The sequence below is a fragment of the Malania oleifera genome, chromosome 2, assembly GCF_029873635.1.
Source record: "Malania oleifera isolate guangnan ecotype guangnan chromosome 2, ASM2987363v1, whole genome shotgun sequence".
Classification (NCBI taxonomy): domain Eukaryota; kingdom Viridiplantae; phylum Streptophyta; class Magnoliopsida; order Santalales; family Ximeniaceae; genus Malania; species Malania oleifera.
This window is the reverse complement of record NC_080418.1, coordinates 106905829-106977917: the sequence shown is the minus strand read 5'-3', so window position 1 is coordinate 106977917 and position 72089 is coordinate 106905829. Positions and strand designations below refer to the sequence as shown.

Below are 72089 nucleotides of genomic sequence, written 5' to 3'. Positions count from 1 at the left end.
GGATACTCGAAGCTCCTCAACACTATGGGTACAAGGAAAGCTCCATGAAATGCATGATGCTAGAACTTGATGTTTGTCAATTTTAGCTTAAATGGAGGAACTACCCAAGCATTAACCGACATAGGAAGCCATTTACAATTTTTTGTTAGCACAAGAATCAAGGAGATTGGGATTATAGATCTCCAAATAAGGCAATTATTTAAAAGTTGTGAATTCAAGTAGGGTTCCCATACATGGAAATTTGCATGGAATGATATTTGCATAGATGAATGGAATGGCACTTTGGATTTCACCATAGTGCATATGGACTATTTGGTTTTTTGCAACACATATTTTTTACGAATCTAAGGGCTTAAATATACCAAGTAGTCGACAGTTGGTGTTCTTATCTAAGGGGTGTACTTGAATGGTCATGGTCAAGACATCAATGCTTAAGGGATGTGTATCCAAGGCATAATAGCAGTCCAACTCAAACAATTAAGGAATATATATCAAGGGCAATGGTCGAACAAGGCCAAGTAAGGGGTTAAACAAGGAATTTGATGTAGAAAAACATCTCTTAAGCACAAAAAGGCAGACTTTATAAAAGTGAGTGGGGGGATAATGTTAGATGACGAACGTATAGTGGGGGATATATAGGTAAAATGGGCTACTAGTCATTTTATAGCCGTTGGGATGATATATTATATGTTTACTTTGAAAACTAGCCGTTTATAGCCATTGGGGACTAAATCCCGAAGCAAACCATCGACTGTTTAACCCAATTAGTCGACCAATTCAGCATATTTAGCTACTGCCCCAATTAGTCGACTGTTTGCCCAATCAATCGACTAATTGGCCCAATTAGTCCATTGAATGCCCCTAAAATGAAAATGTCTTCAACATGAAAGTTGTGGACTTTTTTCTTAACTTTCCGTAGATACTAAGATTGCCCTTTTTAGAGTTTTTTAACAAAAGTTATGCTCAAAATATTAAAGGATATTCAGGAAATTTGAGAGGTGCATAAATGAGGTTTTAAACCCAACCAGGACCAAGCTTTTAAAATATTATAACATTAATATAATTTAAAACTTGTCCCATATAAATTATATTTAAGTATAAGATATTTTCACAAAACTCTTTATTTTGTAATTTGAAAACTCATAAGTATGAAACTTATGATTTGGGGAAATCCTCTATACTCTTTAAATTAGTAGTTTATGCAATTGCTTAACTCTTTGTTTTTGTCTTTGAAAAAAATGCATAAGAGTAAAACTCTATGCTTTATAAGCTAGTATGCATATGAAATTGCTCAACTCTTGTTCAATAATCTTATGTGAAACAATACTGCAAGAGTTACAGTATATCATACCTTAAAAACTTCTTATTACATATAATTTTACACTTGCTTCATTCAGATGTGCTTGAGTTCTTCCGAATGAGTGCCCACCTTGATCTTTCCTACTTGAACGTCCACTTGGTCTGATCTTTGCCTTTGATCCAGTATCTTCATGTATTTGTCACTTGTACCTATACTAACTTGATCTACAAAGACAGGTTACACTTGGAACTACAAATAGGTTAATATCATCAAAACACATTAAATATGATTATGTAGTTGTTGACTCTATGAGTCTGATCCCGTTTTGATAATGACAAATCATTTTGTATCTTACATGTGCACTGAGCATTTGAACAGGATTACTTTTAGCACACGCAGATGGTGAGGATACGATGGAAGCCATAAGGAACTTGATGCTCACACCACAAGATGACATTTGAAGAACAAAAGGAATGAAGACCAAATTTGTCAATTGTAATTGCATTATATTTTTGGGTTTATAATAATATGGTATGTAATAATGCATTGCATGCATGATAGGATTTAATGCTCAAAGGCCATAAATTGTCCATTAGGTTCCAAAATCCTTCAAATTAAAATGTCATATCTTATTCACATAGGGTTGAAAAGGTTTAAGGAACTAAATAGGGTAAAATCTTTAAGTTTATAGAGCATCGGTCGATGACCTATGCATATTCAAAATGCCTCAGACGACCGGCTTTATTATCAAGCATTATTTTTAAAGAACCTCGATCGACCGACCAAAAATTGAACATATCTTTCACGGTCGCCTAACCCTTAAAACACGACCCCTCTTAGCGTACTTGGACGACCGGTTTTAATGACCTAAACATACCTCGGTCGACCGAACCTACGACGGTTCAGAAAAAAGCCCCTCAACACAGCCAACCAGCCTTTAAACGGACGGATCAACCGTGCATAATTCTAAAAATATTAGAGAGGTCAGCAGATCGATCCTCTCAGGTTTTCGAGTTTTTACTGCGCTAATCAAGGTTAATGAAAGTTAAGGAGTCGTCCCAAGAGGGGGTGAATTGGATTATTAAAATTTCTTTTTAATTCTTTTCAAGAATTCTTAACCTCTTGTTGATTTAACAATTACACAGCAAAGCTTTAGTTAATTACTCAATCCTCAACCCAAAACTTAACACAAGTAATTAAAACTTAAACAATCAACCAACAATCAGTCAACTTTAAATTAAACAACCAAAGATACCAACTTAAGATATAATATGCAGCTTCTTGGGAATTCTTAGCTTTTACAAGAATTCAAGATATTTGCTTGTTTGCAACCCTGTGAATATATGTAAGCCCTATGGTTAATGGATTTGATTTCACAATTTGCTACACAATCAGCACTCTTTCCAAAACTTAGACTTTAAAAAAACCTTCAGTTAATAAGTTTTGGGTGTTGAATCAATTAACGTACTCCCTTACGCCTTCCGCAATTTGTATTGATCAACTAATGTACTTCCTTTCGGTTTCCGCAAATTCCAATAAACAAATTAAGTTTTAGTTTATTTAATATCTAATCCACGTAGTGTATATGATCAGAAATTAAAACACAACCACGCAGTTAATATATGCTGAAAATTAAAGAGAATTAAGGAAAGAGAGTGACACCACGATTTTTATAAGGTTTGGCTTATCCCTAGCCTGCGTCCTCGCCTTTGGCTAATACTACCCAAGGATTTTAATAAACCACTCCTTTACGGGCGAAGTAAACCTTACACACTCTTTCAATAGGTTAGAGCAATGCCTCTCCAAGTGATACCCCACACTCGGTCACTCCTTCAATATGCTAGAGCAACACCTCTCCAAGTGATACCTCACAGTCGGTCAACAATCCAACAACCTAGAATCGTCAAGAAACAAGAAACAAAAGCTACGTACAAGAACACTCTCATATAGAGTAGATTAGTACAAATTCAATCACTATGTATTTCAATAATTAAATATCAATATGAAATACAATTGAAGCTTAAGAGAAGAATTTACCAAGTTCCTTTTAGATGAGAATTAGAAACTCAGAACTTATTAGTGTGATGACCAACACTTCAGAAATTCAGCACATCAGTTGAGTAAAGATTTGAGCAAGAGAGAGTTTTGATTGCAAGATGACTTTCAGCAGATTTTTCAATTCTTTTTTTCATGGTGTGTAATTTGATTTGCAAAACCATGTATTTATAAGCTTCTAAAAGTGATTTCGTGTTGCCCAAGTTTAGTTGGAGTATCTTCCAAGTTTTTAGAAAATTTGGGGCACAAGCAACCTTTATTTGAAAATTAAAATATTTAAAATTTCTAACCGTTAATAGTGTTCAGACGACTGAACTATCGGGTTCAGTCTTTTGATATTCCTTAAAATACTGAAAATTATAGTCTGGACACAGGGTCAAACGACTGAACTATAGGTTCAGTCTTCTGAAGTCTCAGCTCAGACGACTACATTGAGGGTTCAGTCTTCTGAGGGTGTTCTGCCTATTCTGTGTTTCAACAAATAAATTTCAATTGACTGAACTAATTCTTCAGTCTTTTGAGGGAATTCTTCAGACGTCTGAAGTAAAACTTCAGTCATCTGAGGTTGTATGTTCAGACTTCTGAGGGTACACCTCAATCGTTTGGACAAACCAACTTTAGAATTTTCATTTTTGGTTTCAAAAATCATTTTTGCTCTCTTACTTTAATTTCTTATAAAATTTTTTTCGAGTTTTGAAATAAGGTCTCTAAGTCTATAATTAACCCTCGAAAAGCTTTCATCATATTTCCATAAGATATTTAAATACGAAATAGTTACATAAAGACTTCTTATGACTTTTGACATTCTAAGCTTTTAAGTCTTCATGCTTGTCTTTCTTTGAACTCTCTTTCTTTGTCTTCCTTTGGCTCCATCTTGTCTTCAAGCTTTAATATACTTTAAGTTTTGAGCAAATCCTCTTTAACATCCATGCTCTCATATTTTTCAAGTTTTATTATATCATCTTTAAATTCATGCTTTGATCCTTTAAGATATTTCCATAATATATTTAAATACGAAGTACTTACATGAAGACTTCTTATGACTTTTGACATTTTAAGCTTTTAAGTCTCCACGCTTGTCTTTCTTTGAGCTCTCTTGTTTTGTCTTCCTTTGGCTTCATTTTGTCTTTAGGCTTTAATATACTTTAAGCTTTGAGCAAGTTTTCTTTAACATCCATGCTCTTATATTCTTCAAGCTTTATTAGTTCATCTTTAAATCCATGCTTTGACTCTTTAAGTTTCATTTGATCATCTTTCTTTGGAACATAAGCTTTGAATGTTTCTTATGAGCATTTGACTTTGTATTCACATACTTGAGTCCTGAAATATCATCACTTAACCAAATATGTTGAGTTCATCTTATTTGTTATCATTAAAGCAAGATTTTAAGCCTTGTAAGGCTAACAATCTCCCTTTTTTTTTTATGATGACAAATAAGGAGTAAAAAATTGCGTAAACCTTAAAAAGGCTCCCTTTTTCAATAAGCATCATCTTAACAATATTTGCAATATCAAGATCAAGTTCAATATTTATTTCAGTATAATGCTCATATATCAAAATCACATCATTCACATCATTCAAGATTAAATACTAATATATCATCTTAAGTATGCAGTATCATGCTCAATTTTTACCCAAAATTTCTCCCTTTTTTGACATCAATCAAAAAGAGTAAGATATCAAGAAAATATAAATATTAAGGCATTGAACAACCATAATCAAAAGTTTGCATTCATCATGTATGAAAAGATAGACAACAAGATCAAAAGTAGCATGAAAAAATACAATAGATTGTACATCATAATTTTCAATGATTGTCATCATAATATTATTTAACAAGTCTAACTCCCCCTGAATGAAATCTATCTTTTATTCAATAAATTCAGATTTTCATTTGTAATACCAATTGAAAACTATGTATTCATAAAGATACCAATTGTGTTTTTAAATCTATCACATCATACTTAAAAAAAAATTATTTTCATATTAAATGCTCATGGATACCAATATCAGGAATAGTACCAATATTATTTCAATGTCATCTATGTCATAACATGGTTATGTTTATCCATTAGTCAATCATGCAAGAGATATATAAAGTGATTCATCATTTAGCATGTAAACTTACATGATCAAAATTTAATCTCATACTCATATTTCAATATCATATCAATATCATCACATGCTCATGGATACAAATATGTTGTCATGCTCAAGTATCAATTATCATACTCATAGATACCGATATATTTCATAGATACAAATACTAATATCTTATCATACAAAGATTCATGCTTTACAACCATGCTCAATAATTTCATGCTCAAATTTGCAATGTATAGTGAGTCATAAATTCTCAATATGAGTCAAGTCAATATCATGTCTTTGGCAATATAAAAATCATACATGTCAGCATTTTAGCATAGCATATCAGCATATAGTTCATATTAGCATCTCATCACGTATGCATATCAGAATATCAGCATTTAGCATGTAGCATATCAACATATAGTTCATATTAGTATCTCATGCATATGAGAGTATCGGCATTTAGCATGTACATTATCAACATATATTTATTGCATTGTGCATTGTGCTACAATTGTTCAAATTGTTCTTATGTTTCTTAAGTATTTCTTATTCTACCTCTCATTTTGCTCAAATACCTTTTTTTTAATCAAAATACTTCAGATTTTCTTTCTTTTGATTTCATAAGAATATTGCTTTCCAAATCTTAATATTTCCTAAGTTAAGCCTTCTATAAATCATCCTATGATTTTGGCCAACAATGCCATTTTTGTTTGTATTTGTCAATGATCTCTTAAACTTATCTTTAAGATTTTTCATTTCAACTAGTTTAATTTCCTTGATTTGGATTAAGTATCTTTCTTAATTTCAAAGGGGAATAACTAATCCAAATATCTTTGATGTCATTGGTTTATGAATTAGTCTTTCATCTTGATTCTCATACTTTCTTGGGTCCGGATGGTTTAACAAGAGATGTTTTTTCAACTTTCCAAATTTGTTAACTTTCACATCTTTCCTCTTTAATGGACATTCAAACTTTATATGTCCCTTCTTCTTACATAGGAAACATATAGTGTGAGTGTAGGCATTTGAGGAGGTGCTGACATAGTTTTTGGATGCTTTCATAAAGTACCTCATATAGAGGTTTTTTTTCTTTATATTTTCAATTCCATTGAATCCTATGTCCTCTTTATTTAAAGACATTATTTGTGTACCTATCATTTTATCAAAATTTTCTTTTCCTCTTGTGAAGTTGTAAATTATTTTTGCTTGATCTTCAATTTTTCCTTTAAGATCACAAATTTCTGAATTTTGTATATTTTTGCCCTTTTCTTGTAGTTTTGCTTGGTCTAAAAACATTTTGGTAATTTCATTTTCTAGTTCAGAAATATGTAAGTCTTTTTCATTATCCATAGAAGTTTTGGACTTTAAATCTTCTAGTTCTTTTATTACCTTTTCATTCTTGTTTTCTAGTTTATGGATTCTTAAATCTTTTTCACTTCAACAAGTTTTAAAGATTTCAACTCTTTTATAACTCCTTCATTCTTATTTTTCAATTATGTGTATCGTTTAGTCACATTAACTAGAATTTTATGCACCTTGAATAGATCATTTTGAAGTTTTTCATAAGAAGACATACTTTCATCATCAGAATCATTAGATGAATCACTACAAGACTCATTAATTGATTTGCATGAGGAGTTTTCCTTATCTTCCGAAGCCATATAGCAAGTATAAGCAACCTCTTGGTCACTTGATTTGTTATCGAAACTACTTGTACTCATATTATCCCAAGTAGTTGCTTTTATTACTTTTTTTCTTTTTCTTTTTATAATCTTTCTTAAGTTTTGGACAATCCGATTTTAGGTGTCCAACTTTCTTACAATTATAGCATGTAGGTAATTCTTTCTTTGTTTCTTTCTTCTTAGTTTCTTCCTCATCTGAACTTGAGTTTTGGATTTTTCTTTTGAACTTATTCTTGCTTCTTAGTATTTTTGTAAGTTTCTTAGATATAAAGGCTAGTTCATCTACTTCATCTTCATCACTAGAATTTTCTTTTGATACTTTAAAGACTATAGATTCTTGAGTTTTAGATTTACCACTTCTTTCATTCATATCCATCTCATAGGTGAGAAGAGATCCTATGAGTTCATCTAGGGATGTATTTTTAAGATTTCTTTCTTCCGTTACAGCTATGACTTTTGGTTCCCATTTTGGAGGAAGTCCTCTAAGGATTTTACGGATTATTTCATAAGTTGAGTATGTTTTTCCTAAGGCATTGAGGGAGTTTATTATGTGAGTGAACCTAGTGTACATATTAGTGATGGTTTCATCTAGGTTCATTCTAAAAGTTTCATATTCACTTGTAAGCATGTTTATTCTATTGTCTCTTACATAAATGGTTCCCTTATAAGTTACTTCAAGTTTGTCCCATATTTATTTAGTTGTTTTGCAAGCCAAGACCCTATTAAATTCATTTATGTCAAGGGCACAATACAAGACATTTATAGCACTAGAGTTTACTTATAGCATTTTGTGATCTAATTCAGTCATCTCCTTTTCTTCTTTAGGGACTTCTTTTCCATCAACAAGTTTGGTAGAGATTAAGTCACCATGTGTGACAACCTTTCATGCTTTCCAATCCATGCTTTGAATATATATTCTCATCCTTTGTTTCCAAAATGTATAATTTAAATCACAAAAGATAAGAGACCTAGTTGAGGATTGACCCTCTCCAAAGGGAGCTACTCCTAGGTGTGCCATCTAGATCTTTATGTAGCTACTAGTTAGGATTTGCTACAACCTGACTCTAATACCAATTGAAAGTTAAGGAGTTGTCCCAAGAGGGGGGTGAATTGGATTATTAAAATTTCTTTTAGTTCTTTTCAAGAATTCTTAACCTCTTGTTGATTTAACAATTACACAGCAATGTTTTAGTTAATTACTCAATCCTCAAACCAAAACTTAACACAAGTAATCAAAACTTAAACAATCAACCAACAATCAATCAACAACTTTAAATTAAACAACCAAAGATACCAACTTAAGATATAATATGCAACTTCTTGGGAATTCTCAGCTTTTACAAGAATTCAAGTTATTTGCTTCTTTGCGGCCCTGTGAATATATGTAAGCTTTTTGGTTAATGGATTTGATTTCACAATTTGTTGCACAATCAACACTTTTTCCAAAATTTAGACTTTAAATAAACCTTCAGTTAATAAGTTTTGGGTGTTGAATAAATCAATGTACTCCATTACGGTTTCCGCAATTTGTATTGATCAACTAACGTACTTCCTTTCAGTTTCCACAAATTTCCAAAAATAAATTAAGCTTTAGTTTATTTAATATCTATTCCACGTAGTGTATATGATCAGAAATTAAAACACAACCACACAGTTAACATATGCTGAAAATTAAAGAGAATAGAGAAAGAGAATGACGACACATTTTTTACAAGGTTCGGCTCATCCTCAGCCTACGTCATCGCCTTTGGCCAATACTACCAAAGGATTCCAATAAACCACTCCTTTACGGGTAGAGTAAACCTTACACACTCCTTTAATAGGCTAGAGCAACACCTCTCCAAGTGATACCCCACACTCGGTCAACGATCCAACAACCTGGAATCGTCAAGAAACAAGAAACAAAGGTTGCGTACAATAACACTCTCACATAAAGCAGATTAGTACAAATTCAATCACTATGTACTTCAATAATAAAATATCAATATGAAATAGAATTGAAGTTCAAGAGAAGAATTCACCAAGTTCCTTCTAGATGAGAATTAGCAACTTAGAACTTAGTAGTGTGATGACCAACACTTAAAAAATTTAGCACATTAGTTGAGTAAAGATTTGAGCAAAAGAGAGCTTTGATTGCAAGATGGCTTTCAGCAGATTTTTCAATTCTTTCTTTCTTGGTGTGTAATTTGATTTGCAAAACCATGTATTTATAGGCTTCTAAAAGTGATTTCATATTGCCTAAGTTTACTTGGAGTATTTTCCAAGTGTTTAGAAAATTTGGAGCACAAGTAACCTTTATTTGAAAATTAAAATATTTAAAATTTCTAACCGTTAATAGTGTTCAGATGATTGAACTATCGGGTTTGGTCTTCTGATGCTCCTTAAAGCACTAAAAATTATAATCTGGACACAGGGTTAAACGACTGAACTATAGGTTCAGTCTTTTGAAGTCCCAGTTTAGACGACTGAACTGAGGGTTTAGTCTTCTGAGGGTGTTCTGTCTGTTTTGTGTTTCAACAAATAAATCTTCAATTGACTGAATTAATTCTTCAGTCTTCTGAGGGAATTCTTCAGATGTCTGAAGTAAAACTTCAGTCGTCTAAGGTTGCATCTTCATACTTCTGAGAGTACACCTCAGTCATTTGGACAAACCAACTTCAGAATTTTCATTTTTGGTTTCAAAAATCATTTTTGCTCTCTTGCTTTGATTTCTTATAAAATATTTTTTGGGTTTTGAAATATGGTCTCTAAGTCCATACTCTAGAAGAGTTTTCATCATATTTCCATAAGATATTTATATACGAAGTATTTACATAAAGACTTCTTATGACTCTTGACATTCTAAGCTTTTAAGTCTTCATGCTTGTCTTTCTTTGAGCTCTCTTGCTTTGTCTTCTTTTGGCTCCATCTTGTCTTCAAGTTTTAATATACTTTAAGCTTTGAGCAAGTCCAGGTTAACATCTATGCTCTCATATTCTTCAAGCTTTATTTAATCATCTTTAAATCTATGTTTTGACTCCTTAAGCTTCATTTAATCATCTTTCTTTGAAACATAAGCTTTGAATGATCCTTATGAGCATTTGACTTTGTATTAACTTACTTGAATCCTGAAATATCATCACTTAACCAAATATGTTAAGTTCATCTTATTTGTTATCATCAAAACAAGATTTTAAACCTTATAAGGCCAACAGTTAATTTTTAATTAAAAATTTTCAAAAATTCTCTCTGTGTCCCCTAATGGTCAAAATTCTTGGGAATTGTATATATACCCCTTCATTACTCGAGATTAGCAACTTAATTAGTAAAATTTCTCTTTTGAAATTTTTTGTGCTCTCATTGCTTACATTCTTCAATTTTCAAGCTTATTACACTTTCTCACTTCCATTCTTACTTGCTAAAATTATTTTAAGAAGAGAGCATCATCTTTATATTCTGCATTTGCAAATCAATTGTAACTTGAAGGGAGTTTGATTTTCCTTGTTGTGGTCTTACTCATATATCATCTTTAAGCTTATACTCTCAAATATCTATATACATTTGAAAATCTTTCTTGAGAGTTAGCTTTGAGACCTTTCCCATATTATTTCTGATTGATAAATATTGTTAGGAAAATCTCTTTTTAGCTTGTGAGTCTTTTGACATTTTCATTGCAAGACTCAAGAGCTCTTATTGTGCTTTTTGCTAAAAAATATATCCAACATCTCTTATATTTCATTTTGAAAATAATTTTTGGAGATATCATTGCAAGCATTAGATCTTTGAAGAATTCTTAATATAAAATCTCTTTTAACTCAAAGATCATTATCTCTTACATATTTCTTTTGAGAAATATATTCACATAGACTCTATTGAGCACAAATCTTTATCATACAAGAGTGCATTGGTTATATTGTGGTACATATTTGCTTAGCATAAAAGCACTTGTATTGTATGTAAAATTTATACTTGCTGTTGTATTCTAGGCGTAGCCTGAGAAGGTGGTGATCTAGCCTGTAAGGATTAGTTGTATAGGTTAGGCTCAGTCCTGTGAATTTGAGTTTGGTATTCCTTACCCAGTAAGGAGAGGAGGTTGTAACTGGTGTCGCTCCACCCGTAAGCGAGCATTAGTGGACTCCTCTTGCTCGTGAGTTTGAGGCAGGGACGTAGGCACTATTGCCAAACCTCAATAAGATATCTCGTGTCACTTTTACCTTGATCTTTACTTCCTATACTAAGTTGCTTATCTTTATCTGCCAAATTCATTGCATTGATATTTAGATACTTATTTGTGATCACCTGAAATATACAGGAACTATTTTATCTATTTAAATTAGCTAAATTTTATCTATTGAATTGGAACTGTTTAGTAAAGACTCTAGGTTGAGTTATACTGACTGTGGATATTGACCTAAAATTTTAAAATCTCCAATTCACCCCCCCTCTTGGGATTACACCAATTATATCAGTAGCCACTAAGGCTAACATCTTCTCTTCTTCTTGTTCTTGAAAATACACCATCTTCCTTAAAAATTATTATAGTGGAGTCTTAGGAACTTAAAATTAAATAAATGCTTGTTGAAAGACCAAAACTCCTTAACTTGTAAGTTGTCATCCTTTTTCCAAGTTAGCTTCCAAGTGAAGCTTCGATTGTGAATTTTCCCATGTAGGGGCCGAATTTAAAAAGGGGGGGGGGGGGAGGGATGATTTGGTCCATTATTTCATGGATCTTCAAGTGGTCTTCAATTCCATATTCCAAAGCTTAAGTCCTTTATTTCATTCTTCAAACTCATCTAATGTAAAAGTCCATTAAGTAATCATTTGAGTTTGAATTTTAAAGTACCTGCAAATAAAATTCACATTCAATGGTGGACTTTGGGTGGTCATTCACATGTCATAGTATCCGCAAAAGATCGTCGATGTGCATGTTGATCCCCATCACGTAGAAAACATTTGCATATAAAGATTTTCTATTTATTTATAATGTTAATAGTTTGTAAATAATAATTTTAGATTTTAACTATTCATCTTATTAATAAACTTAGGCTTTAAATTGTATTGCCATATTTTGTTCATCAACTTGTTGATGGAAACTTATTTGTTCTATATTTATGTCACGAGTAATTAAATATTTTCATATATGTACTAATATTTTTTAATTATTTTTTGTTGTCCAAAATTTTCAGATTATAAAGAATTATTATGTTTATTGCACACATTATATTTTTTGTTTTTTGTTTACATTTTTAATTAAAATATGTTTTTCTTTTTTAGAAACACAATATAATTGTATGCTCACTAGTTCACATTTATACACAATTCATTCTATTTATGTAATGAAATGTTGATTTATATATTTATAATTTATATCATTTATCATAGTATTTTATCAGGATTACATATTTAAAATTTATGCATATCAATTTAGTCAAAAAATTAGTTGTTACAATTCTAAATTTTAGTAAGTATGTGACATTTATCAAATATTACATTGTTGGTGCATGAAAAATGATAATTGATAGAATATATGAATACTACATAATAATAGATTTCATATTAATACTAAAATCAAGAAATTAAATTTGCACTAATCAAATGATAGATCATTTAAATTATACATAGTATCGAGATTAACTATTTGTAAAAAGGGAACTTTTGGTAATGCAATATAGTACAAATATTTTTAAAATAAGTAATCAAAATATTTATGTTATTGTTATATAAAGATAATAATACATATATTTGAAATAGTTAAAGTTTCGATTATTCTTGAGATGTGTTGATTTGTTTTAACCAATGTTTGGACTATCATTATTATGCTTTGCAGCCGAATAGTTAGCATCTATAGTTTGATCATTATGAGTTATCTATAATTGAATTGAAATTTAGTAACTATTACTAGATTTTAGTTTAAAATTTTTATTTTTGTTTTCTAAAAATCAAGTAATGAAAATCTTGATTTCTAACTAGACAAATCTCTCATTCCCACAACTTTACCATGCAAAACACCAAGTAGATGTGAGATAATGATAAAAATCATCCATATGTTAATGTTTACCTCAATTAAGATGTTAGTTATTTTATAAGAGTTGTTCTTTAGTTTGTATAAATTAAATATGTAAATTGCAAAGTTGCTGATGAAATTTATATGATTTTTTTTTAGGATTACATAAAAACTCCAGCCACCAACGAGCTATTTGGACTCCCTGATGCGGCACCAAACCTACGGAACAGCGTCATCCACCTGTAGGTCTCGCTGATTAGGGTGAAGTTCGGAATATGGACACGGCTTCCATGCATCAGTTGGACGTTCGGCCAACCCGACCCTCGGGACACATCTTCATTACCATCCACGGTTCCCATTGGCTCGCAGAGAACTCTCACCATCCACGGTCCTCGCTGGCTCACAGAATAAACTCTCACCATCCACAGCTACCGCTGGCTCCGTGAGTGTATCTACCTAGAATTGAACCACTGATGCTTCTTTTTACATACTGATACCTTTCCACCGGGTCATGCCCGTGGGGGCAATTTATATGATTTTTTTAATCTTATGACTGCTTGATGAAAAGATTATGTTTAGGCTTTTGGAAAGGATGCATAATCCATTTTAATTTTTCATATTGATGTGTAATTTCATAACTTATTAGAATTACTTAACTTTTTCTCACTTTGCAAATTTACCGAATCATGAGATTTCACATATATCATTTTTGAATTTTTTTCTTTTATGAATTGAGTTTTCCTTTCTTGTCAGTTTTATGCCTTTAGTAATATCTTTAATACTATAGAGGTTCTTGATAATTTTTTTAAATGTCAAATTTATCCTTATAACTACTCATAATTATACCAAAATACCCTTGTAACTCAATATAATAGTCCTAAAATGTCTTTATAATTATATCAAATTTATTACTATAATTGCTCATAATTATTTGAAAATCCTCCTACAACTAATCCTAACTATTTCAAAATTCTTTTGTATTTTTTAATAATTTTTAAAAATAAAAAATTATAAAGAACACACATAGTTTCATTAATTGAATGCAGGGATCCTCTTTTTAGTCTATTTTGCACACTCGCCTTTAATGGAGTTTCTTAATTAGTCGATTTTTAATGTAATTTATATGAATCCATGTTAACCTAATAAATAAATAGTTGGATTTATATGGATTATGTATTGAATTTCTCTTAAAATCTATATAAATTAAATTATAAATCGCGAATCCATGATCTTAAATACTATCTTACATAATTTTTGAAAAATTAAAACCAAGTTGTCTTTGCTTTTGTAATTATTAAAATATAAAAATATATATAAAAGTTGATTTACACATTTAAATAAACTATATATTTTCTATTTTGTTAATATAAATCTTGAAAAACTAAAAATGATGCTAATTTTTTATAAATTTTTAAAACACTTTAAAATAAAAAATTAAAACATTTTTCATAATTAAACTGACTTTTTTATTTTTGAAATTTTTTAAGCCTTAATTGGCTCAAAATTAAATTCAGGCATGGGGCTCAAGTTGTCAGAAATATACCAAACAATACAAGCCGCCTCAAGCCTAGTCCCAGACCCAAGCCCCATTAAGCGCAGTTTCTTCGCTCCCTTTCCGAGCTCAGGTTCCTACTTTCCTAATGAAACTCCCAAAAACCTCCTAACATGCCCCGGTGACCAACAACCAGCGCACATTAGCCTCCATCGCCGACTGGCTCATTTCTCTCCTCCGCCACCAATGGACGTCCTCTTCAACTCCATCGATGTCTGAGATCTCCTCTCCACTCATGACCTTGACGACTCCTCTCCACTCTCTGCACCCGATCTCCGCCTCCTCATCGACCGTCTCCAAGTCCGTTCCCTCCACATCAAATCCCAAGTCCACCAGTACCTCCTCTCTCATCGCCGCGACTTCGAAGAGATCTTTGCTGCTTGTTCCGCTGCCTCCGACAGATCGGTGGAGATCTCGGACACCTTCCTCGAGCTCCTCCGCCTCATCTCCGACCGTCCCATGGACGTCGAGATTTGCGATACCGTCAAGGAAATAGCGAAAACGGCAAGGGAGGCGGGGGAGAAGAGGGAGTTGTTGGGGCTAGTGAGAACAATTGTGGAATTGAGTGAGAGGTTGAAGGGTGTGAGAGAGGATGCGAATATCGGACGGCTGGAAATTGCGACGGAGAAGTTGAGGGGCTTGAAGAAGGCCATTAGGGTAAGTGAGGTAGATGGGGGAGAGCCAATGGTGTATGGCTTGTTGAGGAAGGAGGGGTTCCAATGTTTCGATGAGGTGAGGTTACATATGTTGAGTAGAATCTATGCGGTTCCCAAGAACGTAGTGGAACAGATTTTGAAGTTCTAGTTTCATTTTTTAATAGTTGCTGGCTTCTAATATTTTATTTTTATTTATTTATTTAGAAAAAGAAATTCTCAATTTGATTAGTCCGAAGGGAAACATTTGAAGAAGAAAAATAATCTTTTGTATTTTTTAATTCTTCACTATTTTTTTAATAATTTTTTAAAAATAAAGAATTATAAAGCACACACATAGTTTCATTAATTGAATGTAGGGATCCTCTTTTTAGCCTATTTTGCACACTCGCCTTTAATGGAGTTTCTTAATTAGTTGATTTTTAATGTAATTTATATGAATCCATGTGAATCTAATAAATAAATAGTTGGGTTTATATGGATTATGTATTGAATTTCTCTTAAAATCTATATAAATTAAATTATAAATTGCGAATCCATGATCTTAAATACTATCTTACATAATTTTTGAAAAATTCAAACCAAGTTGTCTTTGCTTTTGTAATTATTCAAAATATAAAAAATATATAAAAGTTGTTTTACACATTTAAATAAACTATTTATTTTCTATTTTGTTAATATAAATCTTGAAAAACTAAAAATGATGCTAATTTTTTATAAATTTTTAAAACACTTTAAAATAAAAATAAAAATATTTTTCATAATTAAATTGATTTTTTTATTTTTGAAATTTTTTTTAAGCCTTAATTGGCTCAAAATTAAATTCAGGCATGGGGCTCAAGTTGTCAGAAATATACGACACAATACAAGCCGCCTCAAGCCCAGGCCTAGACTCAAGCCCCATTAAGCCCAATTTCTTCGCAGCCTTTCCGAGCTCAGGTTCTTGCTTTCCTAATGAAACTCCCAAAAACCTCTTAACGTGCCCCGGCGACCAACAACTAGCGCACATTAGCCTCCATCACCGACTGACTCACTTCTCTCCTCCGCCACCAATGGACGTCCTCTTCAACTCCATCGATGTCTGAGATCTCCTCTCCACTCACGACCTTGACGACTCCTCTCCACTCTCTGCACCTGATCTTCGCCTCCTCATCGACCGTCTCCAAGTCCGTTCTCTCCACATCAAATCCCAAGTCCACTAGTACCTCCTCTCTTATTGCCGCGACTTCAAAGAGATCTTTGCTGCTTGTTCCGCCACCTCCGACAGATCGTCAGAGATCTCAGATACCTTCCTCGAGCTCCTTCGCCTCATCTCCGACCATCCTGTGGACGTCGAGATTTGCGATACCATCAAGGAAATAGCGAAAACGGCGAGGGAGAAGGGCGAGTTGTTGGGGCTAGTGAGAACAATTGTGGAATTGAGCGAGAGGTTGAAGGGTGTGAGAGAGGATGTGAATATCGGACGACTGGTAATTGCGGCGGAGAAGTTGAGGGACTTGAAGAAGGCCATTAGGGTAAGTGAGATAGAGGGGGGAGAGCCAGTGGTGTATGGCTTGCTGAGGAAGGAGTGGCTCCAGTGTTTTGATGAGGTGAGGTTACATACGTAGAGTAGAATATATTCGGTTCCCAAGAACGTAGTGGATCAGAGTTTGAAGTTCTAGTTTCATTTTGTTGTAGTTGTTGACTTCTAATATTTTTATTTTTATTTATTTATTTAGAAAAAGAAATCCTCAATTTGATTAGTCCGAAGGGAAACATTTGAAGATGAAAAATTTTCTTCTATATTTTTTAATTCTTGACTATTTTTTTAATAATTTAAAAAAAAATAAAGAATTATAAAGCACACACATAGTTTCATTAATTGAATGCAGGGATCCTCTTTTTAGTCTATTTTGCACACTTGCCTTTAATGGAGTTTCTTAATTAGTTGATTTTTAATGTAATTTATATGAATCCATGTGAATCTAATAAATAAATAGTTGGATTTATATGGATTATGTATTGAATTTCTCTTAAAATCTATATAAATTAAATTATAAATTGCGAATCCATGATCTTAAATACTATCTTACATAATTTTTGAAAAATTAAAACCAAGTTGTCTTTGCTTTTGTAATTATTTAAAATATAAAAAATATATAAAAGTTGTTTTACACATTTAAATAAACTATTTATTTTCTATTTTGTTCATATAAATCTTGAAAAACTAAAAATGATGCTAATTTTTTATAAATTTTTAAAACACTTTAAAATAAAAATAAAAATATTTTTCATAATTAAACTGATTTTTTATTTTTGAAATTTTTTTTAAGCCTTAATTGGCTCAAAGTTAAATTCAGGCATGGGGCTCAAGTTGTCAGAAATATACCAAACAAAACAAGCCGCCTCAAGCCTAGGCCCAAACCCAAGCCCCATTAAGCCCAGTTTCTACGCTACCCTTCCAGGCTCTGGTTCCTACTTTCCTAATGAAACTCTCAAAAACCTCCTAACGTGTGCACATTAGCCTCCATTGCCGACTGGCTCACTTCTCTCCTCCGCCACCAATGGACGTCCTCTTCAACTTCATCAATGTCCGAGATCTCCTCTCCACTCATGACCTTGATGAACTCCTCTCCACTCTCTGCACCCGATCTCCGCCTCCTCATCGACCGTCTCCAAGTCCGTTCCCTCCACATCAAATCCCAAGTCCACCAGTACCTCCTCTCTCATCGCTGCGACTTCGAAGAGATCTTTGCTGCTTGTTCTGCCACCTCCGACAGATCGGCGGAGATCTCGGACACCTTCCTCGAGCTCCCCCATCTCATCTCTGGCTGTCCCGTGGACTTTGAGATTTGCGATACCGTCAAGGAAACAATGAAAATGGCGAGGGAGAAGAGGAAGTTGTTGGGGCTAGTGAGAACAATTATGAAATTGAGCGAGAGGTTGAAGGGTGTGAGAGAGGATGTGAATATCGGACGGCTGGTAATTGCGGTGGAGAAGTTGAGGGACTTGAAGAAGGCCATTAGGGTAAGTGAGGTAGAGGGGAGAGAGCCAGTGGTGTATGGCTTGTTGAGGAAGGAGTGGCTCCAGTGAGGTGAGGTTACATACGTAGAGTAGAATCTATTAGGTTCCCAAGAACATAGTGGAACAGATTTTGAAGTTCCAGTTTCATTTTGTTGTAGTTGTTGGCTTCTAATATTTTATTTTTATTTATTTATTTAGAAAAAGAAATCCTCAATTTGATTAGTCCGAAGGGAAACATTTGAAGATGAAAAATATTCTTCTATTTTTTAATTCTTGACTATTTTTTTAATAATTTTTTAAAAATAAAGAATTATAAAGCACACACATAGTTTCATTAATTGAATGCAGGGATCCTCTTTTTAGCCTATTTTGCACACTCGCCTTTAATGTAGTTTCTTAATTAGTTGATTTTTAATGTAATTTATACAAATCCATGTGAATCTAATAAATAAATAGTTGGATTTATATGGATTATGTATTGAATTTCTCTTAAAATCTATATAAATTAAATTATAAATCACGAATCCATGATCTTAAATACTATCTTACATAATTTTTGAAAAATTAAAACCAAGTTGTCTTTGCTTTTGTAATTATTTAAAATATAAAAAATATATAAAAGTTGTTTTACATATTTAAATAAACTATTTATTTTCTATTTTGTTAATATAAATCTTGAAAAACTAAAAATGATGCTAATTTTTTATAAATTTTTAAAACACTTTAAAATAAAAAATAAAACCATTTTTCATAATTAAAATGATTTTTTTATTTTTGAAATTTTTTTTAAGCCTTAATTGGCTCAAAATTAAATTCAGGCATGGGGCTCAAGTTGTCAGAAATATACCAAACAATACAAGCCGCCTCAAGCCTAGGCCTAGACCCAAGCCCCATTAAGCCCAATTTCTTCGCAGCCTTTCTGGGCTCAGGTTCCTGCTTTCCTAATGAAACTCCCAAAAACCTCTTAACGTGCCCCGGCGACCAACAACTGGCGCATATTAGCCTCCATCGCCGACTGGCTCACTTCTCTCCTCCGCCACCAATGGACGTCCTCTTCAACTCCATCGATGTCTGAGATCTCCTCTCCACTCATGACCTTGACGACTCCTCTCCACTCTCTACACCCGATCTCCGCCTCCTCATCAACCGTCTCCAAGTCCGTTCCCTCCACATCAAATCCCAAGTCCACCAGTACCTCCTCTCTCATCGCCGCGACTTCGAAGAGATCTTTGCTGCTTGTTCCGCAGCCTCCGACAGATCGGCGGAGATCTCAGACACCTTCCTCGAGCTCCTTCGCCTCATCTCCGACTGTCCCGTGGACGTCGATATTTGCGATACCGTCAAGGAAATAGCAAAAAGGGCGAGGGAGAAGAGCGAGTTGTTGGGGCTAGTGAGAACAATTGTGGAATTAAGTGAGAGGTTGAAGGGTGTGAGAGAGGATATGACTATCGAACGGCTGGTAATTGCGGCGGAGAAGTTGAGGGACTTGAAGAAGGCCATTAGGGTAAGTGAGGCAGAGGGGGGAGAGCCAGTGTTGTATGGCTTGCTGAGGAAGGAGTGGTTCCAGTGTTTCGATGAGGTGAGGTTACATACGTAGAGTAGAATATATTCGGTTCCGGTTCCCAAGAACGTAGTGGAAGAGAGTTTGAAGTTCTAGTTTCATTTTGTTGTAGTTGTTGGCTTCTAATATTTTTATTTTTATTTATTTATTTAGAAAAAGAAATCCTCAATTTGATTAGTCCGAAGGGAAACATTTGAAGATGAAAAATATTCTTCTGCATTTTTTAATTCTTGACTATTTTTTTAATAATTTTTTAAAAATAAAGAATTATAAAGCACACACATAGTTTCATTAATTGAATGCAGGGATCCTCTTTTTAGTCTATTTTGCACACTCGCCTTTAATGTAGTTTCTTAATTAGTTGATTTTTAATGTAATTTATATGAATCCATGTTAACCTAATAAATAAATAGTTGGATTTATATGGATTATATATTGAATTTCTCTTAAAATCTATATAAATTAAATTATCAATCGCGAATCCATGATCTTACATACCATCTTACATAATTTTTGAAAAATTAAAACCAAGTTGTCTTTGCTTTTGTAATTATTTAAAATATAAAAAATATATAAAAGTTGTTTTACACATTTAAATAAACTATTTATTTTCTATTTTGTTATTATAAATCTTGAAAAACTAAAAGTGATGCTAATTTTTTATAAATTTTTAAAACACTTTAAAATAAAAAATAAAAATATTTTTCATAATTAAACTGACTTTTTAATTTTTGAAATTTTTTTTAAGCCTTAATTGGTTCAAAATTAAATTCAGGCATGGGCCTCAAGTTGTCAAAAATATACCAAACAATACAAGCCGCCTCAAGCCCAGGCCTAGACCCAAGCCCCATTAAGCCTAGTTTCTTTGCTGCCTTTCCAGGGTCAGGTTCCTGCTATCCTAATGAAACCCCCAAAAACCTCGTATCGTGACCCCGCGACCAACAACATGCGCACATTAGCCTCCATGGCCGACTGGCTCACTTCTCTCCTCCGCCACTAGGCCTGGCAAAATGGATAAAAATCCTTTAATCCAAACCGCATCCAACCCGTTTTAACGGTCATATAATTATCCGTTTGTTAAACGAGTCGAATATGATTTTTCATTTTCATATCCGTCCCCTTAGCGGGTCAGGTCGGGTTTTGTTCGACGGATATCTGCCAACCCGCTTACATTAGAAACCTAGGAAAGCCCAACAGGCTACAGCCTAAGTCCAAAGACTCCAAACCCAGCCGGACAAGTGAGCCCACTGCCCAAGTGCCCACGGCCGCACGGCCCACACGCCCCACTCGGCCCCTCCTACTCCAATCCCAGGCCAACCGGCCCAACCCTAAATCCCTAATCACCTAATGCCCGCAGCCCAATTCAATTCGAGACCTAGCTGCCTGCTGCCCTATTCGATTCTTCATTTGAGCGTGACGAACGTCTCTGCTCAGAGAGCCAACACGAGAGGAGAGAGTGACTGAGTGAGAGACCCTTCATTCTGGCCTTCTTCTTCGACCCTTCGAAGCCCTCTGGCCTTCGTGAGTTGGTCTTCCACACTGCGAACCAGCAGGAGCCCTTCGCGAGTTCGTCACTTCGTCAGGAGCTTCGCGAGTTCATCGTGGACATTTTCAAACCAGAAGGAGCTCCTCGCAAGCCCGTCTTTGAGCGTTTGTGAGTTCGTGAGTTCATTTGCGTCGAAGTTCGAATTTGTAATTATTCTTCTTCTTCTTCTACAAATCTGCTTTTTGCTTTCCATGTTCATCAGTTTTTTAGTAAGTTTAGCAGCATTGTTTGGGATTTTCACTTTTTGTTTTAACCTTAATGATGGGGAGCTTGAGGAACTCTCTCATGTGGTTCTTGGATTCTTCTTGTTATTACCATTGTGGGGATTTTAGGATTGGTGTTTGGATAATTATGGTTTTTTCTCTTGTAAATGATTCTGTACTCACCTGAACACATCTTATCATTTTTTTCATCTTGCCAATAAATTGTGGAGAGCTAAAGTTCCTTCAAAGTAAAGGTGTTGTGTAGATCACCATTCTTAATAGGGTTAACACCAATGATTTGTTGTAGCCTTGCAGGTTGAGAGACCTTATTAGGCTTTATGTTCAGATGTTTGTGTCATGTGTAGCTATGGTAATAAGGACCGTGCTCATTTATTCTCAGTCCTGTGGCTTGGTGTCTTTGGAACAAGATTTTTGGCCTGTTGGGAAGTGTTATGGGTGCCCTTATTCTTTGGAGGATTTCTTGGTGGTTGAATTTAGAGATTTTGGAAGGCGTGGAATTCTACTTTCATTGTTATTTTGGTTATTTGGTGCCCAGATTTTTTGAGACCATGGGTCTTCTATGGACTTGATTTGGGACTGGATGCTCAATAAAGGTGTTTTGGCATTATTGGTGTTGCTAAGAGTCACCATGATCGATTGGCTCAAACCTAGTTTGGGTGGTCTTCTTGTATTAGCATTTTCTATTTCTTTTCTTCTCTTAAAAAATTTCACTTTTTACAATATCATGTTTCATTACATGTTTGTTAAAATGTCCAAGTGGTGATTAGTCTCTATTTTTTTTGTCATCTAACCTCTTGGTCAATTGGAAAACAAAGGTAATTTATTACTAATATTATTCTATATTCTAAATATAAATCTATTTTTTCTTTATAAATTTAAGCTAGTAATACTATTGCAATTTTTTTTTTTTTGGCTTTCTCTGCTCTGTTAAATGGAGCCAAAGGTCTTATTTTGAAGAATCCTCAATTTGAAATGTCATCATTTAGGCATTTCCATGGGCATAAAGGCAATGTGCCTTTTGAGTGCAAAATTTTTATATGGAACTGAAGATCTTATTTTGAAGAATTCACCTGTTGGAACATCATGTTTTCTTGAATGAAGCTTGTTAAAATGCATAAGTGACAAATTATTCTTTAGAAGTGGCATTGTTGTGCCTTCTGATTGTGAAATTTTCCGAAATTTCTTGGGACTAATTTATTATGTTTGAGTTTGAGTTTCTATTTTGAGTTGGATTGGGACTAATTTATTGTGTTTTATTGTTTACTGTTTTACTTGCATGAATTAGGAGTTGTTAATTAGTATGAATGATTGAATGATTGATATAGTTACTAAAAAAATTAATACACAAACTAATCGCAAGTTACCGTATACAACTTAAATTATTATGACAAAAAATAAATTATTAATAAAATTATATTTGAGAATGACGGATTATCCGCCCATCCACCATAAATTATCCGATCCGAAACCGCTTAATCCGCCACTTAAACGAGTCAAATATGGATTATGATTTTTTCACCCGATAATCCGCCTTATCTGCCTCGGATAAACCGACCTGATCCGCTTTGCCAGGTCTATCCGCCACCAATGGACGTCCTCTTCAACTCCATCGATGTCCGAGATCTCCTCTCCACTCACGACCTTGACGACTCCTCTCCACTCTCTGCACCCGATCTCCGCCTCCTCATTGACCGTCTCCAAGTCCGTTCCCTCCACATCAAATCCCAAGTCCACCAGTACCTCCTCTCTAATCGCCACGACTTCGAAGAGATCTTTGCTGCTTGTTCCGCCGCCTCCGACAGATCGGCGGAGATCTCGGACACCTTCCTCGAGCTCCTCCGCCTCATCTCCGATCGTCCCGTGGACGCTGAGATTTGCGATACCATCAAGGAAATAGCGAAAACGGCGAGGGAGGCAAGGGAGAAGAGGGAGTTGTTGGGGCTAGTGAGAACAATTGTGGAATTGAGCGAGAGGTTGAAGGGTGTGAGAGAGGATGTGAATGTCGGACGGCTGGTAATTGCGGCGGAGAAGTTGAGGGACTTGAAGAAGGCCATTAGGGTAAGTGAGGTAGAGGGGGGAGAGCCAGTGGTGTATGGCTTGCTGAGGAAGGAGTGGCTCCAGTGTTTCGATGAGGTGAGGTTACATATGTATTAATTTGATGGATTTTGATTGAGTTATTGGTGATTTTTATTATTTTGTGATTGTATTTTTAGAGGAATTGGGTTTGGGTTTGTAGATTCAAGAAGTGCTTGTGAGGTTCATAGAGAAAGCAGTGCAGTTTGAGAAGGAGCAGAACAGTGTTCGTGTCAAGTATCAATTGACCGTTAATGAAATTGACGGAGTGGAACTCCACAGAGTTCTGGAAGCAATGGATGTGAGTTTACTTTATGCTGTTCCTTTTTATCTTCAATCAAGTAGGATATTGAGTTGTATATATGCCTCCTGCTCTAATAGCTTGAGGATGAATTTTATTTTGATGTAGCTCTGGCGTAATTAGAACCGGAAGATGTTCTTCTGTGAATTTTGTTTGGGAGGACAAAAAAACCCTTCATAAGATTAATTATAACAGTGGGTTTTTTTTTTTTAAATTACAAAAATTCTTATTTGGAGCTACTGCAGGTGGTTGGCATTCTAGATTATGGGCTTGCCAAAGTTGCTGACTTGATGAACAAGTATGTTATCATTCCTCTGCTAAGTTGCAGCTCTCCTATATCATTAGTAGAAGAATTATATCGAGACTCAGAGCAGATGACTATGGCAGATTTGAAGATAGTCCCATCTTCTGATCATAAGGTAAATCTTGTCATTAAAATCTAAGAATATATTTAATGTTTAGTTTGTTATTGTTATGGAAACGCAAATCTTGGAGCATTTGGTGACAAACCTATTGATATGTCAATGAATCTTATTGGAGACATAGTGCTCTAGAATGAAACAAAGATGGAAATATTAAACCACAGTTTCAGTTTTTCTGTTCTGTCATCTGTAAGAATACAATGTGCATTTAAGTGCTAGTAACCATATTTAAAGAGGCAAAACAGCATGACCAACAACTAGGCCTTATTCCCAAGCACTTGAAGAGATAATTTACATGATTTAGAACATTGTCTGGGAAGCTATTCCATCCAGTTGGTGTATCCTTCGGTTTGAGATATTTTTCTGACTTCCTTATTTTTTGAATATGTAATGTCACCATTTGGAATCTTTAACACATCCTTCATGGAGCTAAAACTTCTCTTTGAACTAAAGGTCCCTCCTTCCTTGCATGTAAAATGAGGTTTTTGCACGTACATGCTATATGGTTATAGATTACATGTAATTGTTGCTACAAGTTATAGATTCCTTAATGAACTAGTGACTTATGACTTTCTCAATAACTCCTGCCATGTCATTTTTCTCAATGTACAGAGTATACAGACATGTAATTATAAACAAGCTTGGAAGCAGAAATAACCTTAGGCTCTGTCTGGAAAAATTAAGCAATTTTATTATCTGTATTAATCTTTGCTGTGAGATTTGTTAATTGTGGCATCTACAATATGTTTTTATTTATTTTCAGATTGAAGACATGGATGGTGAGGTTGTCTATTCAAGGATAATACAAGTTGTTAAGTTCATTTACAAATTCATATGCCTTCAAAATGGTACTTGGATACAATGTTTTGGGAGATTGACGTGGCCAAGGATATCGGAATTGATTATTTCTAACTTCCTTTCCAAGGTTTGATTTCCAGTACTCTATATGAAGCTTGCATTTTTCTCCTTGACACAATTATGACTTCTTTTGGCAAATACTAGATTTTTTTTTTTAAATATAGAAAAGGCAAAAAGAATATATTAGCACAAGAGGAAAACATTGAGAACGAGTCTAAAATAGCCTCGCAATATCAAAATCAAGAGAAAAACCTATCTAACCTCTTTACATCTATCAAAACATTGTGAACTACGAAATCTGTAGCAAATGGAACATGATCATATAACTCTGGATATGATAGGTCGAAGCCACCCAAGCTACCTTGTATCTGAAGGACTATTACCTAGAGAAGAGAACCATATAAATTCTTCATTTCAGCTGGAGAACTGTCTTGTGATCTTAAGGATACTTAAACTTTGTGATACATCCCTTCCGTAGCAATGCAACCAAAGAAAAGATGATTCTTGTTTTCTGGAGCTTCTTTACATATCACACAAATAAGAGATTGTATTTTCCTTACAGAAAATAGTCAAGGTCAATAATTGATCCAGGATAATCATCCATGATATAAAAGAATGCTTAAGAATACAGAACTTAAACCCAGATTGAGGAGGACCAACCCACTATTGCATTTTTATATCTTAACTGATTCCAAGCAGAAGAGAAAGAGAAGAACCCCGAAGCATTCAACTCTCACAAAACCTTATCCTGAAGTTCAGCTTGGGTTTGATTTCAATCACACTACTAGATAACCTTCTGGCCAGAGCCACTCATTGTCATCAATAATATCTTAATTTCTTGCATTTATAGGAAGACAATACTCAAAAGTTGTATGAAGCCCTAAATGCTCAATGAAAGGACTTTGAGGATGCCAATTGTCAAAAAAGAGAGATGTGTTTTTGCCTTTGCCTATGATGTTTCTGAACAAGTAAAGGCTACAGGTTTAGCTCCAAGGAGATGTCCAAGTGCTTTTTTGGAGAATGAACAGCAGAATGAGCCCTAGCGAGCCTTTAGGCAGCTGAGCCAAGCTCCTCATGTACGGCTTGGTTCATTTGCAACACTACCCTTCCACAAAAAAAAAGCCTTAAAAGTTTTCTCTCCAAACCATTGATAACAGTTTGAGGAGGAAAAATAGCTGAACTCCAGTACCCTTATATATTGATAAACCGATTTCATAAGCTGTAGCCTCCCAGCATAGAATAGTGTTTGATGTGTCCAGTTTTGAATTTTTGAAGAGAACCTTTCATTTAATAGATTACGGTCATACTTGCTCACTCTTTTTGGTCACAAGAGGAATTCCAAGATATTTAACAGGAAGATCGCCAAATGAAACTCCTAATATTTCTGGATAATTTCATGCATAATAGATTCCAAAATACCTGAGCAGAAAATTCCAGACTCTGAAGGATGTGATTTCAGACTTGAAAGTACACAGGACGGAGTTAAAGCATGTTTAATGCTAGTTGCGGACTTTGCATTCCCATGAGCAAAATTAAGAAGATTGTCAGCACCACATATCTTTGTGATGTCCAATATACAGCCCTATGGAATTTAAATCACCCTGACAAGCGGCTCTCTTAAGAATTCTGATAAGCACCTTCATGACTATAACAACCAAATAAGGAGAAATGGCCCTATTCCTTCCCCCCCTTAAAAATCCTTCCAAAGAACCATTTACAGAGAGAGAGAGAGATGAGTAGAGATGACACTTATTTATCCTGCTGGTAAAGCTTGTAGGAGTACCAATACATTCAAGAATCTTAATAATAAAAAATCCAATCCACAGAGCCAGTAGCCTTCCTTAGGTTCACTTTCGAATCATGGACTGAAAGTCCAATTTTTGGAATTGAGAATTGAGAATTGAGAATTGAATCGGTACAAATTTCTAATATCAATTCTAAATGACATGCATATGCTGAGATACGAACAAGTATAATAGTACAATAGATTTAATTTTTGACAATAAAAAAATCATATTTCATGTGTATGCTTTCTTAAACAAATGAAAAGTAAGGGAATGAGTCAAGAATTATTAATATAAAAAGAAACTTTATGCTGTTTAAGAAAAAAATAATAAAAAAACTGAACTTTTGGTGTTTATCAACAATTAAAAAAAATTTATGTATACTCTTTCTTGAATTAAAACTAAAAACTAATTAACTTTAAAAAATGATAATAATTGAACAAACTACTTGAAAAAAAAACAAACTTTTGAATCTTAACAACACAACAAAACATGAGTACCACCTTAGTTGATTATTGTTCTGATTTTTCTTTTTAATGGTAGAACACTGTGCTCCTTCAAGAGCGAAGAATGGTTTTCTGAAGCCAATATGAGACCTAAAGTTCTATTTTTCTCATCTTTTTAGCACAAAACTGACGTAGACAAGGAATAGAAGATAACTGTGTAAAAATTAAAGCAATAAAAAAAGAAAGCTGTTTTAAACCAATTGGGTCTGTAAGGATATGATTAGTCCAGAATCGTGTGAATTGGAATATGATGGTTTTGATGTTTGTCAATAATTAAAAAAGATAATATTTCATGCATATTCTTTCTCGAATTAAAAATAAAAAAAAAACTAACTTAAAAAAATGATAATAATTGAACACTACTAAAAAGACCAAACTCTTATGAGTACCAGCTTAGCCAATGAGTGTTGTGCCTCTTATTTTCAATGATAGAATACTATACTCCTTCAAGAGTGAAGAATGGTTTTGGAAAAGCAATATATGACCTAACGTTCTATTTTCTCCTCTTTTTTAACATAAAACGGACATAAACAAGGAATCGTTGTTCGGTCAATCACCAAAGGGGGGGGAACCACTATGGTTTTTATTCCTCAATTTTTTTGCATAGTCCGGGGGCCGGCCGCAGCAGAGCAGCAGGGCATAGCGGCACCCTTGCGTGGCCCTGGACCTAGTAGTAGATGGGCGGGCCGTGCCTGAATTCAGACCGGAAAAAGAACCTTTCCTCTCCCCAGCCATTTCGGGTTAAGAAGATGTGAAAGCGCGTTTCTCTCTATAAGAACGGTGCCCCCCGAGATGTGAAATGGGAGAGAAGGGATGTCATAATTATAATTGGGGTTTTGAGTTAGATGACCTTTTCATAGTTTTTTTCTTTTTTATTTTGAAAAAGTAATTAGAATGAGAGGTGTTAAGCTTCCATATCCCAATTCCATTCATTTAATATCCCTTTGGTGTCATTGACATAAGAGATGTCATTTCTAGTCTATTTGTTTCTATTTCTATATATGGAAAGTTTAAAAATCATCATATAATAATCCAGAAATTGCAATAGAAAAGAAAAAGAAAAAAGGAGGTTTGTGATGATTTTTAAATCTTTTCTACTAGGTGAAAATTCAATTAAGGGGTGTTGAGGACAAAGAAATTGTTGGAGTTACCATTTCATTTCTATCTAATACCAATATGCTTGATATTAGGAAAAGATCTCTTGCAGGAAGGTTGGCTAGATATTTCTTGTAAAAACACTAGCCCCGCTCAATTCATAGATGTCCTACTACTATAAAGAAGAACGATGCCCTGGGTCTCGTTCTTGAATCGATTGGAATGGAATGACGAATCTATTTCTGCGCTTCGTTGTCAATAAATCAAAATTCTTGGGAAGAATGGCCGGGTATATGAGATAACAATGACCCGTGCTTATGATTCGATTAAGTTCTGAATAATCAGGAATCCTACCTTCTTTTTTACTAGATTTACCAGAACGATCCGACTAAAGAATTTGTGTTTCACTTGATCATTAGTCACTAAGAGGTTAGAAATAGATCGTCATTCGGTAGAACGAGAATGACCGTTCATTTGATCTTGATCCTTGTGGAGCAAAAAAGGAGCTACACTGGATCTGCATGGACTTCCCGATAATATCCATAAATGACTTGTTTTTGGTAAGAGATGAACATTATCATATGTAAATTCAGATGCATAGACTCGTGTGAATCAGTAGACTTAGATTGATTCATTAGATTCACGAGGTGAATCATAGATTTGAAAATGATTCTGTTAGTTCTATAATGGCACCAAAGAGTGGAGGAAGGGGTGAATTGGGTGATAAAAATTTTAGTCAATCTCTTAATGTTTTTCAAGAGTAATAACAAAGGTGATACGCGGAAGCAAGTTTATGTAAACACCCAAGCAAATAATCAAACTAAATAAAAAGCACAACCAATTCACTGAGGTTCCATCAAACGTGGCATGCATCCACTCTCCAAGAAACTTGCTTGAGATCTCCCTATTAGAAAATTGTACAAAGTTTGTGCTAGAGAGCACACAGGCAACTTGTCTACACTTCAGGTAAGAACCCCTTGGACTAGAAAGAAACAAACAAAATTGTGCTAGGAAGCTCTTGGACTATCAGTCCAAGTATCCTTTGGGATCAAGACCTACATGGTTAGAAAGCCCTCACTCAAGTTGTGCTAAACAGCACTAGACCTGTCTTAAGTCTTGGGCAGAAATCCAAATTGGATCACAAGATCCTTCATAATATAGTTATTATAAATATAAAAGCATACAATACAATCTACTTCTCAAAATATAAAATTAGGGCACAAGAACTATAATAAGCTCTCGGGTTCTCAAGAGGATCACCACACAGTTCTTTGGCTCTTAAAAAAATTCAGCCCAACACTTGTTGTTTTTTTCACCCTAACAAGTGTATCCATGAAGGAGGCTCTTGGTGCTTAATAGCACTAGGATTACCTGTCCTAAATCTTGGGTAGAAATGGAAATTGGATCAGAAGATCCTTCACAATAGAGTTACACTAATTATAAAAACATACAGTGCAAAATGCTTTTCAAAATATAAAATCAAAGCAGAACTAGTATAAGCTTTTGCACACAACTCTCAGGTTCTCAGAAAAATTCAGCACAATTTCTTTTCTTTCTTTCACTCTAACAAGTGTATCTACAAAGGAACCTCTCAGGTGCTGAGTTTCTCTCTTTTCTTTTTCTTTCTCACATAATATTTCTTTATTTAGGTCTATCTTTTAGTAGCACAGCAGTTCTCTCTGAATGTCATAATGTATTTCTTTATGATTTCCTCATTTGAAGAACAACCTGCATATTTATAGAAGAAACGCAACATATAGCCGTTAGGCATGCCAACAACTAGAGTAGATTTAAAATTTAATATAAAAATACCAAGACATATATGCTGTCAACAATTTGACTAAAGCATTAGACAAGTTCAAATTCAAATTTTAAGCATTGGGAGCTCAAAGGACAGCACAACTGGGCTCGGTCAGCAAGAGAGTAATTAGTTCCAAGAGCCAACAACTATATTTGATGCACAACACAATTCAAATTCAAGTTTAGAGCTTATGGGAACACAAAGAACAGCATATGCTATTGGGACAGCTAGGAGAAAATAATTCCCAGAAGTTCTGTTCCAACTTCCAATATAGCATTAAATACAAAGAAACACAAAGTCAACATAATTTAAAAATCATCCTATCTTACAAAATACTGCACATATAATTTTTTAATAATCGTTTCTTAGTTAATAAATCATAGTAATTCGAATTCAAATAAAAATCAATTCATTTTCTGAATTTCTAGACAACAAACACAAAATAGATCTTCTAGGAATGCATCCGTAGATGCGTCTATTTGATGCATCTTTTGATGCGTTTGAAGATGTGTCTATAAGTGTGATTGAAGGTGCATGTCAAAATGCTTGTAATGTAAACTTGATTTCTTAAATATATTCATTAGATAAATGATTTTTACATGCTAACTCAGTTGTCAAACGCATTAATAAGATGAAATGCAATCGAGAGTTTTGAAAATCATAAAAGAAAATCATTTGAATTACACAAATTCACATGATATTTCAACATTAAAACTAATGTTTTGTAAATCATCAAAACAAATTCAAAAGCACCAAGATATTTCAATAGATTTAGTTGTTTTTAGATTTTCTATTAAGGGTTGAATTGATTTGGTGTGTAATTGATATGAATCATATGAATCAAATTGCAAATTGTAAAATTCTAACAACTACGAGTGTTTTGATCCCAATTTAGTTATCAAATAATAAAATAGATAATCCATTAGCAAAGATCAGAACACTCGTTAGTGTGCGGCCTTATAGGTTAAATACTAAGCCAGTAGTAAGTTGGTCAAACCAATCTACTAATCAAGGTTGGCGTCTAGCAACACTTCTTAATAACCATATAGCATGAAGTACACAATTACGTTCAAGAATCCGTAGAAGAATAATGTAGTATTCTCTTTTGTCATTACAACTCCGAGTATACCCTAGGATATAGTCCAACTGTCAAATCCAAATAGGTAACCTACTATGTTCCATGTCTATTATAATTGACTAATGAACGACAAAAGAAACTCTTTTTCTTCTTTCATTCAATTGCCCTGGCCAAGGTCTTAATTTAGTCGTTATAATTAATGACAACATAGAGCTCAAACTCATTACCAAGAGTTGACGGATTCCATCTTGATCAATCATTAATTCTACAAGTGTTAAATCATACCCAATATCCTTTCAATTATCACTCTAGGGCAATAGGTGTCCAGAATCAAAGTACGATAAATAACATGTTAATTACTATGAAGATCTTAGATTAAAAAAAATTCTCACATCATATTCCTCAAGAAAATATCCTATTGATAGTTTGATGGTAATTCTAATTATTAGGAATTTTCAATTGAGTCAGTTCAATGATCATATCTCCATATGCATCATCTATATATGTAATTTAGTTAATGAGATCAACTAATCTCTACCTTATAGAGACCACCACATGTATATTGATCTAACCGTATCATTGATGTCCTAATATTAATGATCCTCTGACCAAGAATAATTTAGATTTAATAGTAAAATGCCTAACTCTCATTACCACAATCTCCATCATGATGAAGCCTATAAATTTAATCGAGGATCTTTATTTAGTTAAATAAATAACTAAGTAATAAAACTGCTAATGCCATTTATTAATCAAAACTATTGATAAAAAATGTGTTCAAACTATGTAAGATTGGATCTTGGGCATACTAATTCTATCTCCAACAATCTCCCACTTGCACTAGAACCAATCGGTCATGTATTTCATTCCCAATTTCCACTTGTGCTTGTCAAACTCCTTTGCACCAAGTGTCTTAGCGAACGGATCTGCTGCATTTTCATTTCCTTCAATCTTTTGAATTATGACGTCTCCACATGCAATGATTTCTCTAATCAAGTGATACCTTCGCAAAATATGTTTGGATTTTTGATGTGATCTTGGCTCTTTTGCTTGAGCAATAGCTCTTGTATTGCCACATAATAATGGAACTAGACCCTCTATTGAAGGAACCACACCAAGTTCAATAATGAACTTTTTCATCCAAACTGCTTCCTTAGCAGCCTCACTTGCTGCTATATATTCTGCTTCAGTCACTCAATCAGCTACCGTAGCTTGTTTGGAACTTTTCCAGCTCACTGCACCACCATTTAAGGTGTACACATAACTAGTAATAGATTTGCTATCATCTTTGTCTAAAGAAAAACTTGCATCGATATAACCTTCAAGTTTCAACTCAGAATCTCCATAGATGAGGAATTGGTCTTTAGTTCTTCTCAAGTACTTAAGAATGGTCTTGACCACTTTCCAATGCTCCTCACTAGGATTTTCCGGATATTGACTACTCACTCTAAGTGCATAACCCACATCAGGTTGTGTACACGTCATGGTACACATGATAGCTCCCACTGCACTAGCATATGGGATTCTACTCATACGTTCTCTCTCATCAGGTGTTTTAGGACAATCCTCCCTGCTGAGAGTAATTTGAGTGCCTATCGGTAGATAGCCTCTTTTGGAATTTTCCATGTTATACCTCTTTAGGATGACATCAATGTACATAGAATGGGAAAGCCCAAACAACTTCTTAGATCTATCTCTATGGATCTTTATTCACAATATATAAGCTGCTTCTCTCAAGTTTTTCATGTAGAACTGTTTAGATAGCCAAATCTTAGTATTTTGTAATGCCGGTACGTCATTCCCAATTGATAATATATCATCAACATATAACACTAAGAAAATAATCGTGCTCCCACTTACCTTTTAGTACACACAAGGCTCTTCTTCACATCTAACAAAATTGAACTTTTCAATTGTCTTGTTTAAACGAATATTCCAACTCCTACAAGCTTGCTTTGATCCATAAATGGATCTTTGTAGCTTGCAAACTTTATTATGATCAAACATGGATATGAAACCTTCAAGTTGTGTCATATACACATCCTCTTCCAGCTCACCATTAATGAAAGTTTTTTTCACATCCATTTGCCATATTTCATAATCATAGTTTGCTGCTATAGCAAGTAGAATCCGAATTGATTTGAGCATTTCCACGGGAGTGAAAGTTTTGTCATAGTCAATTCCTTCCTTTTGATGATATCCCTTGGCAACAAGACGGGCTTTGTAGGTCTCCACCTTTTCGTCTGCTCCAAATTTTTTCTTATAAACCCATTTACATCCAATAAGTTTGGTATCCTTTGAAGTTTCAACCAAAGTCCATACTTTGTTGACCTTCATGGATTCCATTTCAGATTCCATGGCTTGTTGCCATTTCTTAGAGTCAGAACTATGTATAGCCTCTTCATAGGTCGTAGGGTCATCATCATTATGATCAACCTCATTTGGAGATTCATCTTGCACCATTAGATTTAATCTATTTGGGGCAAGACGTTGTCGACTAGACCTTTCTAAGAGGTTTGTGTACAACTTGCTCACCTTGCATTGGATTTGGTTGTTGCTCAATTGGTTCTAGAACTGGTTCACTAACTTGTTCTTGAACTTCAACTGTTGAAGATGGCAACCTACTTGTCAACTTCAGAACATCCAGTAAGGGTTGCTCAACTTGCATTTCAAGTTCTTGCTTTTGTGTTGATTCATTAGTTTCTTGAACTTCATCAAGTTTCATTTCTTCACCATGATTTCCTTTTAAAAGAAATTCCATTTCCAAAAAGGTTGCTCCTCTGGCCACAAACACTTTATGGTCAGAAGGGTGATAAAAATAATATCCGATTGTTTCTTTAGGATACCCAATGAATCTACACTTATTAGACTTTGAACCAAGTTTGTTTGTTTGCAATCTCTTAACATAAGCTGGACGACCCCAAACTTTAATATGCTTAAGGCTTGGTTTACGTCCTTTCCATATCTCATATGGTGTCATAGAGACTGACTTTGTGGGAGCTTTATTTAACAAATATGCTGCTGTTTCTAAAGCATATCCCCATAAATTTATTGGAAGATTATTGAACCCCATCATGGACCTCACCATATCTAAGAAGATTCAATTCCTTCTTTCAGACACGCCATTATGTTTTGGTGTTCTAGGAGGTGTGCACTGTGAGAGAATCCCATTCTCTTTAAGATATCCAATAAAATCATTGCTAAGATATTCTCCTCCTCTATCAGTTCTCAGTATTTTGATATTTTTACTAGTCTGATTTTCAACTTCACTACGAAATCTTTTGAACATTTCAAATGACTCATATTTGTATTTCATAAGATACACAAATCCATATCTTGACATATCATCAATGAATGTGATAAAGTAAGAATATCCTCCTTTGGCTTGAATTTTCATGGGTCCACAAACATCTAAATGAATTAGTCCCAATAATTTAGAAGTTCTTTTTCCAATTCCAACAAATGGAGATTTGGTCAGTTTCCCTTTGAGACAAGATTCACAAATTGGATATGATTCATAATCATAATTGTCAAGGTAACCCTCCTTGTGCAACTTGTTAATTCTTTTCTCTCCAATATGACCAAGCCTACAGTGCCAAAGATACGTTTGATTTACTTGAGCATCTCTTTTTCTCTTAAGACTAGGAACATGCATAATTGTATTAACATGTACATTAGGTAAGACATAAATACCATGTTGGAGATAACAATTCACATATAAATCATCATTAAGATAAATAGAGCAAATGTTATTATTGAAAACAATGCGAAAACCATGCTTGTCCAACATAGAAAGTGAAATTATGTTTGAAACAAATTTCGGAACATAATAGTAATTTTCTAGCATGAGTACTTTCCCTGCAACATATTGCAGATGTTAAAACTATTGCCAGTATCTGATACCCACTTTGAAGAATTAGTAACAGTTAAAGAAATCATGAAAACATTTTTCATGAAAGTCTCACTTGGTTTCTTTAGAGATGCAAGATACTTCTTGCAGTTTCTCTTCCAACGACCTTTTTTCTTGTAGAAGAAACATTCACTATCTGCTTGATTAGCTCTGCCCTCTTTGCCATTAGGTTTGGTCACACCACCTTTAGGCGCAGTAAGCTTCTTCTTAGGCTTTTTCTTACCCTTACCCTTCCTTTTGGAAGAACTGCCAGCCAACATGATAGTTTCTTTATTCTTCCAACATAGTGAGCATCTCATGAAGATCACAACTGATTTTATTCATGTTGTAGTTAACAATGAATTTTGAAAAGGAACCAGGTAGTGACTGCAATATCAGCTCCTTGCCAAGTGTGCACCCCAACTTCTCAAGTTGTTCAATAAGATCAATCATAGTGATCACATGGGGCCCAACTTGAGAGCTCACAGTCATTGCGGATTTAAATAAAGCCTTAGATAGTTGGTATCTAGCTGTCCTGCTTTGTGCACCATACATCTTCTTAAGATGTTCAATGATTGCAGGTGGATCCACATCCTGATATTTCCTTTGAAGTTCACAACTCATAGATTACAGTATGATACATTTGACAGTAAGACTTTTTTCCAAGTATTTATGAAAATCCTTGGTAGTCTTAGTATCATCCAGGGATGGGGCTTCTTTGACAGGCTCATCGATTATTACCCTTCCTTTTGGAAGAACTGCCAACCAACGTGATAGTTCTTTTATTCTTCTCAAATGCAATTTGGTTCTCATAATAATCAACCAACATAGTGAGCATCTCATGAAGCTCACAACTCATTTTATTCATGTTATAGTTAACAATGAATTGTGAAAAGGAACCAGGTAGTGACTGCAATATCAAATCTTGAGAAAGCTCCTTGCCAAGTGTGCACCCCAACTTCTCAAGTTGTTCAATAAGATCAATCATATTGATTTCATGGGGCCCAACTTGAAAGCTCACAGTCAGTTCGAATTTAAATAAAGCCTTAGATAGTTGGTATCTAGCTGTCCTGCTTTGTGCACCATACATCTTCTTAAGATATTTGATAATTGCAGGTGGATCCATATCTTGATATTTCTTGTGAAGTTCAAAACTCATAGATTCTAGTATGATGCATTTGACAGTAAGACTTTTTTCCAAGTATTTTTGAAAATCCTCGGTAGCCTTAGTATCATCTAGGGATGGGGCTTCTTTGATAGACTCATCGATTATATCAAAAAGTTTTTCATGCATGAGAACAATTCTCAAATTTCGGTACTAGTCATCAAAATTTGGTCCAACCAATTTGCTGGTATCAAGTATACGACGTAGTGATATAGCAGATATTTTAAGAATTCTGAGATTAGGAAAAAAAATAAAATAATGTAAGAACACTATATCATAAAGACATGAGCTTTTATCTAAATGATATTTCCACTAATAACATGAACTACGTTAGCCTCATTGTAGCTATAAAATACTCTATTTTCTTTTAGTGGAGTATAAAAATCTTCTAATAATATGAACGAGCCCCTTGATAGTCAAGTCGTTTCTCACGCATATTTTAAAAGTAGGTACTTTTACCAAATGTATCTCTATACAACTTCCATAATTAGCTCCATAACAAATAGTCCCCTGGTTGTCAGGTCGTTCCTATTGGCATAGTTGAGTTCATCCATCACTATGTCAAAGAATCAGTTAAATGTCATACTCCCCCGAGTAGTCTAGGTGTATAGTATAAAATTAAATAATTCTTTCCATGCATGCATCAAATGCAATAAATAATTATATTTTATTCTTTGAACTACTAGTCTCCTGGTTGTCAGGTCGCTCCTTGTAAAGAAGAAATAAATATAATTATTTATTTTGATGAAAAGCTTTATAATAGAATATCTTATATTTTATTGTCCAAGAACTCAATTTTCAGTGGGAGGGAAAAATTGCTAAAACAATTTTAATAACAAGTGACCTAATCTCCAAAAGCATATAAATTTAAAATTAGGTCATCTACATTAATTTGTCCTAAAATAATTTACATCACATGTAATGAATAATTCAAAATTATTTGAAGTACAAGTATGCATGTAACAATTAAACAAAATTAGTATGTTAATTATAATTTTTTTAAATACGTCACATGTAATAAATAGAATAAATCATTATATCACATATAAATTGAATTTACTAAAAATATTTTTTTCTATGTTATTGTTATTAACATCATATGCTTCAATAATAATAAAAACATATTGCAATTCTACAATAGTTTTTCATTTCAAATGATGCTTGGTTGTTTTGCCACTAATATGCATATATATATATATTAGCAAACATATTTTAAAAATACTCCCAATTTTGGTAAACGCAAAAATTGGCTCTGATACCACCGTCGGATTGTTAGGTGATCAAAACATGCAGCGGAAGATTAAAACAATCCAAGATAAACCTATTTGTGTTTAAAATTATTCTAAATGTTGAAAGAATATACTTGGAAACGAATATTGGATATAAAAATTCTTCGATAGTACGAAGATTCTATGCGTATTCACACTAAAATTGACCTTTGTAATAAACCCTTTGATCAATGAAAACAGTAGAGAAACTGAAATATCTCTGTCCTACATCTCTTGGTTTTTAATAGAATTACTTGTTGCAAGTGCAACTACCTTCTCTAATCTCCGTTCCTTTCTATATTTCTCTTCGCCTCTTCATTCTATGGCGGAAAGAGCCTTTTTTTTATTTTCATTCTTTGTATGTCCATATGGGGAGGGGTTTTTATAGCAATCACCATTAATAGAGTAGGTGGAGAGGTGGAAATAAGTTAACTCCACAATTAATAAAGTAGGTGGAGAGGTGGAGATAAGTTAAACTCCACCATTAATAGAGTAGGTGAAGAGGTGGAGTTAAGTTATTTTATTATTTGGTAACAATATACATATATTGGCAAGTTATTTTTGTCCATGACAAAAATAATGATGTAATAATGATTTATTCTATTTTTCACATGTGATGTAAATTAATTTAGGACCAATTGCATGTAGACATCCTAAATTTAAATTCATATGTTTTTGGTGATTAGGTCACTATGTTATTAATTTACCCTCCCACTGAAAATTGAGTTCTTGGACAATAAAATATAAGATATTTAATTATAAAGCTTTCCATCAAAATAAATAGTTATATTTATTTCTTGTTTATAAGGAGCGACTTGACAACCAGGAGACTTGTAGTTCAAAGAATAAAATAGAATTATTTATTGCATTTGATGCATGCATGGAAAGAATTATTTAATTTTATACTATACGCCTGGACTACTCGGGGGAGTATAACATTTAACTGATTCTTTGCCATAGTGATGGATGAACTCAACTATGCCAATAGGAACAAACTGACAACCAGGGAACTATTTGGTATGGAGCTAATTATGGAAGTTGTATAGAGATACAATTGGCAAAAGAGCCTACTTTTAAAATATGCGTGAGAAACGACTTGACTACCAAGGAGCTCGTTCATATTGTTAGAAGATTCCTATACTCCACTAAAAGAAAATAGAGTTCTCTGTAACTACAATGAGGGTAACGTAGTTCATGTTATTAGTGGAGATATTATTTAGATAAAAACTTATGCTTTTATGATATAGTGTTCTTACATTATTTTATTTTTCCCTAATCCCAGAATTCTCAAAATGTCTTCTATATCACTGCGCGGTATACTTGATACCAGCAAATTGGTTGGACCAAATTTTGATGACTGGTTCCTAAATTTGAGAATTGTTCTCATGCATGAAAAACTTATCGATATAATCGATGAGCTTGTCAAAGAAGCCCCATCCCTGGATGATACTAAGGCTACCGAAGATTTTCAAAAATACTTGGAAAAAAGTCTTGCTGCCAAATGCATCATACTGGCATCTATGAGTTCTGAACTTCAGAGGAAATATCAGGATATGGATTCACTTGCAATCCTCGAACATCTTAAGAAGATGTATGGTGCACAAAGCAGGACAACTAGATACCAACTATCTAAGACTTTATTTAAATTAGCACTGACTGTGAGCTCTCAAGTTGGGTCCCATGTGATCAATATAATTGATCTTATTGAACAATTTGAGAAATTGGGGTGCACACTTGGCAAAGAGCTTTCTCAAGATTTGATCTTGCAGTCACTACCTGGTTCCTTTTCACAATTCATTGTTAACTACAACATGAATAAAATGAGTTGTGATCTTCATGAGATGCTCACCATGTTGGTTGATTATTATGAGAATCAAATTGCATCTTTAGAAGAATAAAGGAACTATCATGTTGGTTGGTAGTTCTTCCAAAAGGAAGGGTAAGGGAAAGAAAAAGCCTAAGAAGAAGCCTACTATGCCTAAAGGTGGTGTGACCAAACCTAATAGCAAAGAGGGTAGAGCTAATCAAGCTGATAGTGAATGTTTCTTCTGCAAGAAGAAAGGTCATTGGAAGAGAAACTGCAAGGAGTATCTTGCATTTTCGAAGAAACTAGGTGAGACTTTCATGAAAAATGTTTTCATGATTTCTTTCACTGTTACTGATTCTTCAATGTGGGTATTAGATACTGGCAGTAGTTTTAACATCTGCAATATGTTGTACTGACTTCAAATCAATGAGAGGTTGAAGAAAGGAGAAATTAATCTTCAAGTTGGGAATGGTGCAAATGTTGTAGTGCTAGTTGTAGGATCAATTTCTCTAATAATGCCTATGGGCAAAGTACTCGTATTAGAAAATTGCTATTATGTTCCGAAATTTGTTTGAAACATAATTTCAGTTTCTATGTTGGACAAGTGTGGTTTTCGCTTTGTTTTCAATAATAACATTTGCTTTATTTATCTTAATGATAAATTATATGTGAATTGTTATCTCCGACATGGTATTTATGTCTTACTAAATGTACATGCTAATACGATTATGCATGTTTCTAGTCTTAAGAGAAAAATAGATGCTCAAGTAAATCAAATGTATCTTTAGCACTGTAGGCTTGGTCATATTGGAGAGAAAAGAATTAACAAGTTTCACAGGGAGGGTTACGTTGACAATTATGATTATGAATCATATCCAACTTGTGAATCTTGTCTTAAATGGAAAATGTCCAAATCTCCATTTGTTAGAATTGGAGAAAGAACTTCTGAATTTTTGGGACTAATACATATATTGGCAAATTATTCTTGAACGTAATTGTGTACTTCATGCTATCTGGTTGTTAAGGAGTGTTGCTAGACGCTAACCTTGATTAGTAGATTGGTTTGGCCAACTTACTATCGACTTAGTATTGAACCTATGGGGTCGCACACTAACGAGTGTTGTGATCTTTGCTAATGGATTATCTATTTTATTATTTGATAATTAAATTGGAGAATTTAATTTAATCAAATAAATAACTCTTTTAGTCCAAATGGAATATTATTATATTTTTGGCTAGCACTGAGAATATAATTAATATTGGAGACAAACTGATGGTTTTCTATTTAGAATAGGAAATTGATAACATCTCTTGGTTATTTCATGGACAAAAATAAGTTGCTAATATATGTATTTTGTTATTAAATAATAAAATAACTTATCTCCACCTCTTCACCTCCTCTATTAATGGTGGAGTTAACTTATCTCCTCCTCTCCACCTACTCTATTAATGGTGGAGTTAACTTATCTCCACCTCTCCACTTACTCTGTTAATGGTGATTGCTATAAAAATCCCTCCCTACATGGACATACGTAAAGTGAAAATAAAAAAAGCTCCTCCCTACTAGAGAACGAAGAGGCGTAGAGAAATAGAGAAAGGATAGGAGATTAGAGAAGGTAATTGCACTTGCAACAAGTAATTATATTAAAAACCAAGAGATGTAACACAGAGATATTTTAGTTTTTTTACTGTTTCCATTGATCAAAGGGTTAATTACAAAGGTCAGTTTCGGTGTGGATACGCATAGAATCTTCATACCGTCGAAGAGTTTTTATATCCAATATTCGTTTCCAAGTATATTCTTTCAACATTTAGAATAATTTTAAACGCAAATAGGTCTATCTTGGATTGTTTAATCTTCCGCTGCGTGTTTTGAACACCTAACAATCCTACAGTTGGATGGGTGGAAAGATGCTTTATTCTCTTTAGGGGGTAGAACTACTTGTATTCATGCTAGCTTGTCTGCTTTTTATCTCTTTTTAGGATTCTAGGGAGTGGTTGCCTAGAAGCTTGGAAGGAAGGTGATGTGGAGAGGTGAGGTCATTTAGTTAAGTGGGAAGTGATGTGTAGGTCAAGGGAGTGGGGAGGGTTGGGTCTTGGTCATTTGGTGTTTGAAAACAGAGTCCTTTGGGCTAAATGAACATGGTGTTTTCCCATCAAGGTAAATTCCCTTTGGCACAACGTTTTTAAAAGTAAATTCGGCTTGCAACAGAATAAATGTGATGCAAATGTGGGTTTTAGAAGTTCCGCAAAGAGTCCTTGGAGGTTTACGTCACAATATTTCTTCCTCTTACTAAGTTCATTTGGGTAATGGAAATTGTATTTAATTTTGAGAAGATGTTTGGGGTGAGGGACGTTGCATTTTTCTCTTGTTCCTTTCCTCATTTCTATCATTTTTCTTCATGTGAAGATGGTGTGATTTCCTCTTTCCTTATTCTTGAGAGGGACTCCTTTTCTTGGAATTTTCATTTTAGAAGGGTCTTGAATGTAGAGAATTGGAGAAGCTTTCTTCTTTGCTTATTGTGTTGGAGGGTTGTTATATTCCCAATAAGAGTGACATTAGAATTTGAATTTTGATTATTTGAGGGTCGTGTATATTTTTCTTCTCTCATTTAGTTAAGGCTTGACGTGTCTTTTCCTCTTTTTTGGTGCATATGGGATGCTAAAGTTCCTTCTAAGATTAAGGCTTTTGTTTGGTTGGTGGCCCATGATAGAGTTAACACCAACAATGTGCTGCAGAGAAGGAGGCCTTCTAAAGCTTTTTGTCTAGGTATGTGTTTCACTTGTGGAATTAATTAGTTCTGACTTCCGAGGATGCATCTCATTTGTTTTTACATTGCTCATTTGCTTGGAGATTGTGGAACATTTTATTTGGGGTTCTTGATGAGTTGTGCATTTGTCCAAAATCTGTGGAGGAGCTTTTCAGTATATCTATTTTGTTGGATTTGGGAAGGGTAAGGATGTTTGGAATCTGGGAGGTGTGCTGTTCTATGGGGAATTTGATTGTAGATAAATGCTAGAATATTTTATGGAAAGTTGTCATTGGATCTTCTCCAGGACAGAATTTGGTATTTGGCTTCTCTTTGGGCTTAGGATGCAGGCTTTTAAGGTGTTAACTAAAGCTTTGTTAAGCTGATGCTGGTTTTTTTTTTTTGGTGCCCCTTTTTATTTTGTTGGAGGATTTCTTGTTCTTCTTTATTGTATTTGCTTCTCTTTCTTTGTCTTATAAAATTTCTTTTCTATCAACACACACCACACACACACACATATATGTATGTATGTATGTATGTATGTATCTATGTATGTATATTTAGGTCAAGAGATAATAAATGTGTGAATGCCCTTAAATGGGCTTACTAGAAAACCTCAAAAGACATTTTTTAGAAGATGTGGTCATTTGGGTAGAGTATTATATGAGGGATATTAGGGATTGAGAAAATATTCATGAGCTGATTTGAATGGATACATTGGAAAGGATAATGAAGGTTATGAGAGGGTACATGGGTGATATGGTTTTGGAGATGAAAATGAGTCCAGTGATGTGATCTTAGATTTCACCATGTCATGTGTTCTTATTGCAATGAATACATGCTTTAAGAAAAGAGAAGACACTGAATACCCTTCAAGTTTACAAAATAAATGTCAAATAGCTTTTTTCTTAACTAGGAGGGTAGATCGTTTATTATGTATGGATTGTTAAGTTATCCTAGGTGAAAGTTTAACTATACATCATAGAGTTTTAGTGTTAGATGTATGTATTAAAAAATGGAAGAGAAAGGGTAACATAAATCAATGCAAGAGAACTAGATGGTGGAACCTAAAGGGAGAGAATATAATAAAATTCAAAGACAAAATGATCAAAGATGGTGATTGGACAATAGGGCACAAATATTTCATATGGAAAAATTTGAAAAGTATAAAAGGTAAAAATAGACGCAAAAAAGGTTGTTAGTGATGCTAGACATAGAGCATATATAATTTATATGCTAGATTAGATATAGAAGAAGGGGAAAAGACTTATTTAAACTTGCTAGAGCCTACAATTAGAGAATGAAAGTGCAAGGGCTTGGATAATGTAAAATATAACAAAAAATGAAGATGGTATTGACTTTTTTTAAGAAGAAGACATAAAAGAAAGATGAAGGAAAGATGAAGTTACTTTAGTAAGCTATTTAATGAAAACCAAAGTAGAAGGTGTAAACTTAGTATTGACAAAATTAGAGTTAATGAAGTTAACTTTGCATTAAAAAACATGAAGTTAACTTTGGAGAGAAGCTTTAGAATCTATAGATTTTAGGATACGTAGAAATAATGTAGGATATATGAAATGTAATTTTAGTCATGGTAGGAGGAATATTGGATAGAACATTAAACTTGATGGTCAAGAAATTTGTAGCACTAGTAAATTTCAATACCTTGGATCTATCATGCAAGTTGAAGGAGAAGTCGAAGATGATGTAACACATGGAGTTAAAGTAGGTTCGAGTAAAATGAAGAAGTGCTTTAGGCGTGTTGTGTCATCATAGAATAGCCTTAAAATTAAAAGGGAAGTTTTATAAAACGGTTATAAGACCAACTTATACGAATAAGAATGTTCGGCTACTAAGAAACAACATATCCAAAAAGTAAAATATTTTGAAATGAGAATGCTAAGATGGATGAGTGGCATTTTTCTTAAAAGATAACATATTCACAATAAGTTAGGCGTAACAGTAGAAGAAGCTTAGACGGTTCAGGAATCTGCAACGTAGGTCCAAAGGGATAGGGATAGACATGAAATAACTTAGAATAAGATAGTAAGAATTTAATAGCCCTAAAAAATTGTTGGAGGAAATTGCCCATGATCGTGTAAATTGGCGGAAAAGTATTCATGTAACCAACCCCACCAAGTGGACTTAAGGCTTGGTTTGTTTTTGTCATGTGTGTATATTTATATATAGTTTATAATTCTGTTTCAAGTTTTGAAAGCTTGAAATGTTTTTTTGTAGTACAGAAGTAGTGTAAAAATAGCTATGAATTCACACTCAGTTTGGGGCATGATATCTTCTAGCATGTGGTAACATTTAATCACCTATGGCTGTTACGACACCATAGTGGACCGTATTGGATAATATATATGTGAATCAGGACACATAAGAGATATCACGCTGTAATGGTTTGAGAAGCTGTTCTTACCATTATGTAATGATAACTCCTGATTTTTAGAACCAGGCTGGTCCTCTTTATACCTATCTTCTCTCAATGAAATTACTTCTTTTCTAATAACAATACTAATACTAATAATAATATTAATGGGATTAATTGGAATTTTAGCATGATATCTGCTGCAGGTAGAACATAATTAGAAATGATCTCAGTTGTATTGTCAGTGTTGAAGCTTACTTTAGTGCCACTGGCTTGATTAGTAAATCTGCTGAGTGTACTGGGCTGCTGTTTGTGCTATTGCTGCTTGACTGCTTACATGTCTAATGCTATTTTAAAAATGATTTGATAGTTGCATATTTTATCTTTAGGGAACTATTAACTTCGATATATAGAAGTTTAATTGTTTACAGATGCAGATAAAATTTTCTAAGATGTCTTCTTTCAGGTTGTCCCCAATGATGCTTCGAAGCTTGCTGATTTTCAGAAGATCATAAAGCAAACTTCTGAATTTGAGTCAGTTTTAAAGGAAATGATGTTCATTTCTGCATCTGATGACAAGGATGAGCGGTTGAGCAATTTTGCTGAAAATGTTGAGGTTCACTTTGCAACTAGGAAAAAGACTGAAATCCTGGCAAAGGCAAGAAATTTGCTTCTGCGATGTGACTTTGCCCTTCCTCAGGTGAGTTTATTATGCTGGAATGCTGCATGTTAGTAGCTGTTGAGATGCCAGTGTTTGAATAATGTCCATGCAGGAGTATACAAGGAAAGGTCTTAACTTAAAGAATTATGAAATTGCGGGCATTACGTCTGATCATGTAGTTGAGTTGCTTTTCTCATCTGAGAGGTGTGTGGTATCTGAAGCAGCTTTACAACTAATGGAACTAGTGCATCAAACGCTTAAGGTAAGGAAGCAAGAGATATGAGATTTGATTTTCTTTCTATAATGTGTTGGAAAATTTATATTGATATGTTTCATTCTAGTCATAATTTCCCAGCCTTTTTTTGTGTCATGAGGCAGTTCTGTAATGTGATTATTTCAGCACAAGTCTTAATCCTTTGATTCATTCCTGGTCTATGCCTTCCATAGATAATTTGTCTTTCTTGTCATTCACGACTAGGAAATCCAAAGTGAGCTTTTGCTACATATTATTTTGGTTGGCTGGAACAGGCAAAAAAGGAAAAAAAGGAAAAGAAAAAAGAGGGGGAGAAGGGCACTTGGTTTCCATAATGTGTTGGTATAAAAGTTGAATTGGAAGGTCTTCCATCAACCATGTAGCCCTTTCAATTTCATTGATTGTTGCATCTATTTGCCACAATAATGGATGTATAGCTGGTGAAATGTGAAGTATAAGACAGTAATACACAATATAAAATCAATCCTGATTCCACAAACCATCCCCAGGTCTGCACCAGCAAGGGGCACTGTGTGCCTGCACTGATGCAGTCTATGGTAATCGTGCTTAGTTAAGCATTTTTTTTATTACATTTCTAAGTGCTTCCATGCTTCGGCAATATTCCTCTTGATGGATCTAGTAGAGATGTTTCTAAGTGATTCTCGCGTAGTGAGTCCACTTTTTCCCTTGCAAAATTAATTGTCTAAGAAGAAGTGTAGAAAGAGAGAATAGTTTATGTTGAGATGGTTAAATACCATGTAGTATCATGACAATAACTATTAGAGGCTGGGAATACCAGCTTACCGGGTGATATTATGCTGCCTATGAAGGCATACTGTGATTTCAGCATTCGGTGTTCTGTTGAGTTCTTTTTTTGGTAGGTTAAATGTTCAATTCATTATGGGTATGGTAGTTATTAAGGGCAATTTATGCAGGATGTCTGCTTGTCTTCTACAAGAGTGGCTTTGGAATTTTATCATGCTGCTAGGGATGCAATTCTTCTCTATGAAGCTGTTATTCCTGTCAAGGTTAGTTGACTAAGCAATGATTCACTTAACCTTCTCTAGTATTACAATTGAGGTGTTGAAGTACTGTTAATGGCTTTACATTTTTGAACAAACGTGGTTATGCCCACTGTAGAATAATATCTATGTTAATTTCTTCCTATGAAAATTCCTTTTTCCCTTATCTTTGTTATCTAAAAATGGAGCTTTCTTTAATTTTGTTTTTGAATTTAATATGTTAATTGATTATTCAATTAAACAATATGGTTTAAGCTTTAGAAATGTTATATGATGGCTTACAAGGGTTAGATTTATGACTTTGTTCTTACTACCATCATTTGTTGTTGCTATTACCAATACTCTACCATAGTAACAAGTTTGCTAGCGCAATTCTCGCTTCTTAATAAGTAGTAATCACTCTATCTTTGTCTTCTAAACAACGACAAGCATTAAGTCCCACTAGGTGGGGTCAGCTACGTGAATCCTTTCTCGCAAATTCTCCTAATTCGGAGGGTTTTTTTTTTGTTAGATTAAGGGCTATTTAATCCTTCCTCACTACCTCATTCCAAGTTATTTTAGGCCTACTTTTGTCCTTTTTCATGCCAGAAACAATAACTAACTCACTCCTCACATGTGCTCTACTAGGCTTGTGCTTCAAATGCCCAAACCATCTAAGCCACCCCTCCCTTATCTAGTTTTCAATCGGTGTTACACCTAAATTATTGCGTATATGTTCATTTCTTACTTTATCTTTTAATGTTAAATCACTTATCCACCTTAACATACGTATCCGAGCAACTTTCATTTTTTATACTTATTGTTTCTTAGTTGCCAAACATTTTGAACCATAAAGCATAGCTGACCTTATAGTCGTCTTGTAAAACTTTCCTTTTAATTTTAAGGGTATTCTATGATCACACAAAACTTCTTGATGCACTTCTCCATTTTAACCAACTTGTCTTAATTCTATGTACTACATTTTCTTCAATTTCCCCTTCAGCTTGCATAATACATTCAAGATTTCTAAATCTATCTAGACTATTAATCTCTTGATTATTTAGTTTAATCTTATCTCTATTGCTAATCCTTACATTACTGGAATTACATTTCAGGTATTCTGTCTTATTCTTACTTATCATAAACCCTTTAGACTCTAATGTGTCTCTCCAAAGTTCTAGCTTATCATTTGCAAACAACATGCACCAAGGGATCCCATTTTGGATATTCCTAGTTAGTTTATCAATTTCAAAAGTAGAAAGATAAGAACTCAAAGTAAAACCTTGATGTATAGCTATTGTGTTTGGAACTCCTGCAGTTCTAATGTTAGTCACCACTCGATCATACATATTCTTAATGACCTCCGTATATCTACTGCGAACTCTGTTTTGCCTTCTTTTCTAATACCGACCAAAGAACTTCCCTAGACATTTTGTAGTAAGCTTTCTCTATGTCAATAGAAATCATATGCAAGTCCTTTTCCCTAAACTTTTTCATTGAACTTCGCAAGTCCTTTTCCCTAAACTTTTTCATTGAACTTCTTAAAAGATAAATAGCTTCTGTTGTTGATTGCCCAAGCATAAAACCAAATTGAATTTTTGAAATCTTTGTTTCTAATCTTATTCTATGTTCAATTATCCTTTTCCATGATTTCATCTTATGACTCATAATCTTAATTCCACGATAGTTATTACAGTTTTGAATATTGCCTTTGTTTTTATATAAAGGAACTAACATACTTTTCCTCCATTGCTTTGGCATTTTCTTGGTTTTTATAATAGTTTTGAATAGATTAATTAATGAAATAATAATTAATTAACCAAATAATTCCTTCATCCCTTGAACATTTCCAAACTTCAATTGGTATTTTATCAGGTCCTATAGATTTCCCACCCTTCATATTTTTTACTGCCATTTTAACTTCAAGGACTCTAATTTTGCGAATAAATCTCCTATTTTTAGTCTTCTCTTCATTTGTCACTTCGAAGTTTAATCTTTCATTTTGGTTTTCATTAAACAATTTATCAAAGTATCTCCGTCACCTCTCTTTTATTAAGAAATTATCATTTTCATCCTTTATATATTTTACATCACCTAAGTCTTTGCATTTTTTTTTTCTAGTTCTAGCAAGTTTATAAATGTTTTTTTCTGCTTCATTTGTATCTAGTGTAGCATATAAAGTATCATAAGTTCTATGTTTAGCTCCATTGATAGTATTTTTTGTATTTTTTCTCGCTTTGTATTTTTTCAAAATTTTATATATTTCTACATTTTTTTTTTTTTTAATATTTTATACCTATTTCTTTTTGACTTAACGACTTTTTGGACTTTTTGATCCCACCACCACCTTCCTTTACTACTCGAGGATCTTTCTTTGGACTCGTCTAAAACCTCTTTTGTTATCGAATTTGCTATTTTGTTTCAAATAGTATTTGCATCAACTTTATCTCCTACTATCCAATCACACTCTTTATTCATTTAATCTTTGAATTTTACTGTATTCCCTCTCTTCAAATTTCACCATCTAGTCCTCTTGTGTTGATTTATATTACTCATTCTCTTCCATTTTTTAATATGTATATCTAGTACTAAGGCTCTATGTTGTGTAGCCAAAGTTTCACATGGAATAACTTTACGATCCTTAAAAGATAGACGATCTCCGTTCTTAGCTAAGAAGAAATCTATTTGACTTTTATTATACCCACTCTTGATAGTTATTAAGTGTTCTTCTATTTTTATAAAGCAAGCATTCAATATAACCAAATCGTAAAACATGGTAAAATCTAAGATTGTATCACCAACCACATTTTTATCTCCATATCCATTGCCACCATGTATCCTCTCATATCCTATATTATCCTTTTGCCAATGTAACCATTCAAATGAGCTCCTATGTGTGTTTTTTTAGACATTGCTATCCCTTATGAAATACTATCCATATCTTCCCAAAATTATCTTGTTAGATTTTTTGCTAAACCTATTTGGGGAGCATACACAATAACGACACTCACTATCTCCCAACCTAAAGCTAACTTAATTTTGATGATCCTATCCCCAATTATTTTATTTAACATCTATTACATTATTTGTTAGGTCTTTATCTACAATAATACTCACCCTGCTTTTATGTTTTTCTTTACTAGCGTGCCAAAGTTTAATTCTTGATTTTTTAATTTCTCTAGCTTTCTCTCCTATCCATTTTGTATCTTGAAGGTAGATTAAGTTTATTTTTCTTCTAAACATTATTTCCACTATTTTAATATTTTTTATTGTAAGAGTCCCTATATTCCAAGTTGCTAATGTTATCTTAGTTTCTTGTGCTAACTTATTAACCCTCTCCCTTTTATATTGACTTGGTCTATTCCCTTTACCTAGCCGAATTTGGTAAGAATTCATGATAATAAGATTTGACAAAGTTTTATGTTGGTTGTTAGCTACCTAACGCAATCCTACTCCTTTATTTGGACTTGGGACCGGCTGTGTGCACAAAGAATTTGTGTTTCACAGGCGAAGTACATGGTTGTGTTTTTTTTTTCTTTGCAAGCTTTTTTCACATAGATAATTTTCTAATTCACACCCTATAACTAATAGAAACCACACACACGATATGATGTATTAAAACATTTTAAAACATACAATTTTCGTTGTTAATCCAAGCTAGACTAGAATTTTTAAAAAATCATGCAGTAGTACTTTTTTGAAAAATTTAGTATATTCTAAAACTTGCAAATGGAAAACACAAAAACACAAAAATGCATATACTAAGCCTACAAATCAAAAACACAAAATCTCCACTACCAGCCATCTATTCGAAAAATTATTAATAATCATAATAAGAAAAGAAATAACAAGAGAGATCTCACTGGTGACTGAAACTAAAAAAGGTAATGACACCCGCTTGAAAAATACTATTGTAAGTACATTTGATGCAAGAAATTTGATGCTGCTAACAAAAATCAATTCGAAGAATATTTAAGCAACAAGGGATTACAATAATTCTTCAAATCTAAATTCAAGATTCAAACCCAAGAATATTGAAGAAACAAGAATCTTCAACCCATAAATCTTTATTGCTTCTTCATGATTTTAGGGCTGAAGAAACAAGAATCCTTGGATTTGTTCGAGTCTTTGGGAGAAAAGAAAGGAAAAGGAAAAGGAAGGAAAGAAAGGAAGTTCAGAGAGCGGATCTGCTTGGCTGGTGAGAAACAAAACCAAAAGAGAGAATAAAATTCAGGAAAATTAAAGAAAGAAAAAGAAAAGAAACCTTTAGAAGTAGAAGTAAAAGAAAGAAAAGAAGAGGAATTTAGTTGGTGAGGAATTTATTTATTTTTGTATGTAATGAATCTAAAATTATTATTAGATTTAATTAAATGAATTTCCTTACAAACAAGACTGATGTGGGACCAAGGTTGTTAGAATCAGGATTCTAAGTGGGATCATTGGAGGGGTCTGCAGGATCTCGTAGAATCGGATTGAGAATCGTAAGATTCTACTGTCAATGTAAAATAAAAATTAAAAAATTATGTGGAACTTTATGACAGGTCTAAAGACTAAAAACTTTCTAACTATAAGAAGTCAAAAATATAATAAAAAGTTCAAACAATAAAAAGAAGAAAAAGAAGAAGATCAAGAAAAGGAGAAGATAAAGGAGAAAAACAATGCTCACTATTGAGTTTTTTCAAGAAGCAAAAAATCTGTTTCAAAGCATACCTCTGCTGCTCTGTTGGGCCTGCTGGCTTGGCTCTTTTCTTGGCTGCTGCTGATCAAACAAGAACTGTGTGTTGAAAAGGACTGATGTCTTCTTGTCGAACACCAAAGAAGGAAGAGTACTGAGGGCTGAGTTTTTTTCAAACACCAGGAACTCTGGTTGTTGAACACCAAAGAACTGTTGATCAAACAGCAGGACTGCTAGCTGCTGCTGATCAAACATCAGTCACTAGATAGAGGGTTCTCTGGTTGTCAAACAGGAGAGAAATTCAGGTGCTGGGTTGCTGAATTTCAATGAGTAGAGGACTGAGGTGTCAAACTCCAGGGAAGTCAGGTGCAGATTCTGTTGAATTTGTTCATTGATAGGAGGCTGGGAGCCATTTTGCGCCAGTTCTAGAAGATTTTGGACCCAACATAAACTTTTTGAGGCCTTTGGGCGAATAAAAACATGTATTGGGCCACATTATTGAAGCCCAAAAAGGAAAAAAAATCCCAATCAGGTATCAGAATGGGATCTGTACGATTCCACTCACAATTCTACGATTCTGATTCTACGAATCTACTGATTCTTTTACAATTCTACCATGATTCTACTTAATTCCGATTCTTGTTGCGACTTGGATCGTTTGGGTAAATCTGGATTGTAGAATCGTATGATCCTACGATCCAGATTGCGATTTTAATATCCATGTGTGGGACATGAACAGAAAGTCAGAAACAGAGAGATGGAAAGAATTAAAGAGAGAAATAGAAAGAGTAAAGAGAAGGGAAGATGAAGAAGAGGAGCTGCTGCTGGGCAGAAAGTGGGAATCGTGCAGAGAGAGACGGACAGAACAAAGAGCATATAAACAGAACATAGGGAGAACAGAAAGAGAAAGGAAGAAGGAAAAAGGAGAAAGGAGGAAGGAAAAGGAGAAGACAAGAGGGAGAACCTAGACGAGAGGGAGAGGAAAAGAAAAGGCACCTGAAGCCCAAAATAATAACTGTCTGTCTTCTCAAATGCTAAATTTTCTGTTAAGAAGAGTACGAAATTCAGTCACTCAAGTATTCTCACTCAAACTGCTGATGGCATTTCTATCATTCTTCGTTCCACGTTTGCGCCTTTAACTGGCATAAATTTCTTACTTTCCACTAGTGTGGTTGTTGGTATTCATTTGAAATCTACAAGAAGCCATCTGATTTGATGCTATTACTTTAGTTAATGGCTGTATGGTTTTGGATTCCTCTTTTGTTTTTGCTTATAGGAATCACTCTGTTTCTCTTTCAATCCTTTAGAACCATCTAAGTCTTCACCCTTCTTCCAACCGTTCAATGACATAGTTAAACTGATCCAAGCAGTTTCAGTTTGTATGTGGTTTTTTTTTTTTAACTGAAGTTTAATTATATAATTTCCTGACAGGCTAAAGGATCAGCTGTGGGAATCCATTGCTGAATGCTAGTGCTTGGTTGTTTGATTTTAATGCTTAGCTGGTAAGTAGATATTCATGGCTTAAGATCTCAACCTATACATGTGGGGTTTGGGACAATCGTCATTTGCACATATAACTGAAACACTTGACATTATGAACATTCCTTGTAGGGATGGCCATGGAGCAGCATGATAATCCATCCTGCCTTGCACCTGTTGAACAGGATTAAAGATTGGAAGCCCAATTTTAGGCCAGAATGGGTTTTAAAGAACATGCATGATCCAAGTGCCATTATGTATTATATATATTTGTGGTCAGAAACTCCGCCTGTGATGCACTTAATGTCCTAATTTTTTCACACAGCCGGTCTCAAGCCCGGGTTAAGGAGGAGGGTTGCATTAGGTAGCTGACAGCCAGCGTAAAATTTGTCAGATCACTATGATATGAATTCTTACCAAATATTTGTTGGGGCATCCCCTACGAGTGACGCATTGCACTTGAACCACCCGGGTGTAGCGAAAAGTGGGTGAGGGTGGGTTAGGTCGTTGCCCTGAAGCGATGCGCCGTGTCGGCACCCGAGTATGGTGTCAAATATGCGATGGTTCCTGCATCATTCTGGACGTGGGCAGGTAAAGACGTTAGTTCAGGAAACTTGGATTAGATTAGCAACTTGGAATATAGGGACACTTGGGTAAAAGCATGGAAATTGTGGATACAATGATTAGAGGAAGAATTAATATAATTTGCCTTCAAGAAACTAGGCGGGGGAGAAAGCTAGAGAAATCGATAAATCAGGATTTAAACTTTGATACACTGGAAAAGAAAAACATAAGGATGAAGTAGGCATTATTATAGACAAAAACTTAAAAGATAGCGTTGTGGATGTAACTAGAGTAAGGATAGAATTATAAAAATCAAGATGGTATTAGGACAAGAGATAATAAATATCATTAGTGCTTATGCTCCTCAAGTTGGCTTACCAGAAAATCTTAAGAGACAATTTTGGGAAGATATGGATATTATTATACAAGGCATACTAGGGACTGAGAAAATATTTATAGGAGGAGATCTAATTGGACACGTTGGAAGAGATAATAAAAATTATGAGAGGATACATAGAGGACATGGATATGGAGACAAAAATGAGTTTGGGGAGATGATCTTAGACTTTGCTATGTCATATGATTTTAGTATAATGAATACTTGCTTTAAGAAGAGAGAAGAACACTTAATAACCTTTAAAAGTGGACAAAATAGAAGTCAAATAGATTTTTTTTTTTAATGAGGAGGGTAGATTGTTTATCATGCAAGGATTGTAAAGTTATTTAAGGTGAAAGCCTAACCACACAACATAGAGTCTTAGTGTTAGATATATGTATTAAAAAATGGAAGGATAGGATAAAATAATCCAATGTAGGAGAACTAGATGGTGGAACCTAAAAAGAGAAAATATTATAAAATTTAAAGATAAAATGATCAAAAATGGGGATTGGACCTTAGAGGATGGGATAGATACAAATACTCTTTGGAATAAATTAGTTAGCTCTATTAAAAAGATAGCAAAAGAGATTTTAGGTGAATCAAGGGAAAGATTCTCGAATAGTAAAGAGAGTTGGTGGTGGGATAAAGATGCACAAAAAATCATGAAGACAAAAAGAATTTGGTATAAAACGTGGTAAAAATGTAGAAAAAGAGAACTTTGAAAAATATAAGGAGGCAAGAAAAGATGCAAAAAGGGCCGTTAGTGAAGCTAAATATAGATCATTTAACAGTTTGTATGATAGATTAGGTACAAAAGAAGGGGAAAGAGATATATTTAAACTTGCTAAAGTTAGAGAAAGGAAGAGCAATGACTTAGGAAATGTAAAATGTATAAAAAATGAGGATGATATTGTCTTGGTTAAGGATGAAGATATTAAAAAAAGATGACGAAGTTACTTTAGTAAGTTGTTTAACGGAAATCAAATAGAAGACTTAAACTTAGAATTGTCAAATGAGGAAAAAACTCAAAATATAAGATTTATTCGCAAAATTAGAGTCAACGAAGTCAAGGTCTTAAATTTCGATTTCGACTCAAATTTCGTAGCTACAAAAGAACGGAAATTTCGATGGAAATTCCGATTTTGATGTCAATTTCGATTTCGATTTGAAAAAATAACGGAAACTAGTAGTAAAACATGAAATTCTTTGTGAAACTTTACAAATGGTTAAAAAATATAATAATATAAGTTTTAAGACTAATATATTACAAATTAAATACATCTATGTTTTGTATAGGGTGGAAAAGTTGTAAAATAGTATGTGTATGAAACATGTTTGTAAGATAATGTACATTAAACAGATTCAGTTAATGCAAATGAAATTCATAATTCATTTAAATATTATTTATTATACAAATATTGATAATTTAGACAAGAATGGTTAAATAAAATATTACTATAAGTTTATTTTTTCATATAATTTCAAAAGCACTTGTGGTCACCTTTTGTTTCGATAAAATAAATTAAAATAGAAATTTCACTTCACTCTTGAATCTCTCGTTTGAATTTCGATGAAATTTCATTGTATAGTTAAAATTTTGACAAATTTCGCTAAAATTTCGAGGTTTCGATAAATTTTGGATGATTCGTTGAGATTTCGATAGAAATTATGCAAGACGGAAATTGACTGCCATTTCGATTTCGAGGGTGACAGAAATTGGAAATTTTGACGTAAATTTTGACAATTTAATGGAAATTTAAGACCATGAACGAAGTTAAGTTTGCACTAAAAAAGATGAAAAATGGGAAAGTTATGAGACCAAATAACATCCCAATTGAAGTTTGGAAATGCTTGGGTGATAATAGAATTATATGGTTAACTAATTTATTTAATACAACTGTAAAAACTAAGAAAATGCCAGATGAATGGAGGAAAAGCACTTTAATACCTATATACAAAAATAAAGGAGATATTCAAAATTGTAATAACTATCGTGGAATTAAACTTATGAATCATACGATGAAACTATGGGAAATGGTGGTTGAACAAAGATTAAGGTTGGAAACGAAGATCTTAGAAGATCAATTTGGTTTTATGCCTAGGAGATCTACCACAGAAGCTATTTATCTTTTAAGAAGATAATGGAAAAGTTTAGGGAAAAGAAGAGAAACTTGCATATGATATTTAGTAACCTTGAGAAAGCATATGATAGGATACCTAGGGAAGTTCTATGGTGAGTTTTAGAAAAAAAGGGTGTTTGTTGTAGGTAGGGGTGAGCATAATTCGGGGAAAACCGAATTAACCGACCGAAATTGGTCGGTTCGGTTCGGTTAAAAAAATAAGTTCGGTCGGTTTGGTTATACATTCCAATATTTCGGGGAATCGGGTTTCGGTTCGGTGAATAGAAAACATTAATTCAGTTAATCGATTAACCGAATTAATAATTAATTAAATTTTAAATTTAAATTAGAAAAAATCCTGTTATCTTCTATATTTCCATTCCCTCTCGCTCTCACTCTCCGTCTCACTCTAAGTGCTCTCAGAAACTCAGAAGTCAGAAGGCCGCCTCTCTCTCGCTCACCCGAGCTCAATCCATCACAGTTCGCACCACCATCTTCATGCGATGCTATCGCCTGCGTCCATCGCCATCGTCGTCGCTGGCCATCGTCACCAGCACTCAAGCTCCCTCTCATTCTCATTTTTATTCTCTCACAGTCTCGCGCACAGAGCAGTTCATTGAGAACCACCTCGGCTCGGCGGCTCCTCCTCACTGGCATCAAGCTCGCCTGAGCCCAATCGTCTCCCTAACCAACCACCTTTCCTCCACATCAATCTCCACTTCTCAGTTCTCCGGTTCTCCCTCTTCGCGAATCGCCTCTTCCTGGCTTCGCGGCTTGGCTTGAGCCCCTCTTCCAGTCTTCCCAGTTCGTGACCCATCCCGATCCCGAATCCCTCTTCGATCGGCTCTTCCCTTGCGTGGGCATGGCGATGGATCTACATTCAGTGACTCAGGACTTCAAGGCTTCAACCTTCCCCCACCTTTCCTTGTTTCAGACGGATACACATACACATACACCAGTCCAGTACACCTTTCCCCCTTCCGTTCCTCGTTTCACGGTTAAAATCGGTTAACCGAATTACCCGAAAAATAAATTTGGTCGGGTTCGGTTCGGTGAGACCAAACGGTTCGGTCGGTTCGGTTAACAAGATTCTTTAACCGAAATTTTCGGTTAATTAACCGAATTTGGCCAAACCGACCGTTTGCTCACCCGTAGTTGTAGGTATACCGATGTTATTAAGGATATGTACGATGGAGTAATGACTAGTGTAAAGACTATAAATGGAGAAACTAAAGAATTTCCAATTACCATAGCTGTACATCAAGGATTTGCTTTGAGTCCTTATCGTTTTGCTTTAGTGATGGACCAATTGACTAAGAGTATTCAAAAGGAGGTTCTATGGTGTATGTTGTTTGCAGATGATATTGTATTAATTGATGAAATTAGGGACGGAGTAGAGGCTGAGTTAGAATTATGGAGAGAAGCTTTGGAATCTAGAGGCTTTAGGATAAGTAGAAATAAAACAGAATATATGAAACATAATTTTAGTAATGATAGGAGGAATATTGGAGACAAAGTTAAACTTTTTGATGAAGAAATAAATAGCACTTGTAGATTTCGATACCTTGGATCTATTATGCAAGCTGAAGGAGAAATTGAAGATGATGTAATGCATAGAGTTAAAGCAAGTTGGGTAAAATGGAGAAGTGCTTCAAGTGTGCTATGTGATCGTAGAATACCCTTAAAATTGAAAGGGAAGTTTTATAGGACAGCTATAAGACTAGCTATGCTATATGAATCGGAATGTTGGGCGACGAAGAAATATAATATCCAAAAAGTAAAAGTTGCCGAGATGAGAATGTTTAGATGGATGAGTGGTATAACATTGAAAGATAAATTAATGAATGAACATATTCGTGGTAAGTTAGGTGTAGCTCCTATAGACGATAAGATAAGGGAGGGACGACTCAGATGGTATGGACACTTGCAATGTAGGCCTTATAGTGCACTTGTGAGGAAGAGTGACTTAGTTACTGTGGAGGGCAGTAGAAGGGGTAGGGGTAGACCTAAAATAATTTGGGAGGAGATAGTGAGTAAGAATTTAATATCCTTGAATTTAAAAAAAAAAAATGGTCCTTGATCGTATAAATTGGTGAAAAAGGATTCATATAGCCGACCCCACTTAATGGGACTAAGGCTTGATTTTGTTTGTTTATATTTGTAGTCAGAACTATCACCAATGTTGATTGCGTTGATGTTAACTGCGTATGCATGCACGGGGGTTTGAGTATGGAGTCCACTACTAGTTAATTGAGGAAGCGGTAATTTTAGCATCTAGGATATCTTTGTTGCATTTTGGCATTGTTTTACTGCCATTGCATTTCTTTGCCACCTCCCCTGCAGGCCTCTTTATGTTAATATCATTTCCTAGTCTAGATTCTAGTGCTACTCAGCTCATTGCGAAATGCTTTGGAAATTTTCTGCATCTTAGTATCGTTGTTCTGCACCACAGCTTTGTGATTCTCTTTGTTAAGTTTCCAAGTTTTACTATAGATTATATGATTATTTAGTTGTCAACAGTCTCTGCATATGCATCGTGGACTTATTTTGAGATGGAATATGCATAATGATCATATTATCATCTCTTCTTTTAATTTGTGAAGCTAGAGAGGCAGCTTGATGGCATCAATCAGGTAGCTGTTCTAATGCACAACGACTGTCTTTATCTGTGTCAGGAAATCCTTGGTCTTGCATTTGAGGTATATGATAATTGCTCCATATGTTTATACCCTCTGTTGTGTCTTTAGGCCGTGGCCTAACATACCCTAACAAATAGTGATTTTACTTTGTTAATTTTTTATTTTATTGTTCTAACTGTTGTTTTCTTTTGTTTCAGTATTGCTCAGACTTTCCTTCTTCAATTAAGGAACATGTTGTTTTTGTTGATTTGGCTCCTAGATTCCAACTAAAGGCAGAAGAAATACTGAAGAAACAAATTCAGCTTGTCATTTTTAACTTGAAAGAGGTACAATGTCTTGAAACAAACTGACCTTTGGAAGGTGCATTATCCAGATGTTTAATTACCTTTCACCAATGTTTTAAAAGGTGAAGACATAAGGCGAGGCGTTTTAACCTTTAAGAGGCGAGGCATAAGCCTTAAGGCATTGGTACGTAAGCCTTTTGAGAAATTTTTTTTAAGATAAAAATATATAAAATGAATTATATATATTTAAAATATAGTAAAAAAAAAAAAAAAAACTAGATGTATTTTACAAAATACTTGTTGGCCATTCAAAAATTGTTAACTTAAATACATGACATAAATCATGACGAGAGATAGCTATATCATTACGAAGCTTAAACTATTTTCATGATGTAAGATACAACTCAGTTATTTTGTAAAGGTTGAGGTTCAAGAGTTCTAGAAATAAACTCATATTATGACATTCCTTTTATACAAACATGTAGTTAAAACTTTCTAACCAATTCTAACTTGAGAATTACGCACCCAAAATGCGTAAGCCTCAATAAAAAGATGCAAAAGATGTGCTTTCTGTAAAAAACGTGCAAGCTTCAGCGTGTAATGCATTAACCTTTTTGAAATTTGGTATTTTAGATTGAGCCTCAAGGGATTTTAGGCATGCCTTGCCTTGAGATGAGCCTCCATTGAACCTTTTAAAACACTGCATTTCACAAATCTTGTAAATTGTAGGCTATAGATGGAGCTGATGGATTTCAGAATACTCACCAAATGCAGCAGTATGAATCTACGAAGTTTAGTATAGATCAGGTGCTGATACTGTATCTTTTTATTTAGTCTCCCTGGCGTGTGGCAAGGAATGGAGCTAAAAATTTCTTTCTTCAGGTGGTTTTTATCCTTGAGAAAGTCCATATTATATGGGAGCCCCTTTTGCTGCCTTCTACTTACCGGAGAAGTATGGGGTTGGTTCTGGAGTCGGTTTTTTCTAGAATGGCAAAAGACATACTCCTGTTAGATGATGTAGCCGCAGAGGAAACATTGCAGGTGCTGTTTAAATATTCATCATAATCGACTGATTGCTTGTGTTGCTAAATCTTAGTGATTGTAAGTATTAGTATTAGTGTATTACTATTTGCTTTTACTATGTTCCCAGCTTCAAAGGCTGATTCATATGATGCTGGAAAACCTGTCTTCGTTGCTGGAATCCTTGATTGATGTTAACCAACAAAGGAAATTGCAAGATGCCTCTGTGGACTCGCTTAATGAACTGATTCCATCTCTGCGCAAAGTCCGCAAATTGGAAGGTCTGTTTTGCCTTTGATGCTTAAATTAGATTGCTAAATATGCAGTAGATGACAACAGCTAAGCCTGATGACTATTTCTCTTTTTAAATTTGCGTCAGATTTACTAGATATGCCTTTAAAATTTATTACAACAGCTTGGGAAAGCGGTGAACTAGTCAATTGTGGTTTCACATTTACAGAGGTATGATAATATCTTCTTGGAGTGTGTTCATTTGACGTGTTGGAGTGATTAGTTTTGTTTATTTTATTTTATTTTTTTTATCTGACAGTTGTTTCTAATAGATGATGTGATTTTCATGTACTTGAGCTTTTTCTTGATAACAAAAGAGATCTCATTGATAAAAGAAGAATTTACAGAGGAGAAAAAAGACTTCTCCTTTCAAAATTATGGAATAATTCAGAAAAAATAAACTAATAAAACATAAAACTGGAAAAAGCCAAAATCAGAGCAGGAGATTCCTCCATTTTTGCTGAACCTCCAAAAAACTCTCTTAAAGCAACTGAAGCCAACATACCATAAAGATGCCAGTTAATGAGCCTTTTCCCAGACTAGGCAAAATGTTCCTCCATTCTCGCTGAACCTCCAAAAAACCAACTCCGTTAAAGCAACTGAAGCAAACTCACCATAAAGAGGCCAGTTAATGAGCCTTCTCCCAGGCCAACTGCCAATTCAATTTTCATGTACTTGAGCTTGAGCAAGTCAAAAACTGTTTGTATTAAGGCTCATAGATCTTTAGAGTTTGTGTAAATTCATTTTTCTCCATTTGACTGGACAAATGAACTCATCTTATCAAATGAGGTCAAACTTCAGCAAATGGATCTGGGAGGAATGGAATAGTTTATTATATAGGGTTATAATAGCTTACAAAAAGGATAGTACGTTCATTTAAATGATCATTAAAATTGTGCTTCCACAACGTAGAAAAGACATGTTACCGTGGGATGTCTATTCCCATGCTATTTCATTCATATTGGTTGGTAGAACGCTTACCCCATGTTTGGAAGTTAGGAGTTTAGATCTTAAATATCAGTGTGTGGATTTAGATTAAATGCTATACAAAACTGAACTGAGTTTTGTCTAAATTCATGGAAATCCAAATTCGAGGGATGAAACACAACTCTAAACTTTGCATGATTATTTAACCTTGGAATCATTTACTTATATTTTTTAATCATACCCTGATTCAATAATTATTTCATCCTTACCCTATTTGATTCCACAAATTTCCCCTCTTAATATGATTTAATTAGATTATGCTCATGTTCAAAAGCTATTCAATTTTGCAGATGGAAGACTTCATCAAATCCATATTCACAGATACACCTCTGAGAAAAGAATGCTTATGGAGGATAAAAGGAGCAAGCTTTTAGAAGGTTCTTGTGTATTATGTTCGCCCATTCAGGCGGTGTTGATCCATCCGCCACCAGCTGGAGTCAAACCAAACAGCATTTGATGCTGTTTTCTTTACTGACCTCTGGTTTGTAAATTATCTTTCATTTATTTTAAAAAACCGGATGGCTTATACTGATATATAAGCGATTCTTGTAAAATCTGAGCTTTGTAAAAAAAGATTCCCGGAAAAAGGGAAAAAGCAAAGTTATATTGGTTGAGTAGGTGACTGTAAATGGTCCACAATTTTTCGTTATGGATAAGGAAAGCGTTTGCGTCAGGATTGTACAGGAGATTTTGGTAGTTAATGCCAAGCTTTTGACACTGTTTCTTACCAAAAAAAAAAAAAAAAAAGAGGATGGAAAAAAAATATTAAAAAAAAAAATTATATTTTCATGTTTGGTTATCCAAAAAAAAGAAAAAGAAAAAAAAATATATATATCAAATTCACGAATAAAATTGACTTTATAAATTATTAATATCCAAAATTTATTATTGTTAATCATTTTAAATATTTTTTTTTAACTTTTTAACAGTACTTAATATTGAAAAAAATATAATGGAAATTAATTTTCCCTATTTTATTTTTCATGTAAATTCTTCGTACAAACACATTTTGCGTGGATTTTGTTTCATTTTTTATTTGTTTAAATTTAAGTATACCATTGACACTTTAAAATTTATTTATATTGATGCTTTACTGGAAATTAATTTTCCCTATTTTATTTTTCATGTAAATTCTTCGTACAAACACATTTTGCGTGGATTTTGTTTCATTTTTTATTTGTTTAAATTTAAGTATACCATTGACACTTTAAAATTTATTTATACTGATGCTTTACTGTTTATGTTTATTTTTTAATATGTCAAATTTAGGTTTCCCTTTGCAAGCGAAGGAAAAAAAAAGAGGCAAATTCATCCTTAAATTTTGTGAAAAAAAATTGTATTATAGATTGTCATGTGTTATAAGTTTAATTTCTTTTTTATTATGTATATTAGTCATGAACATGTAAGATGTGCGTATTATTTTTGGGTATGATCTGCTAATCTCTCTCTCTCTCTCTCTCTCTCTCTCTCTCTCTCTCTCTCTCTCTCTCTCTCATTTACTTTTGAGTTGAGTCATACATTAAAGTTAAAGGCTATTATGAATGACCCTGAGTAGGGGTGTACAAAAATTACCAAAAAAGTAAAAATCGAACTGATATCGAATTGAAATTGCAAGAGGTTTGGTTTTTCAGTATTCAATTTCAGTTTCCAAAATATAGCCGAATCAAAAAATCGAAAAAATTGATTTTAATTTAAATTATATATAAATTAATATGACTACTTAATTATGGATGGTCCATATAATAAGTTAATTAGGGATAAAGAGATTTAACTATTAAAGTGTCTGAGGATTGAAACATTGTGATTAATTGATATGTAATTTGCATTATAATGGTTTGTAGGGCTTACTAAACTAGTAGGAATTAGGAACAAAAAGAAAAAGTCCAACAAGACCAACGCATTCTCAGTTGTCTAAACTATTTTACATGTTTAATTTTGTTAACATTATAAAAAAAAAAAAAAAATCAAAATGGCCTATAGATTCTCAACAACCCTTGTGAAAAATAATTGTTGTATATTTAGAAAATAAGTTAAAAACCAAAAAAATCGTAACCGAACAGCTGAATGTTCGGTTTTAAAATTAGAAATAGCTTCCCAAGAGAGGGGGAGGGGGGATGAATTGGCTTTTTAAAACTTTCTTTTTAGTTCTTTTTAAAGTCCTTAACTTCTTTCAATATTTAACCAATTCTTGACTTGTTTATTTAATTCTTTAATTAATCAAAAACTTAATTCTTTTATCCAATTAATAACACAATTAAACAACCAATCAATTAAACACAATCTTGAAGCCAAACAATCAATTTATTTGCCAAGTACAAGTTAAACAACAAACAACCAAACTAAGATATAAAATATTCAGCACTTTGGTAATATAAGATCTTGAGATAGTTTGTTTGTTTATATAAGCCTTGTGGTTATGAATTTGAAAACCTAGTAAAGAATGTAATCTAATATTCAACAATCTTTTCACAAACATAATAAAACTTCTTGTTGTCAGTCCTAGATATAAATTTGAATTAAGCCCTCTATAATGGATTTGCTTAACATGATGTTCAATACAACATTCAATCACTCTTTCCAAATATTCAAAACTCAAATAAACTTTCAGTTAATTTATTTTTGAGTGTTTAACCAAGAAACGTACTCCCGTATGGTTTCCGCAAAATATGGTTTAACAAACGTACTCTCTTTCGGTTTCCGCAACCCAAATCAAAATTAAACTTTAAGGTTTACTTGATTTCCAAATATACGTAGTTTATATGATTTTCAAAATAAAGAATAGGGAAAGAGAGAGTGAGACCGATATTTTTACGAGGTTCGGCTTATACCAAGCCTACGTTCTCGCCTTTGGTAAACCACCAAAGGATTAACTAAACTTGTTCCTTTAACGGGCGGAACAAACCTTTACAACACTCCTTGGTTAAGGCTAGAGCCCGCCTTCTCCAAACGATATCCCCTCGTTCAGTCACTCCTTAACTAGGCTAGAACCCGCCTCTCTAAGCAATATCCCCTTACTTAGCCAACGATCGAAACAACCTTTGGAATCATTAATCTACAAGATACAAATCAAATAGATGCGTACAAAGAACTTGCTCCTCAAAGAGCTGGTTAGTACAACAATTATAACAAAACTAATAAACTTCGAAGTAAATCACAATATGAAATATAGCTTGAAGCTCAAGGAAGTATATCACCGATTAATTCTTTTAATGATTGAAAGATTTAGAATTTGTAGCACAATTCCGGTGGAAGAAGATCAACAAAATCTCAGTTGGATTCATGGACAATATGTGAGCTTGAGTGCAAGAGAGAGTCTTGAGAATTTGAGAGCAATTTGAGTGAGACTTTGAATTTTTTCAAAATTTGAATTCTTGGTGCCTTCATTCAATGATCTTTGAGGCTTATTTATAGACTTTAAAAAGTGTATAACTTGATCCCCAAGTGTCTTGAAGTATTCCCCAAGTTTCCATAATTTTTGAGCCCCACACAACCCGATTTAAAATTTTGACCACTATGAGAAAATTCAAAATAACCGCATGGCAGTAGACTGTCCATTTTGGGAAGTCGTTTGCCCAGTTAAAGAAAAGGGGCAGTAGGGTGTCATTTTTTTGTCCAAACACGCACAGACACCTCAAAGTGCACTGGCAGTTGTTTGTCAAGTTCTTGATAGTGGTTTGTCAAGTTCTTGAAAGTCGTTTGTCAAGCTCTCAATTTTGAGTACCCTTCAGTATTTTGATCATAACGTTTTCTGTGAAACTCCAAATTTAATGATGTTGGTGTCAAAAGAAAGCTAAGAAAAAATCCGACAACTTTCATGTTGAACACATTTTAAAATAAGGAGGTTTACATAGATAAAAATGTATCTAAATGAAAATGTAGAAAAATTGACAGCATTTGAGAAATCCTCTTTTTGGTGCTTTTCATTCCAAAAATGATTCTAACATTTTTGAAACAATTTTTGACCTTATAAAAATATTTTCCAAGTATGTTCAAAGGTATCTAGGTCCAATAAATTTATCTAAGAGTTTCACGTATCCATATTGAAATTCTTTGAAATACTTACATGAAATTTCCTAGACTTTTTCAAATTTTCAATCCTTGAATTCCTTGAGGCCTTTATACTTGTTTCATCTTTTTTTGACATTTCCATGTTGATCACTTGGGCTTTCATTCTTTGAAGGTGTTTCTTTAATATCAATGCTCTCATGAAATTCAGACTTTAAACATTAAATTCATGCTTCAAGCATGATATAATCATCCTTATCTGAGATACAAGCTCTCATAAACTCTTTATCCTTGCATTCTTCATTTAGTCCTGAAAATACATCACTTAACATAGCATGTTATGATCCACTTGTTTGTTAGCATCAAAATAAGATATTAAGCCTTATAACGCCAACAATCTCCCCCTTTTTGATGATGACAAATAAAAAGCAAAAATTGGAGTGAGCCTTAAAAAGACTCCCCCTTTCAATAAGCATCATCTTAACAATATTTGTAAGATCAATATCAATTTCAAAACCTCTTTTACAATCATGCTCATCATTATCAAATACTTCTCCTTTTGATATATATTATGTTCATGCTCAGTTTTTGCAATTTGCAATACTATACTTAATTTTTGCTTTAAAACTTCTCCCCTTTTTGACATCCATCAAAAAGAAAAAAAATGATTAAGTTCAAGTAAAATCACATGTTGAGCATATCATCAAACATACATATCAACATATGTACACACTCAATTTATTTTTCAATATAGCATGTGTAGTGTGTTTTAATATTCAAGTATATGAGTTATAACTTCATATTACTAACAACTTTTTCCTTTAGACAATATTCAAGATTTCATTTGTTGATTTTATGATACCAATTTAAAATGGAATTCATGATGTCTATTTAAAATTCATGATACCATTTGAGAACTGATACCAATTAAAAAATTAATTCATGATACCAATTGAAATTCTCTGAATTGATTAATAGGGAAACAATCATAATATAAGTAATATGACATAACACACCCCCTGAATTCAACACATTCAGTTTTGTTATCAATTTTGCTTTCATCATCCCATGTTTCAAAACATTGATTCACATCAGGTATCAAATTTCAATATCATGCTAATATCATCAATGTCATATTATGCTCATACATGTCATGCTTAAAAGACAAATTTAACTTTTAGATTGTGATACCAAGTGAGCTTTGTAAAATTGTGATACCAATTAAAATTTTTTTAAAATGTGATACCAAAAATATTCATGGATACCAAAGAATTTATAGATACCAAAGTCATTATCACATTATATACAGCTCATGGATACCAATATAACCATTATATCTCTTATAGCTTATGGATATCAATATAACTATTATATCTCTCCTAGCTCATGGATATTAGTATAACAAGCAGTAAGTCTATCCATGTAATTCATCAATAGCATGCATGATCAAGAATTAATCTCATATCAAAATTCATGCTATTGCTCAATAATCTCATGCTCAAATTTTCAACATAGTGAGTCATAAATTTTCAATATAAGTTAAGCATATCATATAGCATAGGCATGTAAGCATGTAGCATATAGCATATCATATAGACATGCAAGCATGGAGCAGATAGCATATCCTATAGGCATGTAAGTATGTAGCATATAACATTTCATTCTTAAATATCTTTAAAAAAAATTTATGGAGTCGCCTGTCAACAGGGGGCAGTCGTCTGTCACTAAATAGCCAGGTTTTTAAATATGAACAGAAGGGTGACGATCGTGTGTCCATATGGTGACAGTCGTCTGTCCACGAACAAATCAATTTTTTAATATACACAGAAGGTTGACAATCGTCTGGCAGAACACTCACAGATGGTTCACTGGTCACTGGCAGTCCTCTGCCCATTACCTGACAGTCGTCTGTTAGTCTTCTGACTTGTATTAGAACACTTCAAAACAAGCCAGTCGTCTGTCTCTGAATAGAGCGTCATCTGTCAACTGTATTTTCCTCATTCCAACATATTTTTGAGTTCTCTCTTCTTTGCTCAATTACTCTTGGAAAATGAACTTGTTTATCTTTGAAAAATTTGTTCCAAGTTTTATACTAAGGTCTCTAAGTCTCTTTGCCTAATGAGCTTAAAAAAAAAATCATACTTGAATCAACTTGAAGTACTTATGTAATAAGCTCAATTTGATATTTCTTAATATTTTCTTAAGTTAAGCTTTGTAAAAAATCATCCTATGATTTTGCCAACAATGTCATTTTGAATTTGTTATAATAAGCTTTTAAACTTATTTGTTGATCATGAATTAAGTTACTTTCTCAATTTTTAAAGGGAATGACTTAATCCGTGGAGTTTTTCATTTATGAGCTAGTCCTTCATCTTGGTACCCAGACTTTCTTGGGTCCGGTTGATTTGATAAAGGATGTTTCTTTAACTCTCCACATTTATTTAGTTTTCACTCATTTTCTCTTAAATGGACATTCAAACTTTATATGCCCCTTTTTCTTACATTGATAGCATATGGTTGCAGTGTAAGCATTAAGGGATGTGCTTGCATTATCTTTGGAGGCTTTTGAGAAATAACCCATGTAAAGATTCCTTTTTTTTTTATTTTTAATTCCATTAAATCCAATGCATTCTTTGTTTTAAGACATTCTTTGGGAGCATACCATTTTGTCAAAGTTTGTTTTTCCTTTTGTAAAGTTATAAATGATCCTTTCTTTATCTTCAATTTGATTCTTGAGATAATTTATCTCTTTATCTTTCTTGTTATCAACCTTCTTTTGAGATTTTTCTAACTCTAGAGATTATTTTCGAATTTTATCCTCTAATTCAGAAATATATAAATCTTTCTCATATACCGTAGATGATAGGGATCGAAGGTCTTCAGTCATTTGTTCATTCTTGCTTTCTAATTTCCTGATTTTGAAGTCGTTTTCTTTTTCGGCAAGAGTTTTAGCTTCTATTTCTTTTATTGCAACTTCATACTTATTTTCTATTTTCTTGATCTCTGAATCCTTTTTCTTTCAGTATTTCTAAGGGATTCTAACTCTTTCATTAATCCTTCATTCTTATTCTTCAATGAAGAATTTTGTTTATTTACTTTGATGAGCATCTTATGTACTTTGAATAGATCATTTTGTAGTTCATTATAAGATGAGATACCCTCATCATTGGATTCACTAGATGAATTACTACAAGAATTATCTAAGGGTTTGGATGAGGAGCTTTCCTCATTGTCCCAAGCCATAAAGCAAGTATAAGGAACCTCTTGGTCACTTGTTCAATTTTAGAACTACTTGTACTCATCATGTCCCAAGTAGTGGCATTCATGGATTTTGCTTTTTCTTCTTAGACTCTTTCTTAAGTAGATGGCATTCCAGTTTAAATGTCCGGTTTTGTTGCAATTATAGCATGTAGGAGTTTTACTTTTAGATTTCTTTTTGCTGATTTCTTCCCCTTCTTCATTTGATTAAGAGTCTTGGTTTCTTCTTTTAAATTTGTTTCTCCTTCTTATTATTCTTGCTAGCTTTTTAGATATGAAGGCTTCTTCATCTTCATCCATTTCACTACTTGAGTTTTCTTTTAAGGCTTTAAAGGCTATTGATTCTTGAGCTTTGGTTTTTCCACTCTTTTCATTCATTGTCATTTCAAATGTAAGGAGAGAACCTACAAGTTCATCTAAGGAAGTATTTTTCAAATTTCTTCCTTCGGTTATGGCGGTGGCTTTTGGTTCTCATATGGTTGGTAGCCCTCTAAGAATTTTCCTTATCATTTCATAAGTAGTGTAGGTTTTTCCTAATGCATTTAAGGAATTTATTATGTGAGTGAACCTTGTAAACATATTAGTTATGGATTCATCTGGGTTCATCCTAAAAGCTTCATATTCACTTGTAAGCATATCAATCCTATTATCCCTAACCTTTATAGTGCCTTCGTAGGTGACTTCTAGCTTGTCCCACATTTCCTTAACTAATTTGTAAGCCATTACTCTATTAAATTCATTGGAATCTAAAGCACAATATAGAGCATTCATAGCACTAGAGTTTAATTGCAACATCTTATAGTCTAAGTCTTTCATATCAATTTTCTCCTTAGGGACTTGTTTTCCATCAACTATCTTAGTGGGAATTTGGTCACCTTCTATGACAACCTCCCAAGCTTTCCAGTTCATAGTTTGAAGATATATTTGCATTCTCTTTTTCCAGAAGGTATAGTTCAAACCACAAAAGATTGGTAGCCCAGTTGAAATTGTCCCTCTTCAAAGGGAGCTACACCTAAGTTAGCCATTTAGATATTTTTATAACTACTTATTAGGATTTGTTATAACCCCTCCCTGATACCAATTGAAATTAGGAATAGCTTCCCAAGAGGGGGGTGGATTGGCTTTTTAAAACTTCCTTCTTAGTTCTTTTTAAAGTCCTTAACTTCTTTTAGTATTTAACCAATTTTTGACTTTGTTTAATTCTTTAATCAATCAAGAACATAGTTCTTTTATCCAATCAATAACACAATTAAACAACCAATCAATTAAACACAATCTTCAAGCCAAACAATCAATTTATTTGCCAAGTACAAGTTAAATAGCAAACAACCAAACCAAGATATAAAGTATTCAGCACTTTGGTAATGCAAGATCTTGAGATAGTTTGTTTGTTTATGTAAACTCTGTGGTTATGAATTTGAAAACCTTGTAAAGAATGTAATCTAATATTCAACAATCCTTTCACAAACACAATAAAGCTTTTTTTTGTCAGCCCTAGATATAAATTTGAATCAAGCCCTCTATATAAGGATTTGCTTAATATGATGTTCAATACAACATTCAATCACTCTTTCCAAATATTCAAAACTCAAATAAACTTTCACTTAATTTATCTTTGAGTGTTTAACCAAGAAATGTACTCCCGTATGGTTTCCGCAAGATATGGTTTAACCAATGTACTCCTTTCGATTTCCGCAACCCAAATCAAAATTAAACTTTAAGGTTTACTTGATTTCCAAAGATACGTAGTTTATATGATTTTCAAATTTAAACCATTCATGCAATTTAATTATGTACTGAAAATAAATAATAGGGAAAGAGAGAGTGAGACCGGGATTTTTACAAGGTTCGGCTTATACCCAGCCAATGTTCTCGCCTTTGGTAAACCACCAAAGGATTCAATAAACCTGTTCCTTTAATGGACGGAACAAACCTTTACAACACTCCTTGGTTAAGGCTAGAGCCCGCCTTCTCCAAACGATATCCCCTCGTCCGGTCACTCCTTAACTTGGCTAGAGCCCGCCTCTCTAAGCAATATTCCCTTGCTTAGCCAACGATCGAAACAACCCTTGGAATCGTCAATCTACAAGATACAAATCAAATAGATGCGTACAAAGAACTCGCTCCCCAAAGAGCTGGTTAGTACAACAATTACAACACAACTAATATACTTCAAAGTAAATCACAATATGGAATATAACTTGAAGCTGAAGGAAGTATATCACTGATTAATTCTTTCAATGATTGAAAGATTTAGAATTTGTAGCACAATTTTGGTGGAAGAAGATCAACAAAATCTCAATTGAATTCGTGACAATATGTGAGCTTGAGAGCAAGAGAGAGCCTTGAGAATTTGAGAGCAATTTGAGAAAGACTTTAAATTTTTTAAGAATTTTAATTCTTGGTGCCTTGATTCAATAATATTTGAGGCTTATTTATAGACTTTAAAAAGTGCATAACTTGATCCCCAAGTGTCTTGAAGTATTCCCCAAGTTTCCATAATTTTTGAGCCGCAAACAACCCCATTTAAAAATTTGACCGTTATGAGAAAATTCAAAACAACCACGTGGCAGTAGATTGTCCATTTTGGGTAGTCGTCTGTCCAGTTAAAGCAAAAGGGCAGTAGGGTGTCAGTCATTTTGCCGAACACGCGCAAACGCCTCAAAGTGCATTGGCAGTCATCTGTCAAGTTCTTGACAGTCGTCTGTCAAGCTGTCAACTTTGAACACCCTTCAGTCTTTTGATCATAACGTTTTCTGTGTAACTCCAAATTTAATGATCTTGGTGTCAAAAGAAAGCTAAAAAAAATATCCGACAACTTTCATGTTGAACACATTTTAAAATAAAAATTTTTGGATAGATAAAAATGTACATAAATGCAAATGTAGAAAAATTGACAGCATTTGAGAAATCCTCTTTTTAGTGCTTTTCATTTCAAAAATGATTCTAACCTTTTTGAATCAATTTTTAACCTTATAAAAATATTTTCCAAGTATTTTCAAAGGTATCTAGGTCCAATAATGTACCTAAGAGTTTTATGTATCCATATTGAAATTCTTTGAAGTACTTACATGAAATTTCCTAAACTCTTTCAAAATTTCAATCCTTGAATTCCTTGAGGCCTTTATACTTGTTTCATCTTTCTTTGATATTTCCATGTTGATCACTTGGGCTTTCATTCTTTGAAGCTGTTTCTTTAATATCAATGCTCTCATGATCTTCAGGCTTTAAACTTTAAATCCACACTTCAAGCTTGATATAATCATCCTTATCTGAGGTACAAGCTCTCATGAACTCTTTATCCTTGCATTCTTCATTTATTACTGAAAATACATCACTTAACATAGCATGTTATGATCCACTTGTTTATTAGCATCAAAATAAGATATTAAGCCTTATAAGGCCAACAATCTCTCCCTTTTTGATGATGACAAATAAGAAGCAAAAATTGGAGTGAGCCTTAAAAAGACTCCCCCTTTCAATAAGCATCATCTTAACAATATTTGCAAGATCAATATCAATTTCAAAACCTCTTTTACAATCATGCTCATCATTATCAAATACTTCTCCTTTTGATATATATTATGTTCATGCTCAGTTTTTGCAATTTGCAATACTATACTTAATTTTTGCTTTAAAACTTCTCCCCTTT

General features: G+C 33.7%; 1 protein-coding gene across 3 annotated transcripts; it reads left to right on the top strand.

Annotated features, from left to right (window-relative positions):
* Positions 1-21252: 21252 nt before the first annotated feature.
* LOC131149320 (centromere/kinetochore protein zw10 homolog) lies at positions 21253-61847 on the top strand. Of its 3 annotated transcripts, none has more exons than XM_058099676.1 (15): positions 21253-21534; positions 23223-23783; positions 23887-24024; positions 24270-24443; positions 25210-25371; positions 45288-45521; positions 45595-45744; positions 46671-46763; positions 58557-58652; positions 58790-58918; positions 59606-59683; positions 59759-59917; positions 60027-60177; positions 60276-60358; positions 61465-61847. In XM_058099676.1, the coding sequence occupies exons 2-15, from the start codon at positions 23238-23240 to the stop codon at positions 61546-61548; spliced, it is 2277 nt and encodes a 758-aa protein (XP_057955659.1). In that variant the 5' UTR covers positions 21253-21534; positions 23223-23237; the 3' UTR covers positions 61549-61847. The 3 variants fall into 3 exon arrangements, with proteins under 3 accessions (XP_057955659.1, XP_057955660.1, XP_057955658.1); XM_058099677.1 differs by having other exon boundaries at positions 21253-21542; XM_058099675.1 differs by having other exon boundaries at positions 21253-21572.
* The last annotated feature ends 10242 nt before the right edge of the window (positions 61848-72089 follow it).

Bases quoted from the DNA above. Each gene is read 5' to 3' on its own strand.
- LOC131149320 (XM_058099676.1), top strand. From the start codon at position 23,238: ATGGACGTCCTCTTCAACTCCATCGATGTCCGAGATCTCCTCTCCACT. The intron at 25,372-45,287 runs GTTTGATTTCCA...GTCTTCTTTCAG, and splicing joins TTTCTAACTTCCTTTCCAAG to GTTGTCCCCAATGATGCTTC. The intron at 60,359-61,464 runs GTATGATAATAT...TCAATTTTGCAG, and splicing joins GTGGTTTCACATTTACAGAG to ATGGAAGACTTCATCAAATC.